At 50.9% G+C, this 70,712-nt stretch overlaps 1 protein-coding gene and 1 long non-coding RNA gene across 2 annotated transcripts; one reads left to right on the top strand and one right to left on the bottom strand.

Annotated features, from left to right (window-relative positions):
• Positions 1-1,627: 1,627 nt before the first annotated feature.
• On the bottom strand, positions 1,628-13,421 carry LOC107976797 (uncharacterized). Its single transcript, XR_001721045.2, has 3 exons — positions 13,290-13,421; positions 12,975-13,072; positions 1,628-3,659 (listed from the first exon to the last, which is right to left on the bottom strand). It is a non-coding gene; the product is annotated as an uncharacterized LOC107976797 (long non-coding RNA).
• Positions 13,422-49,001: 35,580 nt separating this feature from the next.
• LINC02913 (long intergenic non-protein coding RNA 2913) lies at positions 49,002-59,352 on the top strand. The gene has a single exon (XM_016961829.4). It carries the CDS (start codon positions 53,820-53,822, stop codon positions 54,516-54,518), a length of 699 nt encoding a protein of 232 aa, XP_016817318.1. The 5' UTR covers positions 49,002-53,819; the 3' UTR covers positions 54,519-59,352.
• The last annotated feature ends 11,360 nt before the right edge of the window (positions 59,353-70,712 follow it).

The following is a 70,712-nucleotide window of genomic DNA, read 5'->3' as shown; positions in this document are numbered from 1 at the left end:
TATGGTATTTGTCTCAGCAGTCCAAACAGACTAGCATAGAAGGTGATACAACTTTCCTTCGATTATATAACCTGTAAGACTGACCACCAAACAATCCTGTCCAAATCCCAGAAGAAGCCTGAAGACTATTTCTTCAATTATAAAATTACATTTTTCCCTCTCTGTAAAAGTACTAAATGTTTATTTCAGAAAATTAAAAAATTCAAAGTAAGGTAAATATGAAAAAAAATTAAATGCTTATAGTTTCACCATCCAGGAATAATGACTGTTAAATGGGGTGATTTACTTGCAGTAATGTTTTTTATACATATTAACTGGCAGACGTGATGCTGTGTGTTCAGCAAATCCTGTTTCCCTTCTCCTCTGACATGCAGCCAGACTACATTTCCCAGCCTCCCCTGCAAGGAGAGTGTCACATGACTGAGTCTGACCAGTGGAATGTGGGAGAAGGTAAAGCCCCCTTACTTATCAGCCTGTTCCATAAAATCTTCTATTACTCCTTCAAGTTCTCTCTTCTTTGGATGCTCTCAGGATGGGAAGGACCCAGTGAAGGACCTAGTGAAGGACTCCAACACCCTAGTGAGCAGCCAAGCTGCTAGATGGAAGAAACCAGGGTTCCCAAATGACCCAGTAGAGTCAAGACTCTTCCCAACCCCTGCTGCCCAACATTTGACAGTGTCTTGGGGAGAAATGAACCTTAGTTGTGTTAAGCCATTGAACTCTGGGAGTTGTTGGTTAAAGCAGTTAGCCTTACACAGCAACATCATGTAAATATTGGAATCATATTACAGATACCCTTTTTGGCAGGCCAGGGGCAGTGGCCCATGCTTGTAATTCCAGCACTTGAGGCTAGGAGTTCGAGGCCAGTTTGGCCAACATAGCAAAACCCCATCTCTACTAAAAATACAAAAATTAGCCAGGCGTGATGGCACGTGCCTGTGATTCCAGCTACTCGGGAGGCTGAGGCACGAGATCACTTGAATCCGGGAGGTGGAGGTTGCAGTAAGCTGAGATCATATCACCGTACTCCAGCCTGGGTGACAAAATGAAACTCTGCCTCAAAAAAAAAAGATACCCTTTTAGGCTGATTTATTATTATTGTTACTATTACTTAACATTTATCACAACCTTTCACCATATTATTAAATCACTTTTTTTTTGAGACAGAGTCTTGCTCCATTGCGCAGGCTGAAGTGCAGTGGTGCAATCTCGGCTCACTGCAACCTCCACCTCCCTGGCTAAGGTGATCCTCCCACCTCCACCTACCAAGTAGCTGGGACTACAGGCGCCTGCCACCATGCCCAACTAATTTTTGTATTTATTTATTTATTTATTTATGTATTTTTGAGATGGAGTTTCGCTCTCGTTGCCCAGGCTGCAGTGCAAATGGCGCGATCTTGGCTCACTGCAATCTCCGCCTCCCAGGTTCAAGTGATTCTCCTGCCTCAGCCTCCCGAGTAGCTGGGATTACAGGCATGCGCCACCATGCCTGGCTAATTTTGTATTTTTAGTAGAGACAGGGTTTCTCCATGTTGGTCAGGCTGGTCTCAAATTTCCAACATCAGGTGATCCGCCCACCTCGGCCTCCCAAATTGCTGGGATTATAGGCACGAGCCACTGCGCCTGGCCTAATTTTTGTATTTTTAGTAGAGATGGGGTCTCACCATGTTGGCCAGGCTGGTCTTGAACTCTTGGCCTCAAGTGTTCCGACTGCCTCGGCCTCCCAAATTGCTGGGATTAGAGCCATGAGCCACCATGCTGGGCCCATATCATGAAACCACTTTTGACAGCATAATTTTAATGGTGGCACAGAAGTCCGTTATCATTATTTATTTACCCAGTCCTGTGTGGATATGTAGGTTGCTTCTGACATTTGCGTTTGTATGTCATGCTCCAGTGAACATCCTGGTGATCAACTGGGTGGCCCCATCCGCAGATGCACTTGTGAAACCTACCTTGGTTTCCTGCCTGAGCCTCTCCTGTATCGGTGCTTAAAAGGGTGCCCTAACTCCGCAGAAACTATCAGTAGAAATGAGTGTAGGGGGCCAGGCGCGATGGCTCACGCCTGCAATCTCAGCACTTTGGGAAGCCAAGGTCGGTGGATCACTTGAGGTCAGGAGTTCGAGACCAGCCTGGCCAATATGGTGAAACCGCGCCTCGAATAAAAATACAAAAATTAGCTGGGCTCGATGGCGCGAGCCTGTAATCTCAGCTGCTTGGGAGGCTGAGGCAGGAGAATCACCTGAACCTGGGAGGCAGAGGTTGCAATGAGCTGAGATTGCACCATTGTACTCCAGCCTGGGTAACAGAGTGAGACTCTGTGTCAAAACAAAAAAACAGAAGAGTGTAGGGGGTGAAATGTACGTTCTTGGGCTAAGTTGTGTGAAAAGCCTGGATTTTCCAGATCTGATCTCCTTTTGCCCTGTGCCCTCTTTCCTGCTGATGTCTTGGCAGTGGGGAGAGGAGGGGTGACAAAACCGAAAGTCTCTCTCTTTTTTTTTTTTGTAAAGTCGTCTCTTACAGGCAAATATGTGGTCCTTTCAAAGCCCTATCCCTTGTAAGGGTGGTTTCTCTGCACTCGGCGGGGGGTCTCCCTCCTGTTTCCTTTTGAAGATGGTGTCTGGCTGTGTGGAGAAGCTTGCATGGGCCAGGAAAGGAGTCTCTTGCCCTACTTGCCATCACTGGACCTGCTCAGGAGGGGCGGGTCTGGTCCGCCCTGGTCTCCGGGAACCGCATCCACGTTCTCTGAGGCTGACTGGACTTTGCTTTGCCCTGAAAACTTCCAATTCACAGTCAATCTTCTTCCCATAAGTTGTTCTTTTCTGTGGCTGCTCTAATAAAGTCCCACAAACCCGGTGGTTGAAAACCACAGAAATGTGTTCTCTCACAGTCCCAGAGGCCAGAAGTCTGAAATCAATGTGTGGGCAGTGCCGTGCCTCCTCTGAAACCTCTAGGGGAAGGTCCTTTCTTGCCTTTCCGGCTTTAGCCCCAGACTTACAAATGCATCTCTCCACTCTCTGCCTCCAATGTCACATGGCATTTTCCTCTTCTTCTAAGGACACCACTCATATTGGATTAGGCCCCACCTAATGACCTCATCTTAATTATATCTGCAAGGACCCTTATTTCCAAATAAGGTCACATTCACAGGTACTGGGGGTTAGGGCTGCAGCATATCTTTTTTGGGGACACACTTCAACCCATAAGACCATCCCATTCAGTTCCTGGGCTTCCTCCACTCAGCTGCAGGGGTTGGGGGTCTCTGTGAGACTGTCCTCAGCCCCTCTGCCTGGGGACTGGGGACCCTCAGTCATTTCCATCTGCTGCAGCCTGGCCACACTGGGTGCAATGTCAGGCCTAAGGTGAGCCTTGCAGACCCCTTAGGATGCATCCTGGGGACATAGGCACCAGCTCTGATGTCCTCAGATCCCCCAAACCTATCTGAATCTTTCTACTGCCCCCAGACCCCTCACGCCTGACTTTCAGCCTCCCTTCCCCTCCTCCTGCCCTGAAAGGGTCTTCCAGTCCCCGCTGCTGTCTAGCAGGTACTCTCCTTCTGTCACAGTCCCCTTCTTCCCTAGTCAGGGATGCAGATGGTATCCACACGGCTCTTCATGGGACCAAACGCTTCATGGTTTAAGTTTTATGGTAGGGAGATGCTGGGGAGAGAGAAAATGTACTGAATTAGCAACAGGGGAAACACAGCAGGAAACATTTCCACAATTCTATGCCTGTTGAAATGATTTTGATGTTGAGCCCTATTTGCCTTGACCTTTTTTCTTGTATTTTTTTTGAGATGAAGTCTTGCTCTGTTGCCCAGGCTGGAGTGCAGTGGTGTGATCTCAGTTCACTGCAACCTCCACCTCCCGGGTTCAAGCAATTCTCCTGCCTCAGCCTCCTGAGTAGCTGGGATTACAGGCATGCACCGCCACGTCATGCTAATGTTTGTATTTTTAGTAGAGACTGGGTTTCACCATGTTGGCCAGGCTGTTCCTGAACTCCTGACCTCAGTGATCCACCCATCTTGGCCTCCCAAAGTGCTGGGATTACAGGGGTGAGCCACTGCGCCTGACCTTGCCTTGACATTTGAAAGGCTAAACAAGGCAAACCCTGGCCTTATTTCCTCCCCCAGCCCAGTTACCCGCTCAGCCAGCCCAGCCATGCTTCCCAGTCAGTCTCCCACTGCTCCCGGCCTCTTCTGGCCCCTTGGCACACGTTCTCATTTTCTGGAACACTCTTCCCCTACCCCCTTCCCTGGGCAACTCCTCCTCATGCTTTGGGTCCCAGCTTGTACAATACTTCATCGGAGAAGTTGCCCCCCATGCCCCAGACACATGACCCCCACCATGGGCTGCGTGTTTTACATTTGTGACCCTCAGCGGACCACAAGCTCCATGAGGGGAGGGGCCATGTCTATTTCCTTCACCTCTGCTGTTCCTACTACTGGCACTTGTAGTGAGGTAGGGGGGGACTGGACTCTGGAGGCAGACCTTGGACACTGGACCAAATTGACCTTGGACACTGGACTAGCTAAAGCAAGCCTGGGGTGGAAGCACCTCTTCATAAGGCTGCCCACCAGTGTGCCATGCCAGTTTACCATTGGCATGGCAACACCCAGAAGTGACTGCCCTTTCCATGGCAACAGCCCAATGATCTGGAAGTTACCACCCTTTTCCTAGAAATTTCTACATGAACTTCCCTTAATTTGCATATAATTAAAAGTGGGTATCACTATGAGTGCAGAATTGGCTCTGAGCTGCCACTCTGGGCACACAGCCCGCGGGGGAGCCCTGCTCTGCAGGGAGCAGTTCCTCCGCTGGGCTAGGCATGGCCGCTTTAATACAAGCTGTTGTCTAACACCACCAGCTCACCCTTACATTCTTTCCTGGGTGAAGCCAAGAACCCTCCTGGGTTAAGCCCCAGTTTTGGGGCTCACCTGCCCTGCATCAGTAGGAACCCACCAAGTGTGGGAAGAGGGAATGGAAGCCAGCGGAAGTGATGCCATCATTTTGTATGATGTTTACTCCGTGAAAGTGCCGACATGCAGCTGTTGTCAACCTACAAACATGGCAACTGCTTATGATCAAAGCCCTCCTCAAGCCCCCACTTTTGGTAGACCCCCATCACTTGGTGATGGTCAGCTCGTCTGCTGGGGAGGGGAGGCTGCAAATGGTCTGTCATTTACCGGGCATTTCCTTTCTCCTCTCGAGTTGACAACCGACCCTTTCAGGCTCAGCCGGTTCTACCTTGAGTGAGAGCGTGAGTGTGCGATGAAGTAGCTCCCATGGTTTAGCTAGCTGCTCTCCACGCCCTCCCTCCACACCCTGCTGAGTTCGCTTCATGCATCTTGTCTTAGAGCAGCTTGGAGACTGACCGCTATTTGAGCCAGTGTACAGCAGCAGTGAAGAGCAATGGATTTGGCATCAAACAGCCCCCAGCCTGGGGCCTGGCACACAGTAGGTGTTCAATAAATGCTGATGGAATTATGAAAAACAAATTGGGATTTGTGTCACAGCTCTGCTACTTATTGGCTTTGAGACCCTGGGCAAGTGACACATGCTCTCTGAGCTCAGCTCCTCCCACGGTATCTGGAGACCCCCGAGGTCAGCCTCACCCAGACACCTTCCCAGCCTCATCTCTGACGGCACTCGTGTGCTTCAGCCAGACACACCACTTGCTGTTTCTGTTCCAACCTCATCCGTCTTCCAGGCTCCTTGCTCCTTTCAGGCCAGCCCTTGCACCTGGACCGATTTTTACCAAACGAGTTGATGTGTGTCAAAGCACATTGGCGATGGATGGCTACTATCAAACAAACAGAAAATAGCAAGTGTTGATGAGGATGTGGAGAAATTGGAGCTCTCGGGCATTGCTGGTGGGAATGAAAATGGTGCAGCCGCCGTGGAAAACAGCATGGCAGTTCCTCAAAAAAAGTAAAAATAGAATTACCATATGATCTAGCATTTCTACTTCTGGGTATATACTCAGAAGAATTGAAAGCAGGGTCTCAAAGAGAGATCTGTGCACCCATCGTCATAGCAGCGTTATTCGCAATAGCCAAAAGGTGGAAGCATCGATGGGCGAATGGATAAGCAAAATGTGGTGTAGACATGCAAGGGACTCGGATTCAGCCTTAAAGAGGAAGGAGGTTCTGACACACATTGCAGTGTGGATGAACCTTGAGGATATTATGCTAGTGAAATAAGCCAGCCCCAAAAAGTTAAATGCTGTATGATTCCACTTACACAAAATACTTAGAGTCGTCATAATCATAGAGACAGAGAGTGGAAGGTGGTTGCCAGGGGCTGGAGGGAGCAGGTAACGGGAATGAGTGTTTACTGGGGACAGAATCTCATACTATAAAGATGAAAACTTTCTAGAGATGAAAGTGGTGATGCTTGCACAACCACGTGCATGTACGATGCCACTGGACTGAACATGTAAAATGCTTGCAATGGTAAACTATGTGTTATGTGTATTTTACAAGTAAAAAAAGAAAACTCTGGTAATTGCCTGTGCCAGAAGCCACCATGCCCTGGCTTAGCGGGACAGAGGAGCCAGCCCCTGGGAACAGACTCCTACCCTTGGGAAAAGGCTAAGACTGCTGTGATGGGCTCTCCCCAGGCTCCCCTTGCTCTAGCCTGGCCTTGCCTCTCGGTTCCCTGAATCAATCAATCTTTCTTTCTTTCTCTTTCTTTCCTTCCTTTCTCTTTCTTTCTTTCCTTCCTTCCTTCCTCTTTCTTTCTTTCTTTCTTTCTTTCTTTCTTTCTTTCTTTCTTTCTTTCTTTCTTTCGGTCTCGCTCTGTCACTCAGGCTGGAGTGCAGGGGCACAATCACAGCACACTGCTGTGTCAAGCACACTTGACTTCCTGGGCTCAAGCAAACCTCCCACCTCATCCTCCTAAGCAGCTGGGACCACAGGCACATGCCACCATGCCCAGCTAATTTTTGTATTTTTTGTAAGGACGAGGTCTCACTATGTTGCCCAGGCTGGTCTCAAACTCCTGAGCTCAAGTGATCCTCTAGTCTCGGCCTCCCAAAGTGCTGAGATTACAGGTGGGAGCCCCTACATCTGTTCTGAAATCTTCTTTGCCCTTCCCCCCACTCCCTTGTCAGCCCCTACCTCAACAGCCACATCCATGATACACCCTGGGTCCTGGCTTGGTCAGTAACACCGTCCTGTCTGCCATTTCCGCCTGAAGCATCCCATCTTGGAGCACTGCCTCTTGTCTTTCCACACATTCCCTCTGCGACCTTAACTCTGATCTTTCTTTGCCTCTTGCCATCTGCCCCCAGGGCACATTCCTTGTCCTTCACCTCCCGTGTCCTCTGCTTCCTCGGGTTCCAGGCTCATTGTCTGCTGCAGACGCCCTCAGTCACCCTGCCCTCCCCCTCCTCCATCCACCTGGCAGAACCCCTGTCCCGGTTGAGTTCTGGTTGCTGCTCAGTGTGCTCTGACATCCAAGCAGCGGAGCCCTGGACAAAGCCACCTGATGGCACAAACAGCTTTATCTCATGACCTTGACCTCCAACAAACATTTGTGCTGTCCAGCAATCCTCTGTGTTCCCCGGTCAGCTTGCAGCCCCTGTCTCCCCGACCACAACTTCTCTCTCTCCCCAAACCTCCAATACCCCACCCTCCCTCAGCCCTCATTCTCACTCTCAGATGATAGGTTGCTTTTTTTTTTTTTTTTTTTTTGAGGCAGGATCTCGCTATGTTGCTGAGGCTGGAGTACAGTGGTGTGATCACGGTTCACTGCAGCCTCAAACTTCTGGGCTAAAGTGATCCTCCCTCCTCATCCTTCTTGAGTAGCTGGGGCTACAGGTACACATCACCACGCCTGGCTAACTTTTTTTTCTTTTTCTTTTTTGTAGAGACAGGGTCTCACTATGTTGCGCAGGCTGGCCTCAAACTCCTGAGCTCAAGAGATCCTCCTGCCTTGGCCTCCCAGAATGTTGGGATTACAGGCATGAGCTTCATTGAAAACGCAGAGGCAATCAGAGGCATTCCTGGCCCTGCACTCACCAGCCTCCCTGGGTGTCCCCCTGGGCAGCTGCCCCTCCTTTCATGCCCATCAGCTGTCCCTCCTCTCATGCCCATCAGCTGTCCCTCCTCTCATGCCCGTCAGGTCCTTCCCTGCCCTGGCCCCGTGCACCTCGATTCCTTTCCACCTTCCCCTGGCTTCCCTCCACGTGGCCCCATCTCTCCTGCATCACCAGCTGTTTCCTCTCCTGGGTCAGCCCCATCAGCATGCCACAAACATGCAGGAATGCCCCCAGATTGTAAGAGGCCACCTTCTGACCTGACAATCCCCTTTAGCTTCCGCCCTGCTTATCCGATCCCCTTCCAGCACATTCCCTTGGAAGGGTGGTCTCTGTGCTGTCTCTCCGCTCCTGCCCCGGCCCCCATCATCTCCCGGGCCCACCAAAGTTGGGCTCCCAGCCCTGCCATTCCACCCAAACAGCTCTTGCCAAGGTCAGCATTGACCATCACAGTCCTCCACCTGCCAGCAGCCTCAGACATGGCCGCTCACTCCTTCTGTCTGTCAACACACCCTTCTCCTGGCCCCAGGACATGGCTTTGCCTCCCCCTTTGCCTCCCCGCCTCTCATTTGCTCCTCCTGTCCTGTGTAACCTGCCTGCCCGCCCTCTTACTGGGAGAGCTCTTCCATCCCAGGCGCTGGGTCCCAGGTTCCTCCCCGAAGTCCGGCCCCTCCCCTGACCTCTAGGCCTGCACTCCCAAAGGACGGGTTCCTCGATCCTCAAACTTAATGTTTCCCAAACCCCATCTCCTCCACTGATAAGCTTGAAACCTGCTCCTCCCACAGCAAATGGAAATTGCGTGCTCTGCTTCCTCAGGTCAAAGCTCTTGGAGCAGCCTTTGACCCCCGCCTCTCCATTACATCCACGTGATGGGTTGCCTTTTTTTTTTTTTGAGACAGGGTTTCACTCTGTCACCCAGGCTGGGGTACAGTGGCACAATCATAGCTAGACCAGCGATCGTCTGAGCTCTCACTTTAAAACACACTTGAGGCCCGGTGTGGTGGCTCACGCCTATAATCCTAACCCTTTGGGAGGCCGAGGCAGGTGGATCACCTGAGGTCAGTTCGAGACCAGTCTGGCCAATATGGTGAAACTCTGTCTCTACTAGGCCAGGCGCGGTGGCTCATGCCTGTAATCCCAGCACTTTGGGAGGCCGAGGCGGGCAGATTATGAGGTCAGGAGATTGACACCATCCTGACTAACACGGTGAAACCCCGTCTCTACTAAAAATACAAAAAATTAGCCGGGCATGGTGGCGGGTGCCTGTAGTCCCAGCTACTGGGGAAGCTGAGGCAGGAGAATGGCGAGAACTGGGGAGGCAGAGCTTGCAGTGAGCTGAGATCGCGCCACTGCACTCCAGCCTGGGCGACAGAGTGAGACTCCGTCTCAAAGAAAAAACAAAACAAAACCCTGTCTCTCCTAAAAATACAAAAATTAGCTGGGTGTGGAGGTGCATGCTTGTAATTCCAACTACTCGGGAGGCTGAGGCAGGAGAATCGCTTGAACCTGGGAGGCGGAGGTTGCAGTGAGTGGAGATCGCCGTCAGTGCACTCCAGCCTGGGTGACAGAGCGAGACTCCGTCTCAGAAAAAAAACAAAATGAAACAAAAACCTCACACATTTGGCCCCCGGCCCCTTTCCAGGGTGCCTGGGACCCAGGGCTAGGCCATCCCCGCTCCCCCATAAGAATGCAGCAGTTCCCCACAGTCTCCCAGCTCCACCCTTCTCCACACAGAAGCTAAAAGACCCTGTTAAAATGGAAGTCAAATCCCGTCTCTTGCCGGCTCAGAACCCCCCAGGGGCTTGCAGAGAGGAAGATGCAAAGTCCCAGCTGCAGCCCACCAGGCCTGACTGACCTGTTACCTGGCTGACCCCATCACAGGCCCCAGGAAGGCAGGGCTGTCTCTGTCTGGTCGTGGGTGTCTGGGCACCCAGGCCATGCATCGGTACATATTTGATGGATGAATAAGTGATGGATGGATGGGTGACTGCGGCTTCCCTGGGAGGCTCCGCCCTGCCTTGGAACCCAGCCCAGCCCAGCCTCCGCGCTTCCCTGCCTGCCTGGGCCTGCACCTGGCCAACCCCCACAACAACCTCCACCAGGTGTGCAGCCTTGAAAACTGTTGGTTCTGGTTGCCAACTCTCCTAGCAGAGAGGGGTGCTCCAGGGACCAAGGGTCTGTGGTACCTGAGCAAATCTCTTCTAGCTGCCCTGACCACCCTCCTGTGGGTCCCTCTCCTCCATTTCCCCCACCTGGTGGGTGGGGCTGAGGGAGCAGAGACCACGCCCCCAATCCAGCCACACTCTTCTTCCAGCCAACCAAGCACCAGAAAACCAAGATTTGCACAAAGAGCTGGTGGCCTGGGAGCAGGTCCCTCAGGCTCCTCACATCTGCCCTGCAGAAGGGGCAGACACTTGTCTCATTCTGGGAGTCACTCATGGTACCGAGATCAAACCCCCAGGTAACCCCCACACAGCCTTGCACAAGCCTTGCTTCTCACTTTGGACATCTACATTGCACCACTTGGGGTCGTCATTTGTAGCCAGCGAGGTGACCTGGGTGGGGGCAGGGCTGGATCTAGAACCCCCCGGGTCCCTCCCCTGGGCAAGGGCCCCACATTTCCTTTTCCAGTGATGCTCCCATGCCCAGAATCTTTCTGGACTCCAGCTGCAGAATGGCCATTCATCTCGGGTTTCAATTTCCCACCTGCCCCTTTGACCTCCCCAGGCGGGGAGCGGGGGCCTTGGCTGGGCTTGTCGCTGGGGCTTGGGGGCAACTCCCCCAGTGAGAACCTGCTACGTGCCAGGTGCGCCTCTCACCCAGTCCTCACAGCAGCCCTGCATCTTCACAAATGAGAAAACAGGCCGGGCGCGGTGGCTCATGCCTGTAATCCCAGCACTTTGGGAGGCCAAGGTGGGTGGATCACCTGAGGTCAGGAGTTCCAGACCAGCCTGGCCAACATAGTGAAACCCCGTCTCTACTAAAAATACAAAAATTAGCCGGGTGCGATGGCGGGCGCCTGTAATCCCAGCTACTCAGGAGGCTGAGGCAGCAGAATCACTTGAACCCGGGAGGCAGAGGTTGCAGTGAGCCGAGATCGTGCCACTGCACTCCAGCCTGGGCGACAAAGGGAGACTCTGTGTTAAAAAAATAAATAAATAAAAGAAAAGAAAACAAAAAAGAAAGGTCCCTGGTTAGGGCCACAGGGGGATGCAGCAGGGCCCATGGCCTGGGAGGGGGTGGTGGCTGGGCGGTGCCAGGATGGAGAGATACATCTGTCTTATAAGAGTGGGCAGACAGGCCCTTGTTCCAGGAGCTGAAATGAAACAGAACTGTGTATATATCTTCTCACCTATAGACTAAATTAAACTAACTCATAGAAATACTCTGTTTTAAGTTTCTTTACTTAAAAGTATCTTACACGTTTAACACCTGCCAATACACGTATGTACGTGATATTCAGTAATGATCATTGCAAACTGGGCACGGTGGCTCATGCCTGTAATCCCGGCACTTTGGGAGGCTGAGATGGGAGGATCATTTGAACCCAGGAGGTTGAGGCTGCAGTGAGCTGTGATGGTGCCACTGCCCTCCAGCTTGGGTGACAGAGCAAGATCCTGTCTGTAAATAATAATAATAATAGTAATAACTGCGACCACCTATACAAATTTCATCTATACATCCCAGGTATTGTGCACCCTCCATACAAATGTATGAAAATTCACAGAAAACCTGTGCTTGGTCAGTGCTATCATCAGGCCTATTTGGCAGATGCAGAAACAGGCTCACAGAAGGGAAGTCACTTGCTGAAAGCCACATGGCTGGCACGGGGTGGCACTGAGACTTGCACCCAGATCTGGGCAGCATTAAAACCCCTGCCCCACCCGTGGTCCTCTCCTGTCTCCGTGTTAGCGTGGAGCCCTGAGATGTTTTAGGAGCCGGCTTTCCGATTTCCATCTGTGTTTGTGGTGATTGCCCTGATCTTTCAGGCATTCTGCCCTAGAAAGCCCCTTGGGGAGGGGGCTTCCTGTTTCACCTGCTTGGAGCTAAGACCGAGAGGAGTCAAGGTGGGATTCCTCGGATGCCCTGAGGGAGTGCGATGGGATGCCTGGGGGCTGCTCCTCCAGCCTCAGACACTCCTGCCCACAGCCCCTGGCCAGGCCCTGCCTGAGCCACTGCTCTAGGCTGCAAAGGGCTGGCTCTCATTTCCTAATTCATCCTGCCAGCTGGAGCCAAGGTGGACTCTCCCCATAGACTGGGATGAGTGCCCTGGCCCAGCTGGACCTGGTGGTGGCTATGAGCCCCCTTGTGTCACCTTTTCCCTACCCAGGGCTCATCACAAGCTGCAGGGGGGTGCTCTTGGGTCTCAGGGAGAGTAGCCTGAGTCCCCCGGGGCTTCTGAGTGCATCCAGGCTGCTCTGCTGACCCTGGAAGGCAACCAGGGAAGCTGTGAGGTCAGGGTAAGGGATGGGCCTCAAGAGCGGGTCATGGCCCAGCTGGGGCCTGTGTGGACAGAGGCCTCACTGTCTCCACTGCATGCAGGGAGTCTTGAGGCCAAGTGACACATTTGCCACCTGTGACATACGCCACCAGCCTGTGTGTCTGTGCCCCAGATACAGCCAGCCAGTGCAGAGTGAGGCCTGCCAGGGCCCTGTGTTGTGGGGATGTGACAGAGCTGCCAGTCCTGGTGCAGGTGAGACGTCACCGCCATCCCAGCTGGTCTCCACCTGGAGGACAATTTGGGGACCTCCTGGCACCCTCATGCGTTCCCTCCCCCTTGTTCTGCATGACTGCCTGTTTTAATTCACACGTCCCTTTCTAAGACTTACAACTGCATTTCTCATAAAGGAAATTATTGGCACAGGGGATAATTGTGATCCAACTCTCTGGCTTCACTTAGAAATCGAGAGGGTGGTCAGTGGGGTCCCACTTACGAGAAGTTCCGGATGGCAGAACAGTACTATAGACATCATGGTCCTCAGGAGGATGGTGTCCTGCCCCAGAGAGGCCGCTGAGGGCTGGCGGAGGGGACCTGGAAGGCGGGTGGGGTTGACTGAGATGTGCCAGGTCGGGAGGGAATCCCAGGGCGGGGACCCTAGAGAAAGCATGGCACATTTGTGGAGAGCGGACGGGCCACGCTGGGAGCGGAGGGCTGAGGGCTGTGTCAGCCCGCTCCAGCAGGAGGACATGAGCCAGGCCTGTCCAGAGGGCTTCTGCAACCTCTTCTGGAAAAAGGACCAGGGAGGTACCTGTTTCATGCCCAGGAGGTCATGATAGTGCCTATCAGCGTTAAATGCCATCTGGTCCTTGCCTCGCAAGGAGCCCCGTCCCCTGGTTCACTGGCTTAGGGGTGCCCCTCAGGTCAGTGTTTCCCCAGTGTGGGGTGGGCACCCTCGGTGACCTAGGAGACAGTGACGTCAGGGATCACACAGCCTCATACCACACAAAGGTGATTCCCTTCTCTGTCTCAGCCCTCTGGTCCCCTGGAGGGGAAGCTTGCAACTCCCCAACCCTTTTCTATCAAAATGCCATTGGCAGGCAACAATAGCCAGCTAGAATTTCCTAACATTGCTTATTTTAATTGTAATTTATTTTTACTTTTACCTTCTATTTATGGCCCATGATCTTAGTTTTTTTTCCACCTAACAGTAGTCACATAAAGTTCCCTTATGGATGCATTTACCTAAGTAATAGCAGTGAATGCTTTTAAAGAAAAATAGAGAGCAAATAACAGAATAAGGTGCCACTGGAAGGGCCGGGTCAAGAGGAGGGGGTGGACGGACCTGTGGGTGGCACTGGCTTTTCGTAACTCAGGAATCAGGAAGTGTAGTTGACACTTGTTTTGTTATGTTTGCTCCAGTGGAAAAGGAAGCTGTGGGTGGAGACACATCTGACCGGAGGGATTTGGTTCCTGCCAGCTCGTCCCTGCAACCCCCTACTCCGGTCCCCTCAAACCTGTCCGTGGCTGGCAGCCCTGTGATACCTCCACATTCTGCAACAGAATCCGAGATAGAGGTAGAAGTGGGGGAGTATGTTGTGGCTGTCAGGGCAGCTTTCTGTAAAATGCTGCCTGGAGGAGCATGTGATTCCAGACCCTCCTCTCTGCAACAAAAGTGAGGTTGACACCTGCAGGTATGATTGTAACACGACTTTTAGCTCAGCTGAGCGCAGCCTTCCTCTCCTGGAGCTCTGGCTCATCCCGCCCTGAGCTCCCCAGTCCAAGGCTCTCCGGGTACCTTGGGCAGCCTCCCTAGCAGGGCGGTGGGATTGGACCAGCTGCTCCCGGCTGCTGGTCCGTTCCAAGCTGGAAGGGCCTAGGTGCGGAGCAATGACCGGCAGGCCGAGCTCCCTCCCTCCGTCTCGTTGCGGGCCTGGGGCCTCCTGGCCCACTGAGCAGAACACACAGAAGCTGGGCCCACCCCTGCCCTCCCCACAAAGGGTCACGGGAGCCACCGCCTGACTTTGAAGCCCACTAACTTGCAGCTGACAAGAGAAAAGGTATTTGGAATTAAGTGAAGGGCGGGAGGCAGGGGCGGGCTAGGCCTTGGGGTCACATAGCTGCAGGCACCTTGACTGCAGCTGCCATTGGCCCCAGTCCCTTACTTTCTAGGGTTCTGCAGTGGGCCAGAGAAGGGACTATTATTATTATTTCATAACATTTCATCCTGGCTTATTTCTAGCCCCTCAAACGGTGTCCGTACAGGGTTAAACTGCCAAGGGCTCCCAGACCCCTGCTGCCAAGGGGCGGCTGGCTTGTGGTGGCTCTGGGGAGGCAGTGGTGCCCGTCACTGGCACTGGGGAATCTTGTCTGACTTCCCTTTTCCTCCATCTCCTCCCCAGGGCCCGGCTTTTCCTGTGCCCTTCATTTTCCTCCCCCTGTTCTGGGACTTGTGGGTGTCCCCAGAGCAAATTCTTGGGGAGCCATGCCCAGCCGGTCTAGGGGGCACTCAGGGGCTTGCATTTTGTCAGGCTCCCTCGTGGTCTGGTGTGGGTACTCTGGGGACCACATTTGGAGAACCTGGGCCCCCCAGTTGTTGACTAGCAGACGAGGGCCTGTACTTAGGGGCCATTGTCCAGCGTTTAGTGCAGAGTGACTGGAGAAATGGGAGGACCAGACCCTGTGATGGGAGTGAGGGTAGGGGGCACAAGATGGGCTGCCACCCTCCAGGATCTCCTGGTTCACACCAGTGCCTGCGAGAGGCCCCTGGGGCCTCGTGAAAGCACAGGTGGCTGGTTGCATCCCAGGGGTTCTGATTCCCAGGACTGGCCAGACCAGAGAATCTGAATTTCTGACAAGTTCCTGGGCAAGGCCAATGCTGCTGGCCAGGAGGACCACACTTTGAGAACCACAGGTGGACACCGGCAGCCGCAGACCCGGCTAGGACCAGGGCAGAGGCCACGCCCTCCCCATTCCCCCGGAGCTGCCTCGGCCCTTGGAGGAATGAGCAGGACCTAAACAGGAACCACGTGATGATATTGACGTGGCACCTGCATGGGAGCACTGCTGCCTGTCCACACTGAGTGCGGCTTCCAGGACCACACGCAACACACACAGCCCTGCAAGGCGGGAGCTCATGTGCCCCTCACTTTACAGGCGAGAAAGCTGAGGCTCAGAGAGGGCAAGTGACCTGCATAAGGCCACACAGCCAGCGAGTCAGGGAACGCGTGGCGAAACCCAGACCTGCCCAGTTTCATGTTCTCGCCGTGAGGGGTCCAGCGGCTGTGGTGTCACTTCTGGTTACCTAGTGCCCGTCATTTAGAGGGGAAAGATGTGGAGAAATAGGAGTGTGTGTGGCAGGAAGGGACTGGGGGAGAGAAAAGGGCCCAGGAATCAGGTGTGCGTGTGGCGTTGAAAGGAGCAACAACTCAAAGTCACGCTCAAGGTCATGCTTAAGGTCATGCTCAAGGTCATGCTTAAGGTCACGGGTTCACCCCAGGGATCCCGCCCTCACTGGAGCTGAAGCAGACCCCTCCCCCAGGCTTTAGGGGTCTCCTGTGGCCAGGTGATCCCCTCCCCGTCAGCACCCCAGGGCACACAATGACACCTGATATTCCACTAAACAGGACACTTCAGGGTGGAGGTGGGGCAGGGGGGTGGTGGGAGGCCGCAGTACTCAGCCTTTGCTCCCATGGGCCCAGCACCCCTGGGTGGACCTAGAGAGGCTCTGGGCACCCAGGTCTCAGGTCTGGCCTCAGAGCAGAGCTTTGGGCACCTCTTCCTCCACATCCACACCTGCTCCGTGCACACCTGCCCCGGGTCCTGGGTCTGGCAGCATCTTGGGCTGACTGTGGAGGGCCTTTGCTGGGCTTGGCAGGTGGGCATCAGGATGGGTAACTGCAGAGAAGAGGGAAGGGGGTGGTCTGAGGGCAGGGGGTGGCCTGAGGGTGGCCGGAGGAGTTCAGGAAGAGCACTGGAGCACGAGTCTCCTTTGGGGGACTCACCTTCTCTTTCTGTAAAGGGAAGGGACAGGGCTGGGTATCCTGAGGGGTACTGGTGGTCTTATGGGGTGGGGACATGGTGGGAAGGGGCCTGGCCTGCTCTGGTCTCCAGCCTGTGTCCCAAACCCACCTCCCCTTGGAAGAGGTCCCAGGAGTCGCCAGCACCCGGTTCTGGCTGGGCTGACAGAGGCTGTGTCTGCTGCACCTGGAGTTGCAGGGCCAGCCACGGTCTGCGCACGTGGACCCCTTGAAGCGCAGAGGCTGACGCATGGCGAGTGCTCATTAAACGTCACCTGCATGTGATTATTAGTAATAAAATGTCTTAGAAGCTGGACGGACTGAGAAGGGCCTTCTAAGCATGACAGATGTCTGTCTACGTTGGGGTCCTTTTCATCAGGAGGGACCTGGGAGCCAGGTACCCTCTGCTCACAGGTAGTAATGCAAGAGGCCTTGTATTTTCTCTTCCTTTCCAGGCACTGAGGGCTCGTCACAACCCCCTGTGTATTTATCTTACAGGATGTGCCCCTGTGATCATGTGAAAGCATCAGCCAGGGGTCCAAGAACTTCCCTCTGGAGCCTCACACTCCCAGCGTGGCACCCAGCAGGGAACAGATTCTCTCCAAACCTTTGTGAATGAATGAAGGATGACGTCACTAGAATCCATCCCTGTTTTATTTTTTATTTTTATTTTTTGAGACAGAGTCTCGCTCTGTTGCCCAGGCTGGAGTGTGGTGGCACAATCTCAGCTCACTACAACCTCCGCCTCCCCGGTTCAAGTGATTCTCCTGCCTCAACCTCCTGAGTAGCTGGGATTACAGGCACCCATCACCACGCCTGGCTAATTTTTGTGTGTGTTTAGTACAGATGGGGTTTCACCACGTTGGCCAGACTGGTCTTGAACTCCTGACCTCAGGTGATCCGCATGCCTCGGCCTCCCAAAGTGTTGGGATTACAGGCGTGAGCCACCACGCCCATGCCCATCCCCATTTTATAGACAAGGATACCAAGGCTCAGAGAGGGGAAGCCACTTGCCAAGGACGCACAGGAGGACACCAGTGAGCAGGACCTCTGGTCTGTCTGGGAGGCCACTGGGCCTCTTCCCAGAGTCTCTGCTTGGTGAGCCAGGATTTTACACCCGCCTTGGGCCCAGTGGGCTGAGAGGACATGGGCTGGGGTGTCGGAAGCTGCAGAGCTGATCCCTCCTGCTTGGCTGGAGGCTTGCAGACCCGGCAGGCAGGCTCGGGAGGCAGCGGGCGACTTGAAAATGCACTCCCTACCACAGGCCCAAAAGTGACGGCGCCTGTCAGGGACCGGGAGGCAGGGCCTGTCTTTTCCTGCTGTTTTATTGCCTTCAAAGTCTGGACCAAGTGGTTTCTGGATGGAGTCACAGTAACCTCAAGTCTATTCAAGCAATTCGTTCATTGCTTCATTTAGTAAAATACCCACAAAACAAGGAAGAACACCTTGGCGGTGCCTCTGATCCCCCCATTTGTCTGCAAATTGGAAAAGCCTGATTCCATCGATCTCCTGTTTATTGAGCACCTACTACATGCTAGGTTGGATGGTCTAGTTCAACCCCCGCAACCCCACAGCTGCTGTCTGTTTCGTATCTTGTATTTTTCGCTTGACAGTTTATCATGTGCATTTTCTCGGGTACCAAAGGCCCTCGTAAGAGATGGTGTCTGGAGAATGGGTATCTCAGGGGCCTACCACCTGGCTTACCTCCTCCCAAATCAGGGTTCCTCTGCACCACCTCCTTTCTGTCCAGCTCCTCCTTCAGGGCCTGGCTCAATTCTACCTCCTCCACAAAGCCCTCCATTCCCTCCCCTCCTGGTCAGTGTTGTCTCTTTTGCAGCCACTAGCTCTCTGCCTTGCCTCACCCGGGTCTCCTATCCCTCTCCTTCTCTCTCATGGAGTGATGCCTTTTTTCTTCCTCTACACACATCAGGTCTGAGCTCAAAGTCACCTTGTCAAAGGCCCTCCCACGACCACCCTGTGTGATTATCCTGTGGGCTTGTTCCTGTGTTTGTCCCTGAGCCCACAGCGTCTGGTCGTTCAGTAGAAGGACTCCTGCAGAAGGTGCTGGATAAACACTGGAAGATCTAGAAATAAAAATAAAAGAAAGACTGGGCGCGGTGGCTCAGGCCTGTAATCCCAGCACTTTGGGAGGCCGAGGTGGGCGGATCACCTGAGGTCAGGAGTTCGAGACTAACCTGGCCAACATGGCGAAACCCCATCTCTACTAAAAATACAAAAATTAGCCAGGCATGGTGGCATGTGCCTGTAATCCCAGCTACTCAGGAGGCTGAGGCAGGAGAATCGCTTGAACCCGGGAGGCAGAGGTTGTAGTGAGCTGAGGTCGCGCCACCGCACTCTAGCCTGGGCAAAAGAGTGAGACTGTATCTCAAAAATAATAAAATAAAATAAAATAAAATAAAATAAAGCACACTCAGTTAAATATGAATGTCAGATAAGTACCAAATAACTTGTGAGTATAAATGTATCCCAAATATGGAATGGAATACACATACTAAAAATTTTTTTTTATTATCTCAAATTCAAATGACACTCAGCATCTTGAATTTAATCTGGCAACTCCACCTCCTCCTACCCTCTTTGCCCCTTGTCAGGCAAGCTCAATAGCTAGGCCGAGAGCTGCTGAGGGCGGGGACCTTGTCTGTCTAGGCCACTGCTGTATGTGTGCCCGGCCCTCAGCAGGGAACCTGACATGAAGCACACGCTGGATAAATAAATACCTGTTGCTGGAGCAAGTGATGGGTTCCCAGCCCTCACTGGGGAATCGAGGGGACTCCACCTCAGCCCAGCCAGATGGAATCGTCGGGAACAGAGTGCACCTTAATTTCTGTGAAGACCAATGCAAATTAGAAGAAGACTGAGATGCAGGCTGTTTGATCCAAGAGATGCTTTTTAATTATTGTAAAACAGCTGTGACTTACTGAGCACCAACTGTGTACCCGGCCTCACACTGTTCTCATACACAACAGCTCCACGGGGAAGGCATTCTCACCGAGATTCAGAGAGGGGCAGACCTGGCCTCGGGTCGCACAGCTGGGAACCGGACACTGGGCTCTCTCCAGTCAGCTCGGGTGCTGCTGGCCCCAGCACCTCCCCCATGGCGTGGACCAGGGCCTCCGAGGCTGCTTTAAAGAAGGTTCTTTGAGAACGGCGCATGTACCGTGTGGACACTTGTGTGCGTCCCTGAAGTTTTTGAACGAGCCACCCTGTCATCACTCTTGGTTATGCAGTTCATTTACTCAGTAAACCCCAGGCTCCCATCCACGTTTGGTGCGCAGGAGAAGCCCCCTGCTCAGGAATTCTGAATTAAGGAGGCTTTGAATGAACGAGGCTCTACTGAATTTAAATTCCAGATGGGGCAGGGAGGGGCTGGGTACTGGTGAGCGGCACAGACTGGGCAGGTAGATGCGGCAGGAGTTCGAATCCAGCGCCTACCGTTTCTCAGATCTGTGACTTTGGAAAAATCACTTTCTCTGGCCCTCAATTTTGCCATCTCTAAAGAGGGGGCTGAATGAATTCAGACACCCCAAGGCCCCACAAAGTGCTAACGACTGAGATACGCTGGGGTTGAAGGTGATTGGGAACAGGGTGGGGTCCTGCTTTCCCTGGGGGAACCTGGCCCTGTGTCCGAGGTGCCCGTGGCATCTCTGCCGGTTGCCCTGGTTTCTGACTCGCCCCAGGGAGCTGCCGGGCAGGGGAAACTACCCTCCTGGCCTGGGGCACCATGGCCAAGGTCAGCCAAAGTCCAGGCCTCCTGAGACCTGCCTTCCAGGCTGCAGGCCTGCTGTCGGGGCTGCTGTGTGTGTGTGTGTGTGTGTGTGTGTGTGTGTGTGTGTGATGAGGCATGGGCTGCGCTCTGCACAGAGGTGGGGGTGAGGGTGGGCTCACATATTTTAAGTTCATCACCTGGCTGGGGAAGTGGCCACCCTTGCTCCAGAAAGGTGGCTCTATGTTCCCAAATTGTCATCACTGTCCCTCACATGTGCTGGAATAACATTCAAACTCCCCCAGGCTCCCAAGGCCCCATAAACTGGCTCCTGCCCGAGACGCTCGTTTATGCCTTACCCCAGCCCTGTGGTCACCCGCAAATACTCCAAGCCCTTTCCCTCCTTACAGGCCTTGGCCTGGGCTGCGCTGGTCAACAGAACTCCCTCTCCCCTCCGCTGCATCCCTCTCTTGCTCTGCCTTCTCCAGGAGGCCTTTGTGAACGTTCTGTGGACATGGGCTCTCCATGAGTCTCTCAGCTCGTGTTTGCTTCCCCCTGAGCCAGGGTAGAGGCTCCTGCACGCTGAGTCCTTATCTGTGTTGCGCCGACCCCAGTGCCTAGGCAGGGCCTGGGCCCCAGGGCCCCTCTGGATCTGTTGAAAGAAGAGGTCAGAGGGCTGTGTCATTTAAACCCCGTTTGCATTGAGAGAGTCATTCTTACTGCCACATATCCATGCATTCATTTGTTCATTCAACAGAAAGCACCAGGCCCTGGGCGATTGAGGGGTGAAAGAGACACTGGCCCCTGCCCTTGTAAATCCCAGCGCCAGGTGTGTCAGGGGCGCTGGGCGGGTGAGGCCGGCACTGAGCAGGTGACACCCAAAAACAAACACCACCTGGCGATTTCTCTGTTTTCTCCCACACAGTCCCCCTTTTTGGATGTTAAGAGATTAATATATGCAAATACCCTTTTCCTATGGTGGTTTTAGCCTTGCACTCTGTGGATTAAGTTACTTGATTTAAATACATCTTCCCCCCACCAACATATACATGTATAAATCCTAAACACTAAATAAAATCCCCTCATTTCCTGTGTGCTGCGGAGCTTCTAATCCCAAGTCCTGTGGGCATTTCAGCAGTTAAGATGGTTCATGGGGATTGTGGAGATTTTATTTGGAATATCAAATACCTGTCCCTTAATGGAGTTTGCTAATACCAGCCAGAGGGGGCCAAGGGAGAAGCTGGAGCTGGAGAGGTGGTGGGAGGAGCTTCTGGAAGGAAAGAGGCCTGTTACCAAGTGAGGAAGGGTTTGGACCGGATGAGGGTGGTTGCATAGCCAGACTGGAGGGGACACCTGGGTTTGGACGCATCAGAGGGCTGGGCAGGACTGCGGGTTCATCAGAAACAATCAAGGAGACTGGGTGTGGTGGCTCACACCTGTAATCCCAGCCCTTTGGGAGGCTGGAGCAGGAGGATCACTTCAGCCCTGGAGTTTGAGACCAGCCTGGGCTGCACAGTGAAAGCCTGTTTCTAGGAAAAGTAAAAATGCAAAAATGAGCTGGGCATGGTGGTGTGCACCTGTCGTCCCAGCTACTCGGGCGGCTGAGGTACGAGGATTGCCTGAGCCTGGTAGGTAGAGGCTGCAGTGAGCTGTGATTGCACCACTCCACTCCGGCCTGGGAGACAGCACGAGACTCTGTCTAAAAAAAAAGAAAGAAAGAAAGAAGAAAGAAAGAGAGAGAAAGCAAGAAAACTATCAAGGAGTGTGTTTGGGGACAAATGTGAATCCCGCCAAACTTGGACCTCAGCCTCCTGGCCAAGCGGGAGGGCTCCGGAACCCGAGGATCACCTGGCAGGTCACCTGCACTTCTGCAGTCGAGGGACAGAGCCTAGGGCTGGCCTTTGAGCACCTGACTAGCAGGTGCATGGTTGAGATTCGCTCACCCTCCCCTGAAACTGGATGGCCCAGGAACGCCCCCATGCTGTGACTGGCACCCTCTGGAATCCCCTTTCTTCCCCCAGGAAGAGTGCCCCTCCTTGGAATGGAGGCCACCTTTTGCATAAGTGTACCCGGAGCAAGCCCAGCTCCGCGCCGCACTCCCGCCCCTTACTGGCCCCCCGCCTTTTTCCGTGGGCACCAGGCTCCCGCCAGCAAACGTGATGATTTACTTTCTGTGTTCTGTCCTGCTTCCTGTCTTCTCCCCCACCTACTCCCACCCAGACCCGTCACCTGAGTGTCAGCTCCTTGAGGCCAGGGTCTGGTTCTGCTCTGTTCACTGATGCGTCCCCAGGGCCTGGTCCAGGCGCGGCATGCAGTGGACACTCAGGAAATAATTTTGTTGACTGCGTGAACTCCACACATATTGCCGGAATCCCTCCCCACCCCTAGCCAGGCTCTGGCCGGGAGCTGGCACACAGAGGGAGTTACAGTCTGTGGACCCAGTAAACCACCAAAGACCCAAGACAATCTGGCAAGTCCTTACTGCATACTTGTCAGACCGAGTCCTGGATTCCAGGGCCTGTGGAAAGGTGTGAGGAAGACCCAGCCTGGTGGGAGGGGGGCCCCCAGCACCTACTCTCTGCCCCTCCTGCCTCACCCCTGCTTCACCGAAGTCCTGCCCCGGGAGGTGGCACAGGAACAGAGGTGTGAGTGAAGTTAGGGAGCTGGTCTTGAGAAGATCTGGGACACAGCTTCCGTTGGTATCCTATTGAATCAAAATGCCAGCCCCCTGGGCTTGCTGTTTGCTTGTGTGTCTCTTTCCATCCATTCACTCTCAGTCTATCTGTGTTTTTGTATGTAAGTGAGGTGGCTTATGCCTGTAATCCCAGCACTTTGGGAAGCCAAGGTGGGCAGATCACCTGAGGTCAGGAGTTTGAGACCAGCCTGGGCAACATGGCGAGACCCCATCTCTACAAAAAAATAGCTGGGTATGGTGGTATGTGCCTGTGGTCCCAGCCTGGGCAACATAGTGAGATGACATCTCTTTAAAAAATAAATATTTAAATAAAGAGGAAGAAAAAACTACTTCAATAATTATATATCCAGCAAAAACATCCTTTAAGAATACATGTAAAGTAGGCCGGGCGCGGTGGCTCACGCCTGTAATCCCATCACTTTGGGAGGCTGAGGATCACTTGAGGTCAGGAGTTCGAGACCACACTGGTTAACATGGTGAAACCCCATCTCTACTAAAAATACAAAAATTAGCCAGGTGTGGTGGTGCACGCCTGTAATCCCAGCTACTCAGGAGGCTGAGGAGGGAGGATTGCTTGAACCCAGGAGGTGGAGGTTGCGGAGAGCTGGGAATGCCCCACTGCCTGGGTGACACAGTGAGACCCTGTCTTAAATAAATAAATAAATAAAGTGCAAGTCTGCATTTGGTATCTCTGTATCTCCTTTCCTACCCTCTTTGCATTATTATTATTATTATTTAACTATTGCTTAAATGATTGTAAGACGCACCCCTAAGCTTCCACAGTTAACTTAGAGTTAACATGGGACCACTTTGCATCAAATGTGGGAGCCTGCAACAGCACAGACCCATCAGCTGCTCCCATGTGTCCCTCACACCACCGTTGTCGTGTATATAATTCCTGCTTTAGATAATCCTATCTATGTTACAGAAATTAAGAGGAAACAAATGACCTTTTCTTTTTACCCAGGTATTTGTCATTTCCAATGCTCTTCCTGAAGATTTTTTTTTTTTTTTTTGAGACAGAGTCTCGCTCTGTCCCTCAGGCTGGAGTCCAGTGGTGCGATCTCGGCTCACTGCAACCTCTGCCTCCCAGGTTCAAGCGATTCTCCTGCCTCAGCCTCCCGAGTAGCTGGGATTACAGGTGTCCGCCACCACTCCCTGGTAATTTTTTGTATTTTTACTAGAGACAGGGTTTCATTATTTGGGCCAGGCTGGTCTCGAACTCCTGACCTCAGGTGATCTGCCCGCCTCAGCCTCCCAAAGAGCTGGGATTACAGGCTTGAGCCACCGCACCTGGCCTACTTTACATGTATTCTTAAAGGATATTTTTGCTGGATATATAATTATTGGATTGAAGTATTTTTTCTTCCTCTTTATTTATAATATTTATTTTAATTTTTTAAAGAGATAGCATCTCACTATGTTGCCCAGGCTGGTCTCAAACTCCCGACCTTAAGTGATCCTCCTGCCTCAGCCTCCCAAAGTGCTGGGATTAAAGGTATGAACCACCATGTCCAGCCTCTTCTTCTTTTAAAGAAAATTCTTGGCCGGGCGTGGTAGTGCATGCCTGTAATCCTGGCTACTTGGGAGGCTGAAACAGGAGAATCGCTTGAACCTGGGAGGCAGAGGTTGCAGTGAGTCAAGCCTGCGACACTGCACTCCAGCCTGGGCAACGGAGTGAGACTCTGTGTCAAAGAAAAAAAATCTTATTTTGAAATAATTATAGATTTAGAGAAAGTTCCAAAAATAATACAGGGAGCTCTGGGTACCCTCAGCTAGTCTCCCCCAGTGGTACAGCTTACATAATAGTATAATATCAAAACCAGGAAATTGACATTGGTACGACGTGTGTATAATGCCATGCTATTTTCTCACCCGTATAGAATTGTGTAGCTACTGTGGCAATCAAGATGCAGAGCTACCGCATCGCCACAAAGACCTCCCCAATTGCCCCTCTGTAGCCACACCTGCCCCCTGCCCCCCACCCGACCTGTGGCCTAGCATGCACTCATCTGTTCCCTATGATTTGGTCTTTTCCATGAAGTTATGTAAATGAAAACACACAATGTGTGATATTTTCAGAATGGCTTTTTTCTTTTTTTTTCTTGAGACAGAGTCTCGCTCTGTCTCCCAGGCTGGAGTGCAGCAGCATGATCACAGCTCACTGCAGCCTCCAACTTCTCTGGCTCAAGCAATCCTCCTGCCACAGCCTCCTGAGTAGCTGGGACTACAGGCTTGCACCACCATGCCCAGCTAATATTTTTTCTTTCTTTCTTTTCTTAAATCCAAATACTTCTGAATACTTTTACTTTTTTTTAGAGATGGTGTCTCACTATGTTGCCCAGGCTGGTCTCAAATTTCTTGGCTCAAGCCATCCCCCTGCCTCAGCCTCCCAAGGTGTTGGGATTACAGGCATGAGCCACCACACCTAGCTAGAATAGCATTTTTACTCAGGGTAATGCCATTGAGATCCATCTAAGTTGCTGTGTGTGCTCCTTTTTTTTTTTTTCCTTGAGATGGAGTCTCGCTTTGTTGCCCAGGCTGGAGTGCAGTGGCGTGATCTTGGCTCACTGCAACCTTCACCTCCCACGTTCAATTGATTCTCTTGCCTCAGTCTCCCAAGTAGCTGGGACTACAGGTGCGTGCCACCATGCCCGGCTAATTTTTTTTTTTTTGTATATTTAGTAGAGACGGGGTTTCACCATGTTAGCCAGGATGGTCTCAATCTCCTGACCTCGTGATCTGCCTGCCTAGGCCTCCCAAGTGTGTTCCTTTTTATTGCCGAGTAATATTCTGCAGTTTGTTTAACCATTTACCTACTGAAGGGCATTTTGGTTGTCTTCCAGTTTTTTGGTTCTAACACATGTGGATGTAATTTTTCCTTTCTTTGGGGTAAATGCCCAGGAGCATGATTGCTGGGTTATATGATAAGTGTATTTTTTTTTTTTTTAAGACAGGGTTTCGTTCTTGTTGCTCAGGCTGACGTGCAATGGCGTGATCTCGGCTCACTGCAACCTCTGCCTCCCAGGTTCAAGAGATTCTCCTGTCTCAGCCTCCGGAGTAGCTGGGATTACAGGTATGTGCCACCGTGCTCAGCTAATTTTTGTATTTTTAGTAGAGACAGGGTTTCACCATGTTGGCCAGGCTGATCTCAAACTCCTGACCTCAAGTGATCCACCCGCTTCAGCCTCTCAAAGTGCTGGGATTACAGGTGTGAGCCACCGCGCCTGGCCATGGGACTTCTTACCTCTTCGTTTCTGACCTGTTTGCCTTTTATTTCCTTTTCTTGCCTTACTGCTCTGGCTAGGATTTCCAGCATTAAACTTAGATTGTGAGAGCGGACCTCTTTACCTTGTTTCCAATCTTAGGAAGAAGGCTTTTGGTCTTTCACCATTCAATATAATGTTAATGACCACATTTTTTGTGGCAGGTGGTAGATATTCTTTATCAAGTGGAGGAAGCTCCCCTCAGTTCCTAGTTTTCTTAGAATGTTTTCATGAATAGCTATTAAATTTCATTAGATGTTTTCTCTGCATCAATTAATATGAGCATACGATTTTTGTTCTTTAACCTGTTACCTGGTGGATTATATTGATTGATTTTCAAATATCAAACCATTCTACACCCCTAGAATAAACCCCACTTGGTCACAATGTAGAATTCTTTTTTTTTTTAAGACAGGATATTGTTCTGTTGCCCAGGCTGGAGTGCAGTGGTTTGATGATGGGTCATTGCAGCCTCAACCTCCTGGGCTCAACTGATCCTCCCACCTCAGCCTCCTGAGTTGCTCAGACTACAAGCACATGCCACCATACCCAGCTAAGTGTTGTATTTTTCTGTAGAGACAGAATTTTGCCGTGTTGCTCAGGCTTGTCTCAAACTCCTGGGCTCAAGCGATCCACCCCCTCAGTCTCCCAAAGTGCTGGGCTTACAGGCATGAGCCACAGTACCCCACCCGAATTCTTTTTATATATTGCTGAATTCTGTTTGCCAATATTTTCTTAAGGATTTTGGCATCTATATTCATTGGGTATATTGGTTTGTGGTTTTCTCTTTTTTTGAGCTGTTTTTGGTTTTGATACCAGGGTAATATAGCTCTCATAAAATGAGTTGGGAAGTGTCCCCTTCTTTTTTCACAAATTCAATTTCTTTAAAAGTATTCATGTGATTTATTTCATAGTGGGTAAGTGGTAATGGTTTGTGCTTTTTAAGGAATTGCCCATTTTATCTAAGTTGTCAATTTTATGTGTAGAGTTTCCATAATATCCCCTTATTATATCTTCCTGAAGTCTTTAGGGTCTATAGAGCTGTCCCCTGCTCAATTCCTGATATTGGTAATTTGTGTCTTTTCTTTTTTCTTTGTCAGTCTTGCTAGTGGGTTCTCAATTTTATTGATCTTTTAAAGAACCAGCCCTTTGTTTCATTGATTTTTTTCTATTATTTCTTATTTAAATTTTACTGATTTTTGCTCTTATACTTATTTCCTTCTGTTCATTTTGGTTTTATTTTGCTCTTTTTTTCAGTTTCTTAAGGTGGGAGGTTGGAGAAATGACTTAGATTTTCTCTATTTCTAATATAAACATGTAGTGCTACCAATTTTCCTCTGAGTGCTGCTTTGGCTTCATCCCATAACATTTGATATGTTGTGTTTTTATGTTCATTCAGTTCCATGTGTGTTTTTTTTTCAGTTTCCTTAGAGACTTCTTTGACTCATAAATTATTTAGAAGCATATTCTTTAGTTTTCAACAGTTTAGAGATGATCCTGTTACTTTCCCATTATCTACTTTGGTTTCTACTTCAATTCTATTATGGTCAGAGAATACACTCTGCATGATTTCAATTATTTTCCTTTTTTTTTATTATACTGTAAGTTCTGGGTTACATGCACAGAACGTGCAGTTTTGTTACATAGGTATACACGTGCCATGGTGGTTTGCTGCACCCATCAACCCATCACCGACATTAGGTATTTCTCCTAATGTTATCCCTCCCCTAGCTCCCCACCCCCCACAGGCCCTGGTATGTGATGTTCCCCTACCTGTGTCCATGTGTTCTCATTGTTCAGCTCCCACTTGTGAGTTCTCACATGTTCTCACATGCGGCATTTGGTTTTCTGATCTTGTGATAGTTTGCTGAGAATGATGGTTTCTAGCTTCATCCATGTCCCTGCAAAGGACATGAACTCATCCTTTTTTTATGGCTGCATAGTATTCCATGGTGTATATGTGCCACGTTTTCTTAATCCAGTCTATCATTGATGGGCATTTGGGTTGGTTCCAAGTCTTTGCTACTGTGAATAGCACCGCAATAAACATTCGTGTGCATGTGTCTTTATCATAGAATGATTTGTAATCCTTTGGGTATATGCCCAGTAATGGGATTGCTGGGTCAAATGGTATTTCTAGTTCTGGATCCTTGAGGAATTGCCACACTGTCTTCCACAATGACTGAACTAATTTACACTCCCACCAACAGTGTAAAAGCATTCCTATTTTTCCACAACCTCTCCAGCACCTGTTGTTTCCTGACTTTTTAATGATTGCCATTCTAACTGGTGTGAGATGGTATCTCATTGTGGCTTTGATTTGCATTTCTCTAATTAGCAGTGATGATGAGCATTTTTTCTTATTTCTGTTGGCTGCATAAATGTCTTCTTTTGAGAAATGTCTGTTGGTATCCTTTGCTCATTTTTTTGATGGGGTTGTTTGTTTTTTTCTTGTAAATTTGTTTAAGTTCTTTGTAGATTCTGGATATTAGCCCTTTGTCAGATGGATAGATTGCAAAATTTTTCTCCCATTCTGTAGGTTGCCTATTCACTCTGATGATAGTTTCTTTTGCTGTGTAGAAGCGCTTTAGTTTAATTAGATCCCATTTGTCAATTTTGACTTTTGTTGCCATTGCTTTTGGTGTTTTAGACATGAAGTCTTTGCCCATGCCTATGTCCTGAATGGTATTGCCCAGGTTTTCTTCTAGGACTTTCATGGTCCTAGGTCTTACGTTTAAGTCTTTGATCCATCTTGAGTTGATTTTTGTATAAGGTGTAACGAAGGGGTCCAGTTTCAGTTTTCTGCGTATGGCTAGCCAGTTTTCCCAACACCATTTATTAAATAGGGAATCTTTTCCCCATTGCTTGTGTGTGTCAGATTTGTCAAAGATCAGATGGTGGTAGATGTGTGGTGTTATTTCTGAGGCCTCTGTTCTGTTTCATTGGTCTATATCTCTGTTTTGGTACCAGTACCATGCTGTTTTGGTTACTGTAGCCTTGTAGTATAATTTGAAGTCAGGTAGCGTGATGCCTCCGGCTTTGTTCTTCTTGCCCAGGATTGTCTTGGCTATGTGGGCTCTTTTTTGGTTCCATATGAAGTTTAAAGTAGTTTTTCCAATTCTGTGAAGAAAGTCAGTGGTAGCTTGATGGGGATAGCATTGAATCTATAAATTACTTTGGGCAGTATGGCCATTTTCACGATATTGATTCTTCCTATCCATGAACAAGGAGTGTTTTTCCATTTGTTTTTGTCCTCTCTTATTTCCTTGAGCAGGGGTTTGTAGTTCTCCTTGAAGAGGTCCTACACATCCCTTGTAAGTTGTATTCCTAGGTGTTTTATTCTCTTAGTAGCAATCGTGAATGGGAGTTCACTCATGATTTGGATCTCTGTTTGTCTGTTATTGGTGTATAGGAATGTTTGTGATTTTTGCACATTGATTTTGTATGCTGAGACTTTGCTGAAGTTGCTTATCAGCTTAAGGCGATTTTGGGCTGAGACAACGGGGTTTTCTGAATATACAATCATGTCATCTGCAAACAGAGACAATTTGACTTCCTCTCTTCCCATTTGAGTACCCCTTATTTCTTTCTCTTGCCTGATTGCCTTGGCCAAAACTTCCAATACTATGTTGAATAGGAGTGGTGAGAGAGGGCATCCTTGTCTTGTGCTGGTTTTCAAAGGGAATGCTTCCAGTTTTTGCCCATTCAGTATGATATTGGCTGTGGGTTTGTGATAAATAGCTCTTATTGTTTTGAGACACGTTCCATCGATACCTAGTTTATTGAGAGTTTTTAGCATGAATGGCTGTAGAATTTTGATGAAGGCGTTTTTCTGCATCTGTTGAGATAATCATGTGGTTTTTGTCCTTGCTTCTGTTTATGTGATGGATTACGTTTATTGATTTGCGTATGTTGAACCAGCCTTGCATCCCAGGGAGATTTCAATTCTTTTAAATGTGTTGAGATTTGTTTTAGTGCAGAACATGGCCTATTTTAGTAAATGTTCTGTGAGCACTTGAAGAGAATGTATATTCTGTTGTTGGATAGTGTTCTGTAAATGCTGACTAGATTAGTTTGGTTGGTGGTGTTAAATTCATCTATATTTCTGCTGATTATCTGTCTAGTTGTTCTATCAGTTGTTGAGAGAGGGGTGTTGTCTTCAACTATAATTATAGATTTGTCTATTTCTCCTTTCATCCATCAGCTTTTTCCATTCCATCAGTTTTTTCTTCATGTAATTTGAAGTTCTGTTGTTTGATACATATACATTAGAAGTACTATGTCTTCTTAATGTGTTACCCCTTCTATCAGTATGTGATATCCTTCTTTGGTAATTTTCTTTGCTCTGAAGCCAACTTTATCAAATATTAATATAGCCACTTCTGTTTTCTTTTAGTTAATTTTTGCACGGCATATCTTATTTCATCCTTTTACTTAAAATCAACCTATAATGTTATATTTGAAGTGAATTTTTCACAAAGAGTTATATTTGGGCCACTAAAAAAATCCACTCTGCCAATATCTATATTTTAATTGGTGTATTGAGGCCATTTGCATTTAATGTAACTATTGATGTGTTAGGGCTTAAATCTGCCATTTTATTTTTTGTTTTATGTTTGTTCCCTCTGTTTTCAGTTTCTCTTTTTTCCCCTGCCTTCCTGTAGATTATGTAAACATTTCTTAGATTTCCATTTTTATTTAGCTCTAGTATATCTCTTTGTATAATATTTTTAGTGTTTGCTTTAGGTATTGCACTATACACACGTAAGTTTTTATTTATTTATTTTAGAGTCTTGCTCTGTTGCCCAGGCTGAGGTAAGTGGTGTGATCCTAGCTCACTGTGGCCTCAAACTCCCCTGCTTATATAATCGTCTCACCTCAGTCTCCCAAGTAGCTGGGACTACAGCTGCATACCACCACACCCAGCTAATTTTTCACTTTTTTTTTTTAGAGACACTGTCTTGCTATGTTATCCAAGCTGGTCTTGTACTTCTGGCCTAAAGCAATCCTCCCTCCTTGGCCTCCCAAAGTGCTAGGATTACAGGCATGAACCACTATGCCTGGCTTATACACACAGAATTTATTATAGTGTACTAGTATTGACATTTTATCAGTTTGAGTGAGTATAGAAATCTCATCTTCATTTCAGTCTCTTTACCCTCCCTTGTATGTGATATAATTGCCTTAAATATTTTCTCTACTTATTGAGAACCATATCAGTCACTATTGTAATTTTTGCTTCAATCATCAAACATAATTTATAAAATTCAAAAGGAGGAGGAAAGTCTATTGATTTTACACATTTTTTTACTCTTTTTATTGTTCTTCCTTCCGAATGTTCCAAGATTTCTCCTTTTATTATTTATTTTTGGTTTCAAGAACTTCCTTCAGCCCATTTTTAAGGGTAAGCCTGCTGGTGACAAATTATCTTAGGTTTAGTTCATCTGAGAATGCCTAGACTTTTCCTTCATTCTTGAAGAATATTTTCACTGGATACAAAATTCTGGGTTGACAGTTCTTTCATTTCAGGATTTGAAAACTGTTGCACCCACTTACTTCTGGGCACCATGGTTTCTTATGAGAAACCTCCTGTCATTCAAATTGTTTTCCCCTTTTTGAAAGGTATAGTTTCTTCCTCCCTGCTTTCAAGATTGTTTTCTTTAGTTTTGTGATGTATCTTTTTATAATTTTCTTTGGATTTATCTTATTTCTGGTTTTCTCAGTTTCTTGAAACTGCAGGGTTGTATCTTTTGCCAAATTTAGGAAGTTTTCATTCATTATTTCTTCTAATCCTTTTTTAGTCACATTCTCACTCTCCTTTCCTTCTGGAAATCTATTGGCACAAAAGTTATTTTCTCCTTTCTTTCTTTCTTTGTTTCTTTCTTTCTTTCTTTTTCTTCTTTCTTTCCTTCCTTCCTTCCTTCCCTCCTTCCCTCCCTCCCTTCCTTCCTTTCTTCTTCCCCTCCCTCCCTCTCTCTCTGTCTCTCTCTCTTTCTTTCTTTCTGACAGAGTCTCACTCCATCACCCAGGCTGGAGTACAGTGGCACCATCTCGGCTCACTGCAACCTCTGCCTCTTGGGTTCAAGTGATTCTCTTGCCTCAGCCTCCTGAGCAGCTGGGATTACAGGCACCTTCCACTACACCCGGCTAATTTTTTTTTTTTTTTTTTGTATTTTTAGTAGAGACACGATTTCACCATGTTGGCCAGGCTGGTCTCAAACTCATGACCACCTGCCTTGGCCTCCCAAAGTGCTGGGATTACAGGCATGAGCCACCATGCCTGGCCTACGATTAATGATTTTCAATTGTGTTCTGCACATTTTGGGTATGATGTTCTGAGACTGTGGATATTATTGAAATCTTCTATTTTAGCATATCTCCTTTGATACCACATTGGTGTGGGAAGAAAAGCACTATCTCATCACTGCCAGGCAGGGATGAAAGCCCAAGTTCCCACTCAGTCTCTGCTGACACCGAGTGAGGAAAAGGTGCCTTGTTACTGCTGGTTGGGGTGGAAGTTTCGGCTCCCCACTCCACTGACACTGCCCTGCTTGGGATGGGGAGGGACCTCTCATTATGCTCCCCTTGTGGTCTCCACTGATACTGTGGAAGGTGGGAAGGACATTACTGCTGAGAAGTGGTAAAAGCCCTGGCTCTTCACTAGGCTTCCTCTGATTCCACTTCAATGAGGAGAGGAAGAGGTGCTTCATTATCACTGGGTGGGAGTATGAGTCCAGGCTTTCTCTGTGGTCTCCACTGACATCACAGGACTGACTGTCTGGTGGGGATGGAAGTCCTGGCAGGGAGAAGGTGGACTTGGTTACAGCCTCGAGAGGGTAGAGGTCTAGGCTCCCCATTCTACCTTTGTCGACAGAGGTGGAGTGGGGCCACAGTTTTCTTACCATGTTTGGCTAGTTTGGGGTGGTTATTGTCTAAAAGTTCTGTCTTGCTAGGCAGCCCCTTTCCTGGTATTTTGGCTAGAGAGGGGAGGCTTTTCCTGAGAGCTTTTTTTTTTTGTGGGGAGGTCTGCACTTGCTGCTTTTTTGGGGCTGCTGGATTCTCTAGCCTCCCAATATCCAGGGATACATGAGGCAAAAAAGAAAACCATCATTCTCAGCAAACTATCGCAAGGAAAAAAAAACCAAACACCACATGTTCTCACTCATAGGTAGGAATTGAACAATGAGAACACATGGACGCAGGAAGGGGAACATCACACACTGGGGCCTGTTGTGGGGTTGGGGGAGGGGGGAGGGGGAGGGATAGCATTAGGAGCTATACCTAATGTTAAATGACGAGTTGATGGGTGCAGCACACCAACATGCCACATGTATACATATGTAACTAACCTGCACCTTGTGCACATGTACCCTAAAACTTAAAGTATAATAAAACAAAAACAAAAACAAAAAAAACAAAAAAGAAAACCCAGGAATCTTAAGGTCCTATGCAGTTTGGCTTCTTCTTTCTACCTTTCAGAATCATTTTGGGTTTGTTTTTAACCGGTTTTCAGCTGCATTTAGTGAGAGGACTAGGGAGAAGCACACCCACTCCATCTTGTCTGGAGCCAGAGTTGAAAGCATTTTTTTCTTTCAGCACTTTGATGTTCCACTTTCTGGTCACCTCCATAATTTCTGATGAAAAGTCAGTGATATTTCAAGTCACTGTTTGTCTGGACTGAATATGTCACTTTTTTTCTGGCTACTTTCCAGATAGTTTTAGTTCTCAGCAGTTTTGTCTAGGTGTGGCTTTCTTCTTACTTATCCTGCTTGGGGTTAGCTGAACTTCTTGATTCAGAAGTTCTTTCAGAAAATATAGGACATTTCTGCCCATGACTTCTTAAAATATTTTTTTTCTAACCTCCTTTCTGTGTCTCTAAAAAAATTAAAATAGTAATTTAAAATCCTAAATTAGAGAACTCTATATCCAGTGGTTTCACTGGTGACTTCTATTAAACATTTAAGAAAAAATAATACATCATGAACTCTTACAGAAAAAGGAGAAAGAGGAAACCCTTCCCACTTGTTTTGTGAGGTCAGCATAACCCTACCGCCCAAACCTGACAAACACATCACAATAAAACTACAGAGCAATATCCCACAAGAACATAGATGCAAGCATTCCTAAGAAAATACTAGCAAATTTAATCTAGCAATATATTATAAGGATAATACACTAAGACCAACTGAGTTTTGTCTCAGCAATGTAATATTGGTTTAATGTTAAAAATTTAATCAGTGTAATACACAGTATTCACAAAATAAAGGAGAGAAACCATATGATCATTGAAAACACAAAAATGTTTAAATAAAACTCAATGCTTATTCAATGTGTATACACACACACACACACACACACATACACACTCTCTCTCTCACCAACTAGAAATGGAAGAGACCTTTCTCAATCTAAAAAAGGACATGTGGGCTGCGCACGGTGGCTCACGCCTGTAATCCCAGCACTTTGGGAGGCTGAGGCAGGTGGGTCACCTGAGGTCAGGAGTTCAAGACCAGCCTGGTTTAACACAGTGAAACCCCATCTCTACTAAAAATACAAAAATTTGCTGGGTGTGGTGGTGGGTGCCTGTAATACCAGCTACTCGGGAGGCTGAGGCAGGAGAATTGCTTGGACCCTGGAAACAGAGGTTGCAGTGAGCTGAGATCCCACCACTGCACTCTAGTCTGGGCAACAGAGCGAGACTCTATCTCAAACAAACAAACAAACAAATATACAAAAACAAAACATAAAAAGGGCATGGATGAAAACTCTACAGCTGATATTATACTTAATAGTGAAATAGTAAACACTTTCCCCCTAAGACCAGGAAAATGGCAGGGATCACAGTCTCTCTATATTATTGTGCTGAAAGTCCTAACTGGTGCAATAAGACAAAAAGAAAAAAAAAAAAGAAAGGAGAAAAGGAAAAAAAGAGAAAGAAATAAAAAGCATGAAGACCATAAAGAAAGAAGTAAAACTGTCTCTCTTTACAGAGGAGATCATTGTCTATGTAGAAAATTCTAAGGAATCTGCAAAACAACTACAATAACTTAATAAATGAATTTAGCACGATTGTAAGATATGAGATATATATATGTTTATATATAATTGATAATTACATATCTGTGCACTGGCAGCAAGCAGAAATGTTTTTTAAAATTTCATTTATAAGTATAACATACTTAGTAATAAACTTAGCAAAAGAGAGAAATGAAAGAAGCCCTAAGATAAACAGAAAGAAATTGTGTGCTCGTGGGTCAGAAGACCCAAGTTAGTTAACAGGTCAATTCTCCCTGGATTGACCTATCATAATCCCGGGAGCATTGTGCGAATGCATAAATTGGCCCGGCTCAGTGGCTCACGCCTGTAATCCCAGCACTTTGGGAGGCCGAGGTGGGCGGACCACCTGAAGTCGGGAGTTCGAGACCAGCCTGACCAACATGGAGAAACCCCGTCTCTACTGAAAATACAAAATTAGCTGGGCGTGGTGGCCATGCCTGTAATCCCAGCTACTCGGGAGGCTGAGGCAGGAGAATTGCTTAAACCCGGGAGGTGGAGGTTGTGGTGAGCCAAGATTGCACCATTGCATTCCAGCCTGGGCAACAAGAGAGAAACTCCGTCTCAAAAAAAAAAAAAAAAAAAAGAGAATGCGTGAATTGTCAATCTCATTCTAACATTCATATAGAAGAACCTAAGTTAGCCCTCCAAATCTTGCCATAAGTTGAAGAACTTACAGTACCTGATTTCAAGACTAAAGAACAAAGGCCAAAAAAAAGACTAGATTCATGGTATTGACTAGAGAGTCCAGAAGTAGGCCCACACTTATACAGCACATTGATTTTTGACAAAGGCATCAAAACAGTTCTATGGGGAAAAGCAGTATTTTGAATAAATGATGCTGGAACAACTGGATGTCAGTATTGAGAAAAATGAATGTTGAATCTTCAAATTATACAATAAATTTAATTCAAGGTGGATCGTAGGTCTAAATGTAAAAGCTAAAACTATGAAACTTCCACAAGAAAACATAGGGAAACACTTTCACGATCTGTGAGCAGTCCAGAATGTCTTAGATGGGACAGCAAAAGCAACAAACATTTAAAAAATCGATAAATTGGGCCTGGTATAGTGGCTCATGCCTGTAATCCTAGCACTTCAGGAGGCTGGGGTGGGTAGATCACGAGGTCAGGAGCTTGAGACCAGCCTGGTCAACATGATGAAACCCCATCTCTACTAAAAATACAAAAAAATTAGCCAGGCGTAGTGGTGGGCACCTGTAATCCCAGCTACTTGGGAGGCTAAGGCAAGAGAATCGCTTGAACCTGGGAGGTGGAGGTTGCAGTGAGCCAAGATCGTGCCATTGCACTACAGCCTGAGTGACAGAGTGAGACTTTGTTTCAAAAAAAAAAATTGATAAATTGACTTCATCAAAATGAAAAGTCTTTATTGTTAAGAAAACTAAAAGGGAAACCACATACTTTGGGCAAATACTGCAACCCATATATCTGATAAAAGGCTAGTATCCAGGTTATATAGATAATCCTGTAACTCAATAATAAGAGGGTTTATGTGCTGGAAAGATTTGAACAGACGCGTCACAGAAGAATGCATATGAATGGCCAATGAACACATTTGAAAGTGTTCATCGTCATTAGTTATCTGGGAAATGCAAATGAAAATCCATGAGCTACTACTGCAGTCCCACCAGAACAATGGTCCCCAACCTTTTTGGCACCAGGGACCAGTTTTGTGGAAGACAACTTTTTCATGGCCAATTTTTCTATGGCTGGGGGTGTGGGATGGTTTCGGGATGAAACTGTTCCACCTTAGAACAGGCATTAGTTCAAGTCTCATCAGGAGGGTGCAACCTAGATCCCTCGCATGCGCAGTTCACAATAGGGCTCACGCTTCTGAGAGAATCCAGTGCTGCCACTGATCTGGCCGGAGGTGGAGCTCACGCAGCAATGCCCCCTCATCAGCCACTCACCTCCTGCTGTGCGGCCCGGTTCCTAACAGGCCATGGACCTATACCAGTTTGTGGCCTGGGGGTTTGGGACCCCTGCACTAGAATGACTCCAATTTTAAAAGACTGATGGCACCAAATGTGGATGAGGATGTAGAAAAACTGGAACTCTCATAAATCACTGATGGAAACGTAAAATGTTACAAGTACCTCGGAGAAAGTTTCACTCTTGTCTTATAAAGTAAAACATACATCTACCCTGTGACCCAGTAATGCCGCTTCTAGATGTGGTCCCAAAAGAAATAAGTGCACATGTTTGCAAAAAGATTTTTATGTAAATGTTTGTAGCAGCTTTATTTATAATACCCTCAGACTGGAAACTGCCCAAATATCCATTAACGGAAGAACAGATAAACAAATTGTGGTATATCCATACTATGGAATACAATTCATCAAAAAAAAAAAAAGAGAGAGAGAATGAACTATCAATAAACACAACAACACAGATGAATCACAGACATTATGTGGAATGAAAAAAGCCAGACACAAAAAGATACAAATTGTGTGATTCCACTTATACAAAGTTCTGGAACAGGCAAAACTAATCTATGGTGAAAAAAATTAGAAAACTGATTGCCTGTGGGGGTGCAGGATTGGCTGGGAAGACACAAAGTAACTTTCTGGCATGTTGAAAAGTTCTTGATTTTGCTAACGTGTGGGCTTCAGGTGTATGCATTTGATAAAATACGTAAAACCTCATAAAATAGTACACATGAAATTTGTGCATTTGTAAATCGTGCATTTGTGAATATGTAAACTTTACCTAAAAAACCCTGAAATGTAAACAAAGATTCAGAATAACATTACACAGGTCAGCAGTCACAACAGCACCTTGGCCACCAGGACTATGAAGAGTGCTCAGCTGCCTCTGCTCAGCCGCCCTGTGAACGGGTTAGGGCAGAGCTCTTTGGGTCTGACCACACTTGCTTACAGAATCACAAGACAAAGTCCTCCACATTCTGGAGACGGAGGCTTCCTGGACGCTGCCCCTGCCACTGCATTGCTTTGCCTTGGGTAGCCAGGCAGTAGCTCACGCCTGCTCTCCTTCACAGGCACAGCCGGCTCTTTGTCCTCTGATCAACCTGATAGTCATAGGACCACCCTCCTCTGTACGAAGATAAATGCTGTTCCCCTCAATCAGTACTGACCTGGGAAACAGGGCTTCTTGGTTCTAGTCACAGTTCTATCAAGATTTGCCTATGAGGCCCGCACTTTGGGAGGCTGAGGTGGCAGGATCGCTTGAGCCCAGAAGTTCGAGACCAGCCTGGACAACATAGCAAGACCCTGACTTGACAAAAAAAAAAATTATCTGGGCATGATGGTGTGCACCTGTAGTCCCAGCTATTTGAGAGACTGAGGTGGGAGGATCGCTTGAACCTGGGAGGTTGAGGTGACAGTGAGCTATCATGCCACTGGACTCCAGCCTGGGTGACAAAGCGAGACCCTGTCTCAAAAATAGAAAGAAAAAAAAAGATTTGCTTGTGATATTTGGGCCACTCTCATTCACGTATTCATGAATTACCAAATATTTCTTTGAGCCAACCCTGCTGTAGGTTCTTGGGACACATGAATGAGCAAAACACAGGAAAACTTTTGTCCTCTTCCAAGTGGGAGGACACTGATGGTGGCGCACAGAGTAATGGCCCCCAAAGACGTCCACGTTCTGATCCCTGGAAGCTGTGAGTGTGCTACTTCATGTGGCCAAAGGAATTCTGCACGTGTGATTAAGTTAGGAATCCTGAGATGGGGGGATGATCGTGGATTATCTAGTTGGGCCCAAGGTAATCACCAGGGTCCTCATACGGGTGGGGGAGGAGGGTCAGAGCTAGAGGAGGCGACGTGGTGAAGGAAGCAGAGGTTGGAATGATGCCTTTGGTGGAAGGAGCCATGAGTCAAGGAATGTGGGTGGCCTCTAGAAGCTGAAAAGGCAAGGATGTGAATTCTCCCCTAGAGCTTCCAGAAGGAATGCAGTCCTGCCGACACCTTGATTTCAGCCCAGGGAGACTCATTTCAGACTTACGACTCCCAGAGTTACAAGATAATAAATTTGGGTTGTTTTGAGCCACCAGGTTTGTGGTAATCTGTTAGAGCAGTGACAGGAAACTGACTTAAACAATACACCTACTACCTAAGCAGATTATCCATGATGCGTGAGAAGGTAATGGAACAATAATTCTGAGCTCCTCTTTGCCTGGGAGAGAGGCGGCTGTTGGGGTGTCTGTTTGCACATAGAGTAATTGGGCAATGAGCTTGACAATATTTGCACTCATCTCTAAAGGAGAAGCCTTTTGTTTATGGTAGGAGACAGCCTGACAATAGTGGTAAAATCCTATTGCACAGTCCTGGTGGGCTGCTTGTACACTGCCTGTACGTAGGTAGAGTTTAATTGTATTAAAATGTGCAAATGGCTGGGTGCAGTGTCTCATGCCTGTACTTCCAGCACGTTGGGAGGCCGAGGCAGGAGGATTGCTTGAGCTCAGGAGTTTGAGACCAGCCTAGGCAACATAGTGAGACCCCCTTCTCTACCAAAAAAAAAAAAAAAAAAAAAAAAAAAAGCTGGGTGTGGTGGTGCACACCTGTAGTCCCAGCTACTCAGGAGGCTGAGGCAGGAGGATCTCTTGAGCCTAGGAGGTCGAGGATGCAGTGAGTTGTGTTTGCACCACTGTACTCCAGCCTGAGCAAGAAAGAAAGATCCCATCTCTTTTTTAAAAAATTGAATTAAATGTCCAAGCGATCATATGTATAAACTCCCATGTACTAGATGGAGAAACTGAGGCATGAGAAGAACTGGTTACCGACTTGACCCAGGGCTGCATAGTGAGATGGTGGCTTCTGGTCATCATTGGGCTGGCAGTTTGAGCCCAGGTTTCCTCTTCACATGAAAATCAGAGCTTCTCGGCCGGGCGCGGTGGCTCACACTTGTAATCCTAGGACTTTGGGAGGCCAAGGCGGGTGGATTGCCTGAGGTGAGGAGTTCAAGACCAGTCTGGCCAACGTGGTGAAACCCCATCTCTGCTAAACATACAAAAAAAATTAGCCAGGCGTGGTGGTGTGCACCTGTAATCCCAGCTACTTGGGAGGCTGAGGCAGGGGAACTGCTTGAACCAGGGAAGTGGAGCTTGCAGTGAGCTGAATCGCGCCACTGCACTCCAGCTTGGGCGACAGAGTGAGACTCCGTCTCAAAAAAAGAAAGAAAAAAGAAAAGAAAATCAGAGCTTCTCTCACACACACTAAATAAAAGCACTGTGCCTGCTCCTGCAACGTCCCTGTAGAAATGAGCACATCTGAGTGTCCTACCCAGTGCCAGGCTGGCTTAGCGTGGATGCCCCCGGCACACAGCTCTCTTCCTTTTCTCGGCACCTCCGCCGCTCTCTAAATCCCCTGGGAACATCGGGAACACTCTCTGGTGTTGCTTTACACCTGATTTTACTTGCCTCCCGCTCTCCAGCCAAGGAGGAGGCTGGATTCACGATGACGTTCACCTTTGTCACTTGAAGGCAAAACTAGTATCAAGTTTGTTGCCTCGTGATGACCATGGATTATGATACCGGTTCAGCTGCTGTAGCAAAACCCAAAATAGCAGCGATCTGAACAAGATAGTCAGTCAGTCCCAACGTCCACAGCCCAGTGTCAGTACCCAGACTCCCCTGGGCTTGCCGCTCTGCCATCCTTAACACACAGCTTCCACCTCGTGATGCACGGTGGCTGCTCTGGTTCCTGCCACTGTGTCTGCATTCCAGCCGGCAGGAAGGGGAGACCAGGAAGGACCGTGTTCCTTTAAAGGGCAGGGCACACATCATTGCCATTCATGTGCTGCTGGCCAGAGCCTGGTCATGTGGGTGCCGTTCATCACAAGGGAGGCTGGGAAATTTTGTTTGTTTGTTTGTTTTTTTTTTTTTTTTTTTTTTTTTTTTTTTTGAGATGGAGTCTCGCTCTGTCGCCCAGGCTGGAGTGCAGTGGCGCGATCTCGGCTCACTGCAAGCTCCGCCTCCCGGGTTCACGCCATTCTCCTGCCTCAGCCTCCCGAGTAGCTGGGACTACAGGCGCCCGCTACCACGCCCGGCTAATTTTTTGTATTTTTAGCAGAGACGGGGTTTCACCGTGTTAGCCAGGATGGTCTCGATCTCCTGACCTCGTGATCCGCCCGCCTCGGCCTCCCAAAGTGCTGGGATTACAGGCGTGAGCCACCGCGCCCGGCCTGTTTGTTTGTTTTGAGAGACAGTCTTGCTCTGTTGCCCAGGCTAGAGTGTAGTGGCATGATCTCAGCTCACTGCAACCTCTGCCTCCTGGGGTCAAGCCATTCTCCTGCCTCAGCCTCCCGAGTAGCTGGGAGTACAGGTGAGCGCCACCACATGCAGCTAATTTTTGTTTTTGTTTTTGTTTTTTGTATTTTTAGTAGAGACGGGGTTTCACCATGTTAGCCAGGATGGTCTCGATCTCCTGACCTTGTGATCCACCCGCCTTGGCCTCCCAAAGTGCTGGGATTACAGGCATGAGCCACCACGCCCAGCTCAATTTTTTTTCTTTCTTTCTTTCTTTTTTTTTTTTTTTTTTTATAAATAATATGGGGTCTTGCCATGTTGTCCAGGCTGATCTTGAACTCTGGGCTCAAACTATCCACCCACCTTGGTCTCCCAAAGTGCTAGGATTACAGGCGTGAGCCACCACCCCCAGCTCAGTAATTCTTGAGTAAACTATATGGTTCAAACCACTCGAGTCAGGTATTCTGTAACTGATATCAATGAAGGCATTCAAACATTCGCCTGTCCTTGTGCTAAAACCTTCAGCGGTTCTCCACTATGCAGGGCATAAGGACTGAAAGCCTTAGCCTGGCTCACTAAACCTGTGTCTAGTCTTCCCACCAGCCCTCATCTCCCTCTCCTTGGCTTACTCTGTTACCACAGCACTGACCTTCTTAAGATTGTTCTTTTGACTCATCAGCTTCTCACCACCTTGGGGCCTTTGCACATGCTCTGCCCTCTGTCTGGAATGCCGTCTCCCTGCACCTGCACTCCCAGCGCCACCTGGCCAACCTCTACAGATCCTTTTGGCCTTTGTTTGTGTGGCCTTCAGCAAGGCCTTCTTCCAGGTCTTCTCTCGTGGTGCTCATCCCATCTGGAATGACATGTTTCTCTGTAACCTTGCTCTTTCCTTGCAATTAGAACCTTATCACAGGCCAGGTGCGGTAGCTCATGCCTGTAATCCTAGCACTTTGGGAGGCTGATGGGGGTGGATCGCCTGAGGCCAGGAGTTTGAGACCAACCTGGCCAACAGGGCAAAACCCCGTCTCTACTAAAAATACAAAAAATATTAGCCGGGCGTGGTGATGGATGCCTATAATCCCAGCTACTTGGGAGGCTGAGGCAGGAGAATTGCTTGATCCCGGGGACAGAGGTTGCAGTGAGCCAAGATTCTGCCACTGCACTCCAGCCTGGGCAAAAGAGTGAAACCCTGTCAAAAAAAAAAAAGAACTTGATCACAGCTGGTCCTGAGCCTGCTTTTCCACGCTGTAGTCCCCTGTACCTGGTATAGTGTCGAGTCCACAGCAAGTGCACAGTTGTTTCTTGGATGAATGAAATGGTTTGTGAATCATTATTTCACTGCCTGTCTCTCCTGCTGGTCTCCAAGGACACTTCTACTGGGAATACCTCACTCGGCTCTCAGGAATCCATCCCTGGCCAATCCCTCACATGCCTGCTAGCACTCCATTCATTTGTTTACAAGTCCCTCTCTCTCACACACACACCCATCACTGTGTTCATCTACTGCTACATAACAAATAATCCCCAAACATAGAAGCTTTAAATAGCAGGAAACATTTATTATCTCATTGTTTCTGTGGGTGAGAAATTTAGAAGCAGCTTAGCTGAGTGGTTCCGGTTCCGAGTCTCTTCTGAGAGTGCACTCAGGGGCTGCAGTCATCTGAAAGCTCGACTGAGGCTGGGGGATCTGCATGCCCAGGGAAGGTGTAAAGGCAGGTGATTTGTTTCATTCCATCAGCCCAGCCCCAGTGTCTTTCAGGGCCAAGGGAGGGTTGGTGATGGTTTTGGAGATTTGGGGAGGAGTGGTGGCTGTGCCCAACCCTTTAGGCACTGACCAGAAAGAATATAACAATTAAAAGCTTCAGGGCAGTGGATGAAATAGATGAATAAATAAATAAATAGACCAGGTGCAGTGGCTAATGCCTGTAATCCCAACACTTTGGGATGCCAAGGCAGGAGGATCACCTGAGGTCGGGAGGTCGAGACCAGCCTGACCAACATGGAGAAACCCCGTCTCTACTAAAAATACAAAATTAACCTGGCGTGGTGGCACATGCCTCTAATCCCAACTACTCAAGAGGCTGAAGCAGGAGAATCGCTTGAACCTGGGAGGCAGAGGTTGCAGTGAACTGAGATTGCGCCATTGCACTCCAGCCTGGGCAACAAGAGTGAAACTCTGTCTCAAATAAATAAATAAATAACAAATGAATGAATGAGTGAGAGACCTTGAGGAATTTCTTGCTTTGCAGTGAAATTCTATCTCCTTTGTGTCTTGTGTCCCAAGATGTGTCTTAGGTAACAGAGCATGGGACAGAGCCACTGCAGCCATGCCCAGGGAGGGCCGGGGTGAGTGAGGTAATGACAGGTGAATCCTCCCATTGGGGGAAGTGCTCAGAAAGTGTAGGTGGGACCCACAGGCTTCTATGTCACCTGCAAGGATTTCTATGGACTGGAACATCTTCCTGTGGATGCTGCTGCTGTGGCTGCTGTTGGTGGGTGGGGCGGGGGGTCGGGGGGCTCTCTGCTTTACCTGTGGCTCCCCAGCTGCCTTTTCTGGGGTCTGGGGGGGGCTCCCTTCCCCACAGCCTGTGGTCCTCACTCCTCTAGGAGAATGTAAATGTCATCTTGCACAATCTGAACTCCAGGGAAACTGCCCAGACTCAGTTAATCCCTGCTTTCCTTGCTTTAAGCAAACCCGGTTTATGGAAGTCTCTGGGATCACAGTTAAGGTAGAAACACTGTTTAGCCTCCGGGTCTGCCCCATACATTGAGCCGGCATTGCTCAAGGCAGCCTCTTGTTTCCTCTCGTAGCATTGTGAGGTTTTGGGCAGAACGTGGCTGCACTGTGCACGCGGTGAGGGATCGATGGGGGCCCCCGAAGACACTCGAAGAACAGTGGGGGCCCTGAAAAGTGCCAGTGCTGAGCCCAGACAGATGGAAGGCCTTGGACAAATTCCCCGACACCCCTGAGCCTCGATTTCCTCATCTGAAAAGTGGGGTGGTGATGACAGCACATCTCAGAGGGCTGGGAGGACGAAGCCACCAAGTGACAGCTGCGATGGATCCACAGGGGCAGCCGAGCAACCCGAGATCTGCAGAGCCATGGTGGGCCCAGCCCCATCCTGCCCCCCATGCAGCCAGTGAGCAGCCCTGCTGCTGGAGGGGATGGAGCTAAGGGGACAGATCAATTACACCACAGTGTGAGGTCTCTGTGCCTTCCAAACTCCATCCTGAGTGTTTATTGCCTCAAAAATGAAGGGTGGGAGCCCCAAAGACCAAACAAACAGCTGATGAGAGAGAGAGAGAGAGGGAGAGAGAGAAAGAATGGGTCTGCACTGCAGCCTGTGCTATAACAGGAGACAGAGGGACCCTCTTGACTGGGGTCTCCAGCTGAGAGCGGGGAGGCCCCCTGGGGAGGTCTCTTCCAAGGTCTGAGGAAGGAGGAGAGGTGGATGGGGCCTTGGGATTAGGGAGATGGGGCGGGGCCACCGTGTGTTGGCTGTGGGGCCCTGGGCAAGGAGTTAACCTCTCTGTGCCTCAGTCTCCTCCTCTATAAAATGGGTATGACAGACGGTAATAGTCCCTCCACCCTCAAAGGGCCGTTGTGAAGATTAAAGAAGTGAACAATTGTTGGTGCTTGGAGCAAAGCCTGGCTCTGGCAGCGGGCTTCGTATTCATGTTTGGTCAGTATATAAGAGTAAATGCTCAAGACCAGCCGGGGAACCACAGCGAGATCCCATCTCCACAAAAAATAAAATTAAAAAAAAAATTAGCCGGACATGGTAGCATGTGCCTGTGTTCCCAGCTACTGCGGAGGCAGGAGGATGGCTTGAGCCTCAGGAGGCTGCAGTGAGCCATGATCACACCACTGCACTCCAGCCTGGGCGACAGAGTGAGGCACTATCTTAGAAAAAAAAAGTAAATGTCCCTGCTACCCGCAGGCTTCCCACCCATAGGCCTGCAGGCCCAGCTGCTTATTGGAGCCGGCCTGAGGTGGAGTCAGGGGTCTTCCTTTCTTTATCTTCTTTCCTGCCACCCCCACCCCAGCTCCTGTGGCTCCTCCCCTTGTCCCGGAGGAAGAGGACACTGAGTGGCACCTCACCACACTTCCCCTGAGGTCCCAACACAGGTGGGCCGTGGATGCTTCCTAAGCCTCCGCTGTGCCTCCTACTGACACAGTGAGAATGGGGCCAGGAGGCTGGGGAGAGATTTTAGGAGACCTGAAGTCTCTGGAGATCTTTGATCTTGGGGGAGGGAGGCTTACAGTGATGGAGTCTCTTCCCCAGCAGGCCCCTCACCTCCCCTGAGGACAGTCAGCCAGACCTGGGGTGTGTGTCTGCCCACATGGGTCAGGACAGAGCCCCTTGAAGCCATCCTTCCACCAGGTTAGCTCAGACCACAGACCTGGCCGTATCGCTGTTGGGGGTCTGATGGTCACATGGGCACCTTAGCCTCATTGAGAGAGGTGGGGTTCAAAGAGCTCTGGGACCATCTCAACCCCTAGACAAGTGAGCAAGTCTGGACCTCAGTCTCTTCTTTTGTCCAGTGTTCTGCAGATTCAGAGAAATAACAGGCATCAAGTCTATGCAGGCCAGAGTTTAACAGATGTGTCTGCCACTCAAGGGGGTGGTGTTGGGGGGACAAAGGACAGTTGTACATGACTGTGCCAGGCCTGCCCCGGAGTTCTGAGCCACCTTGCTGAACGCCAGCACCCACGGCTGCACGGCCCCTGAGGGTGGCACTGTCCTTGCTTCCCAGCTGCGTGAGGGACAGGACCTAGTTATTGCTTGTTTGTGCAGGTGTGATGCTCCTACCTAGAGAGGGTCCTCAGAACCTCCCAGCCCACTTCCCCCTGTCCTCCCGCCAGCTGTGCTGGTCAGGGTTCTGCTAGAGAAACAGAAGCAGTAAGAGGTCGATAGTAGGAGATTTATTACAAATAATTGGCTCATGCAATTGTGGGGGCTGGAGAAGCATGTCTGAAATCTAGACAGCAGGCTGTTGGAAAGGGCAGTTGGAAATCTCCACCTGGGCACACGCTGCCATCCACAGGCAGTGAAGCCCCAGCTCTGTTCTTAAGGCCTTTCACCGGATTGAGTCAGGCCCACCCAGAGCATCTGAGACAATCTCCCTTTCTTTCTTTCTTTTTTTTTTTTTTTTGACATGGAGTCTCGGTCTCTCACCCAGGCTGGAGTGCGGTGGTGTGATCTTGGCTCACTGCAAGCTCCGCATCCCGGGTTCACACCATTCTCCTGCCTCAGCCTCCCGAGTAGCTGGGACTACAGGCACCCGCCACCAGGCCCGGCTAATGTTTTTGTATTTTTAGTAGAGATGGGGTTTCACTGTGTTAGCCAGGATGGTCTCGATCTCCTGACCTCGTGATCCGCCCCGCCTTGGCCTCCCAAAGTGCTGGGATTATAGGCGTGAGCCACCACACCCCGCCGACAATCTCCCTTTCTTAAAGTCAACCAATCATGGACTATTTATTTATTTTGAGACAGGGTCTTGCTCTGTCACCCAGGCTGGAGTGCAATGGCACCAGCTCACTGGAACCTCTGCCTCCCGGATTCAAATGATTCTCGTGCCTCAGCCTCCCGAGTAGCTGGGATTACAGGCATGGGCCACTATGTCTGGCGAATTTTTGTATTTTTAGTAGAGACGGGGTTTCACCATGTTGGCCAGACTTGTCTCGAACTCCTGACCTCAAGTGATTCACCCGCCTCAGCCTCCCAAAGTGCTGGGATTACAGGCGTGAGCCACCGCCCCCGGCTGGCAATCATGGACTTTAATCGCATCTGCAAAATACCTTCCTGGCAACACAGAGATTCATGTTTGATTCAAGAGGTGGGGACTGCAGCCTCCCCTGAGTGGACACAGGAAACTGACCGTCGCACCATCCCTCCTCTCTCTCTGGTTTCTCGCTCCTGCCAGCATGAACACTGAGTATCGCCACTGGCCTCCCCCCAGAGCCAGGGTGGGGGTGGGGTGGGGAGGTGGGGAGTGAAACCAGCGCTGAGCTCCTGAGTCAGGCCCTTCTGGACTTCCTGGACTTTCTCCCCGCTCCACCTCCCAGCCCCCTGGGATAAATTCCACCTGGACCCCCAGCCCTCGGCCTCAGCTCCTCCTTCAGTGTGAATCCCTGGCTTGTGACATCTCCACAGACTGGCCTGAGCGAGCCCCACATAAGCCCAGCTTGGAGTGGGGCCAGGAGCCTCCCTTACTGCCTTCAGGGAGCTGCCAGTCTCCTGAGGGAGCCGCAGAGCCTGGAATCCGGGTCCCAGGTTTGCAGAGCGAGCTTGCAGAGAGCCTCTGTTTTCCCTGATTCTCGGCTGTGCTCTGGGCCGGACTCCCTGGTCAGCCCATAGCTCTTGGCTGCAGGAAACCAGCCCCGTGCTTGTTTTGTTTTGATTGCACAACCCCGGTGCAGGAGGCCAGGGTGGACATCTGCTGTTTTGGCCAGCCCAGCACCCAAGCCCCCCTTTTCTGGCAAGAGCCCCCCAGTTGCCTCATGGGGACCTCCCCCAGTGTGTGTAGCCTGGGGAGTGTGCTGTCAGCCTAGATGCCCCTGTCCTGCCTGGCCAAGGGATGGGCCTTGTCTTCGTCTGTTTTCTGTTGCTTATAACAGAATACCTGAAACTGGGTAATGTATAAAGAAAAGGAATGTATTTCTTATAGTTATGGCAGCTGAGAAGTCCCAGGTCGAGGGACCACATTTGGTGACACCCTTTTTGCTGGTTGGGATCTGTGCAGTCTCCAGGCAGTGCCGGGCATCACATGGCAAGGGGGCAGAGTGGCCCATGAGCTGGCTCAAGCCTCTCTTCTTTTTATAAAGCCATCCCTCCCATGATGACCCGTTAATACATTGAAATCCATGAATGCATTAATCCATTCCTGAGGGCAGAACCCTCATGCTCCAATCACATCTTAAAGCTCCCACCTCTCGATACTGCCCCATTGGAGATTAAGTTCTCCATGACACATGAAATTTGGGGGACACATTCAACCCACAGCAGGCCTGGAGCCCCATCTTGGTCACCAGCTGTCCTACCCTGAAGATAGATGCCCATCTGGCCTCATTCTTGATGGCCAACCCCTGGGGTGGTCACTGAGTCTTTCCTGGCTCTGGAAGATGCCCTGGTTTCGTCCCATCCTCACCGAGGCCCGCCTGGATCTCCAGCCTTTGCTTCCATTCTCTGAGCTCCCTCTTGGTCTGATGATAAAGCCCCTTTCTGCTCAAGTCAAACGAAGTCCATTTCTCTTGCTTATAACCACAGAAACCTGACTGGTTAGACACTGAATGCCACCCGACTCTGCTCTAACTCACTGCATGACCCTGGGCAAGATGGCCCCTCTCTGGGCCTCAGTTTCTCCAACTGCACGGCTGAACTCGCCTCCCATGCTGACGCCCCAAGGCCCTGTGGCTGCTTTGGTCATCGTGGCTGACTTGGACTGGTGGTGTGTTTGCTGCTGAGGATCGGTGGGGGCCTTCCCTGCCCTGACCCTGGAGGTCTATGGGGCGTGCCTGGTTGGGGAGAGGGGATGACAGCTGGGGAATCCTCAGCTTCTGTGTAGTTGGGCTCATAAGGACCAATGTGTTGGTACCAAGGCTGTTGCTTTAATAGGCAGTGGTCCACTTTTCTTTAAGTCCTTTTGCTTCAAATTTTTGGGAATCTGATAAAGGCTTTAGCTGCTCTCCTTAGACCAAAAAACTTTCCTCTACTCCCCTTGTTCCTTCTCTGCACACTTATTTTTACTTTTATTATTTTTTGAGGCAGAATCTTACTGTGTCACCCAGGCTGAAGTGCAGCGGCGTGATCACAGCCCCCTGCAACCTTGACCTTCCGGGCTCAAGGGATTCTCCCATCTCAGCCTCCCGAGTAGCTGGGACTATAGGTGCCAGCCACCATACCTGGCTAATTTTTGTTGCTGTGTTGTTTTAGTAGAGACGAGGTCTCGCCATGTTGCCCAGGCTGGCATGCTTTAAGGTACAGTTTCCAGAGGAGGTGGAGGAGCAGCCTTCAGAGGCCTGTCCTGACCCTAAGGTGACCAGCCTCTGGGTTTCCAGATGAGCAGCTTTGGCACACAGGTCAGAGGCCAGGTACAGTGGGCACTTTGTTAGTATCGCTTCATGTCAACTCATCCACCTGAAGAGGACAGCGTTTGAGGTAGAGATTGCTATGTTTTCACCAAACCCTGGTTCATTGGCTTCCTCCTGGGCATGCAGCTGGACTGCATTTCCCAGCCTCCCTTGCAGCTGGGAGTGGCCACATGACCCGGCTCTGGCCTGTGCAACGGGAGCTGAAATGATGTGGCTCCTCTGCTCCTGGTTTAGCTTGGTCCACAAGCATCCTTCCATGCTATCCTCCATGCTCCCTCTTTCTTCTCCCACATGGTTGCAGCAGAGGAGGATAAGGCCTTAGGTGATGACAGGGTCACAGGGTGAAGGGGCCCGGGCCCCTGAGTGACCACATGGAGCAGAGCCCTTGCCCCTCCCTCCACCAGCCCCCAGGAGACTGTAATGCAAGCAAGAAATAAACTTCTCTTCGGGGGCTGTTTCTTACATTTGTTATGACTAAGTCAACATTTTCATCATCCCCATCCAGGGGAAGTCCTTTTCCACTGAAAAGGAATCCATCTCAGGGCTCCTTTAAAATAGAGAGCTCCTCCAGTGCCTTTGGCCTGGGATCCCTGAAGCTGGAGAGTGTCTGCCTCCGGCCCTGAACCTAGCGCCTGCCTGAACCTCAGGGCATCTTCTCTGGGGCTCTGATTTACGGTGACTCTGGGCTTCACCCCTTGCCCTCAGGTTCCCACCCCTGCTTTCCTCCTTCCTCGTGTCTGTAGTCTGTGGCCTTCTTCTTCCATCCTGCGGCCTCCCATTTACTTTGACCATTGTCTGGGGTTGAAAGACCAAGGTTCAGGGGTCAGGTGTATCTATTTTTTTCCCTTCTCCCTGACAAATTGCTCCCTGTGGGCAGGGCCCGCGCTGGCTCACTGTGAACTTCCTCCTACACAGTAGAAGGTTGAGCACACAGGGGCCGCTTCTGGAACGCCACATTCTTTGCAGTTCCACAGTGTGGAAGGCCCTGAGGGGGTTGCTCCCAGGATCCCATGTTCCCTGGGGCACTCGGATTCCAAAGAGAGAAGCCGGCCTCTGTTTCCGGCTCATTTCCTAAGTGAGCCACTGCAGGGCTCCAGAAAGGTGGAGTCCAGGCAGCTGGCTCTGGCCTCTTTTCCCAGCTACACACAGCATCCTGGCCCCTGTCCACAGCCCCTCCATGTCTGGCAGACCAAGAGACAGGTCTAATGCCCTGCCCAACCTATCCCCACTGTGGGAAACTCTTTCCATCACCCTTCCTCCCAGCGGGGACCACTTTCCACCTTTTAAATAATTAAGTTGGTCTCCAAACCACCAGTTACCAAACCCTTCTGCCCTTGGTAATCTTCCAAAAAATTTACAACAACAACTCTCCTTGCTGTGTGCCAGGCCCCAGGCTAAGCCACTTATACCCTAGATACCAATCCCTGGGGATGGATGTCATCAGTATCCCCATTTGACAGATAAGGAAGGTGAGGTTCAAAGGGCCTCCTGCCCCCTGTCGCCCCCGCCCTGGCCCTGTACCAGCTTCGAATGCAGTGGCAGGGGGCCACGATCTTGTGCCCAGGCCTGGTTCTCCTACCCCCAGCAGCGGGAGAGAATGCCGGGGAGGCACGAGGCCGATCCCTCCCCAGGGGGCTCCCACAGCTCCCAAGCTCACTGACACTTGGGTTTCCTTCCTCTCCTCTGGCCCTCCCCTGGCCCCCTCTGCTGCACCCCCAGCTTGTCCCACCCACCCTTGAGCTCGACCCCTCTCCCTCCCCGGTTCCCACCATCAAAAGCGCCTGCTGCGGGGCTTGGCTCTGTTTGGTTTCTCCAGAGCCTGCCCAGGGAGCTCTGCCTCTCGGAGGTTGTGTGCTCACTTTGCAAAACAGCAGAAATTTATAGCCCAAGTAATTGATCACGGCGCTTCTGCCTCCCTCCATCTCTCTCGGGCTCCTAATTCCCTTCTCCCGCTCTTCTCTTTTTTCTCAGCGCGCCATCTGTGGTGTCAGAGAAAAGGAAGCCAAAAGTGGGGGGGTGTTTCTAGTCCCAGTTCTGCCAATTACGAGTCACATGAACCTCAGTTTCCCCATCCGCAAAACGGAGAAGCTAATAATACCTGCTCACAAGTGTGCCGGGCCCGTGGAGGCCGGGGCCGGGAGGAGCACCCAGACGGAGTGACTTCTGGCCCTGAGCCACCCTGTGGGGGTGCAGGGTGGGGTGGGGGCCCACCTTCCCAGTGGGGACACTGGGGCCAAGAGAGCTCGAGCCATCCACTCAGGGTCGCAGAGCTGGTAAACAGCAGCCCTGGGGCTTGAACCAGGTGAGTTGTACCTCAAAGCCGGAACCATTAGGCCACACTCCCCCGACGCCGGCCCCAGGGCCCATCAGAAAACAGGTGAGCCTCACCAGGCCTCCCAGACCCCTATTTCACTCCATTCTGGAGCTAACTGTGGGGCAGAAGGAGAGGCCACTGGGGCAAAGGGAACACTTTGCAAATTGTAGAGAGCCGCGAGGATGGAAGGAAACTTCACAATCATTCCCATCACTCTTCAGCGCCGGCCCCCCTGGATCAGACCCCTCCACTGTCTGGGAGACTCACTGGGACCTAAGAGCTTCCCTGGCCCTCAGTTGCTGTCTCTCCCTCCAGAGAAGCTGTATGAATAGCGGCCTCCCTCCGGCCAGGCCCCTACACCTGCCAGCCTCCAGGAAGGCCCACAGAACCTTCCAGAACAACTCACAAATGACCCTGAAGAGCACTTCACTCGCCCTTCCGTGGCAGATGAGGCAGCAGACCTGGGAGGGGAGGCCCAGGTTCCCGGCCCGAGCTCTGGGGGGCCCGGGGCTGGAAACTCCCCTCTGAGCCCCACTCCAGGGCGGGGCTGAGGCCATTCCTGACCCCTTCTGTTCGGTTCTGGGGGATGGGGGACGAGTGCTTCCAGGGGGGAAGTGCTTGTCTTTTTCCCCCTCCGCCCTCAGTCTAGCTTGTCTCTGCCTGTGTACGTCTCTCTGTCTCTCGCTGTCTCTGTGTGTGTCTTTCTCTCCAAGCCCCCAGCCCGCAGGTACGGGCTTGCTTCCACCCGTGCGTGGCCCCCAAGACTGAGCACAGCTCCTCGGGTGTTTGCATCCAAGGTGCCCACAGCGCCCCGGCCTCCTCCCTTCCCCATGGCAGCCCCGGGGGTTGCTCTGGGCAGGGCGGTCCGCAGCTCGGGGGCGGCGGGCACGTTCTGTTCCCCGCTTTCGGGCGGGGACCGCAGGCTCCAGCCCCGGCGGCTGCCTGCTCCCGCCTGGCTGGCGGAGATGAGAGCCGGCTGCAGGGCTGGGAGCGAGGCAGCAGCACACAGAACAAACAGAATTTTTTTTTGCAACTAGAGGGGGAAGCACAGAGCTAAAAATAAAACGAAAAGATCAGTATCTGTCAGTCTGACAGCTGATTGGCTGCTCGGAGATGCATATAATTACCAGCAACTGGCGCTGGGTAGGCAAAGCCGGGAGAAACTGCTGAGACGAGGTTAGGATTTAACCTTTAAATTCTGGAGCCATCGGAAACCGAGGGGAGGACGACGGGTGTCGGTGCTAATGAGGCTGGGGGCGGGCGATGCGCGGTGGGCCTCCGAGTCCGGGGCAGGTCTCGGGGGTTCCCCGGGGAAGGCCCTGGGAGCCCTTGGCCCTGGCGGCCTCCGCCATCAGACTGGGAATGTCTCTGATTGGGCGGCCAGGAGGCGGTGGCCCTCCTCCCCGCCCAGCTGAGGGGTGTCGTCTTCCGCGAAGTTAGGGTCTCACCTGGGAGGCAAGGAGGGAGGGGGCTGCCTGAGGCCCTGGGCCCCTCTCGGGACTGGCGCACCCCGTCTCACCCACATTCCTTCGCCTTTCCCTGCCCAGTGTGGATTTCCAAAACCCATCCCCGCTCCCCTCCTTCCTTCACCCCAAGTCACCCCTGTTCCCAGCTCTGTTTCTTGCCCCACCCAGGGAGGGCTTTTCCGCACCTCAGGCTTGTCCTAGGGCCCCCAGACAGACAAAAACTGCGGCAGTTGAGGGGTGTTGTGCTCTCCCTAAGCCTCAATTTCTTCATCTGTTAAAGGCAGGTGATGAAAATTGGGCCTACCTGGCTGCTGGTCAAATGCCAGGGCTGCTGTGGGCCCAGCCTTGCATGTTGACTCTCACCTGAGCCAGGAGTCAGGAGATCGGGGTTCTAGTCCAGCTGGGAATTGTCCCAGTGTGAATTGGGAGTAAGAGTTCCTGCCCTCTGACCTCTCCAGGTGGCAGCGGGGACCACGTGAGATGGCGTATGTGGCCTTGAGCGATAAATCTCACCTGTGGGGGGAGGTGGGCGAGGAAGCCTGCAGCTCCTTGAACCCACCACTTTTCTCTCCCAGGCCCTTGCCCAGGCTGTGGCCTCTGCCTGGAACCCCTTTTCTTCCCATCCGAGCCCTTCCCTTCAGTGCCTCTTCCTCTGGGAAGTCCTCTCTGGTGCCCAGCCCGTCCTCTTCTGCCCACTCTGGGTTTCGCACCCCATGCTTAGGCCCTGATTGCCTGCTTTGCACACAGGGCTGTGAGCTCCATGAGGGCAGGAACCACATGGCTGTTCACAGCTGTGTTGCCAGGGCCTGGCCTGGAGCCCCTCAGGAAGTGAGACATCTGAATCCTCTGCTCTGTGACCCTGGCAGCCAGGTAGAGCCATCTTGGCCATGGCACCCAGGCTTGGAGCAAGCAGCAGCCTCATGGGTGGGGAACCACGTTTCCCCAGCACATCGGCAGGCCCTAAGGGGACATTCGCTTGGCTCTGCCGTCAGAGCACTGATGCCCGGGGGACACTGCCCTTTGTGTGTCCCACCTAAGAGAGGATGCAGCCTTAGAGGGGGCAGGGGTAAACATGGTCCCAGGCCCTGTTGTCCCCTCCTAAGAAAGTTCCCAGTTCTGCCTGTCCATCCCTGGCCTTTTCCCTGTGCTGTCTGGGACAGTGGGTGGAGCTGCCGCTGAGCGGTGGGACCTAGAAAACACATACTGACCTATAGGAGGCACTGCCCAGAGCTCCTAACTGGGGTGGGGTGCAAAGGAAAGGTGGGTGAGGGAGGCAGAGAGAAATCATATTAGTAGCCCACACGTCAATAGTCTAGCTGTGTGCCTGCCTCTCTCATGCACTTCATGGGGATTATTTCCTAGAATTCCCACAAGAGCCCCTTGCAGGTGGTGCGATTGTTAGCTATAATTTGAAGATGAGGAAACTGAGGCACAGAGTAGTTAAGCAATGCACCCAGGAGCCCACAGCTAGGGAGGACAGAGGCTGGATCCAGCCCAGTCCCCTGTCTCCTGGGGCCAGGCCCGGCGCTCCCACCTCTCTGATAAGGATAAAAAGGAGGGAGCGGGAAGGGAGATATTCCAGAGGCAACTACCATGAGACCTCCCGGCAGAGAGGCTTGAAAACGTCTTTTGTGTGTGGTACGCAAACCATTTCCCCTTTGGTGTCTCTTTGAAAGATTTCGGGAAGATTTAAACTTTTTTTTCAATGATTTGGGGATGTCAGACTGGTGTTTTTTTGAGGGTGACACCGTGATGAGACTGGCCCCCAAGGCAGCCCCGTTTTACTCAGGTTATGGTAATAGAACTTCTGCAGCCTCAAAAGCAGCTTCCGCCGACTGAGCGCTCACCCCGGGGTCCGTGCTGGACTCAGCCTTGACTCGGATGCCCACCCTGAGCCCCACCCGAGAAAGGGATTATTTCATCCCTGCATTATTTCCTTACAGCTGATGGCAGAATCTGCTCATCTCCAAATTCGCTGTCTCCCCATTAGGAGTGAGCTTGGTGAGGGCTCCAATCTGGTCTCTCCCGTTCATTGCTGAGTCCCTGGCACCCAGCATCAGCCCCGCATGGAGCAGCTAGTCAATAAAGCTTTGCTGGACACATTTCAGATGAAGAGACTGAGGGTCAGAGAGGTCACACGGCTTGCTTGGAAGAAACATCAGATTTGTCTGGCTCAAGAGTCCACTTCTGGCTCCCACCTCACACAGTTGCTTAAGACACCCCCACCCCAAGAGAGCCTCAGAGCCTGAGTCTTCCCCGCCTCCGCCCATTCTCAGGCCCTTATACTAAAACCAGTGAGGCCTCTGAACTGCTGTCTGCCCCCGCAACCTTTTCCTTGCTTATCTGGGAATCAGGCAAAAGTTGGCCGGAGTTAGCTCAGTCTCAGAGAAGCTGCATTCTTCTAGAGTCACTCGGTTTTGCGTGACCTGATTCAAAATTTCCATCTTTGTCACTTTGATTCCCACTCTGAGAAGTTTTCTCAGTACATATAACCTTACTATGTGATGACTGGCCTGGGTATTCATATGTGCACTTGTTACCTGTTGCTTATCTCCTGGGGGACCCCTGGTTCAGAGGGGTTTAAGCAGGTGTCCTGGTGAGACCGGGGTTATCATCAGAGACTCTCAGGGTTAGAGCTTGGCCCTGCCACTGAGTGGCCTTGGGAGTCTCATTTGACGTCTCTGAACCTTGGATTCCTCACTTGTGAAATGGGGACAGGTTGAGTTCCTGCATGGAAAGTGTCTTGCTTGATGTCTCGCCAAAAGACCAAAACTGCCGTCACTCACTGCCGGAGAGGCCCTGCACGTGGATATTAGAGTTTGCTGGGTTTTGTTTGTCCTGAGTGAATGTCTGTCCATATACAGGCTGATGGATTTTATAGCTGTAAGGTCCCTAACACAATCAATCTCTCTCCTCAAAAGACCAAGAGCATGCCTGGACTCAGAGAGCACCGTGTGTGGGGGGCTGGCGTGGGCACGTGTCCGCAGCTGGGACTGGCTTCTAGGGTTCTGGGCTCAGGCAGGAGGGCGGGGTCCCAGGAGATCATCTCTCTCTCCTTACCCTGGAGCCTTTGGAAGTTGGTTTCCAAATGTCCTGAATTCCTGTTCATTAATATGTGGCCCAGTACAGTGCTTGTCCCGGCAGCAGGAGCTTGGTTGGTGTGAGTCTGCTGGGGAATGGGATAAAGCAGAGAAATGTCAAGCTTTCCCTTAAAAACAAAAAACAAAAGCAAACCCTCACATCTCCCACCAATAACACACCATTGTTATCCCTGTACTTAAGACATGTTGTTGCCAGGCATGGTGGCTCACACTTATAATCCCGACACTTTGGGAGGCCGAGGCGGGTGGGTCACCTGAGGTTGGGAGTTTGAGACCAGCCTGACCAACATGGAGAAACCTCGTCTCTACTAAAAATACAAAATTAGCCGGGCATGGTGGTGCATGCCTGTAATCCCAGCTGCTGGGGAGGCTGAGGCAGGAGAATGGCTGGAACCCGGGAGGTGGAGGTTGTGGTGAGCTGAGATCGCACCATTGCCCTCCAGCCTGGGCAACAAGAGCAAAACTCTGTCTCAAAAAAAAAAAAAAAAAAGAAAAGAAAAGAAAGAAAGAAATGTTATTTTGGAAAAACATCTGCCTGAACTCCAGGCAGTACCAGCACCTTCCTTGTGTCCAGCGTTGCATGGGGAGTGCCAGACAGCAAGGCCCCACTTGTGGGCAGGTCTGTGCGCTGTGACATGCCAGCCTCTTCACAGCCCAGGTCATCCTCACCTCCACCCCATGAGGTGCAACTAGATGAAACTGCCACTTCCCAGATAAGGAAGATGCACAGGGAGCTAAGAGGCCCGGCTGAAGGTCCCACAGTGAGAAAAGTCAGTAGCCCAGCTGTGGGCCTGAGCCCCGGGTGCTCCAGTGGGCAGGATGGAGTCCTGGTCTTCAGCAAGGCTCAGCTTGGTGGGGGAGACACATCCCCGACCCCAGACAGACTTTGAGTTCTGGCAGCTGGGCACTGGGGGAGCTTTCTGGGAACAAGCGTGAACCACACATGGTCCCTGCCCTGGAGTCGCTTACATCTCCCAGGAGAGGGGGATACATCCACAGACTGTGAACACATGGGCCTAAGAGGGGCCACCCAGGGCTGCAGAACTGATCCATCCCATACAAAATCACTGAAAAGACCTCCACAGACCTTGCTTAAAAATAGTCTTCTTGGCCAGGTGCAGTGGCTCACGCCTGTGATCCCAGCACTTTGAGAGGCTGAGGTGGGTGGATCACCTGAGGTCGGGAGTTCAAGACCAGCCTGGCCAACATGGGAAAACCCCGTCTCTACTAAAAATACAAAAAATTAGCCGGGTGTGGTGGCGGATGCCTGTAATCCCAGCTACTCGGGAGGCTGAGGCAGGAGAATCGCTTGAACCTGGGAGGCAGAGATTGCTTTGAGCTGAGATCACGCCGCTGCACTCCAGCCTGGGCAATGGAGCAAGACTCCGTCTCAAAAGTCTCCTGGCGGTGTGTCCCCATCAGAGTTCAGGTCGTTCATTGTGAATGGATGGTGCATCTTTTACATCTCAAAGTGGACTCCTTTTTAAGCCATATTTGAAACCCAGTTGGCTTTCCCTTCCCAAGAATGTCCTGGCCCATGGTCCTGGAGACCTCTGAACCTGGGTGTCGAGCTACTAGACACGTAAAAACCATTTCTAAGTACCCCTTGTGGGCCAGGCTTATACCTGTAATGCCAACACTTAGGGAGGCTGAGGCAGGAGGATTACTTGAGCCCAGGAGTTTGAGACCAGCTTGGGCAACAGGGTGAGACCCTGTGTCTACAAAGAGTAAGATGATTAGTGGAACATGCTGGTGCACACCTGTAGTCCCAGCTACTTGGAGGCTGAGGTAGGAAGATCACTTGAGCCTGGGAGGTTGAGGCTGCAGTGAGTCTTGATTGTGCCACTGCGCTCCAGCCTGGGCAACACAGTTAGATCCTGTCTCAAAAAAAAAAAAAAAAAAAAAAAAAAAAAGAAGCCCTTGTGTCCCTCCCCTGCAATCCTGTGCTGTGCCCAGAGGTGGCTTCCAGTCCAGAATGGAGAAGACGCATTCCGGCCGTCATGGGCTCTGGGGACCCCACCTCCTCCAGGCTGCTGGCAGATGGAGAAAATGTGTCTGGGGCAGAGGCTGCGAGCTGAAGTTGCCAGTTGATAGCAGCACCTGCTGTATCCATCTGACCTTCCAGCTCTCACCTTTAACCTTTGCACTCTCCCGACCAGTATCTGCAAGGCCTCCAATCTCCTGTGGTTGTGGGGTGGAAGTGAGAGGGGTAGGGGAGGGAAGAGGTCTGCCTGGGAGGAGCCAGGGAAAGCAGCTGGGGTGGAAGCCCCACAGAGACCCCACTCCCTGGAATGCTTCTGGGCTGGCCGCACCCCCACGCTTGGTGCAGGTTTCTACAAGAAATTCAAATGTGTCTGCGGCTGGATTCTGCCAGGCTCCCCTGAAACCTGCAAACAAGAGCCCACATGTCCTCGAGGACAGCTTGCAAGAGAACGGGGGGCGAGGAGCATCTAGTGAAAACCCAGGATGAGTGCACGAGGTGCCCCTTCCCCCCAGGATGAGTGCACGAGGTGCCCCTTCCCATCCTGGGCGTCACAGGGCAGCCTGTGGCCGCCCCCATCGCCAGCAGGGCTGGGTGGGAGTGGGGAAACAAAGACTTTATTTTAAAGAAAAGATGGGCCAGGCGTGGTGGCTCACGCCTGTAATCCCAGCACTTTCGGAGGCTGAGATGGGCGGATCACGAGGTCAGGAGTTCGAGACCAGCCTGGCCAACATGGTGAAACCCTGTCTCTACTAAAGATACAAAAAAAATTAGCCAGGCGTGGTAGCACATGCCTGTAATCCCAGCTACTTGGGAGGCTGAGGCAGGAGAATCGTTTGAATCCAGGAGGTGGAGGTTGCAGTGAACTGAGATCGCGCCATTATACTCCAGCCTGGGCAACAGGGTAAGACTCCGTCTCAAAAAAAAAAAAAAAAAAGCCAGGTGCGATGGCTCACGCCTGTAATCCCAGCACTTTTGGAGGCCAAGGTGGGAGAAACATTTGGGTTCAGGAGTTCGAGGCCAGCCCGGACAACATGGCGAAACCCTGTCTCTACTAAAAATACAAAAATTAGCCGGGTGTGGTGGCAGGCACCTATAATCCCAGCTACTCAGGAGGCTGAGGCAGGAGAATCACCTGAACCTGGGAGGTGGAGGTTGCAGTGAGCAGACATCGTGCCATTGCACTCCAGCATGGGGGACAAGAACAAGACTCTATCTCAAAAAAAAAAAAAAAAAAAAAAAGGATAAGAGAGCAGGTACCACCGCTGAAAAATAATCCAGACAAATGCCTTCCCTTCTGCACCTCAAATTTCTCAACTAATTCCTCTCTCTGTTCCCACTGGGAAAGTCCCTTCTTCTGTTATTTGCCCCAAGGCCCATGTTTGCCCAACGAGCAAACTGCATTTGTTAAGTAACATAAGCGTTCTCATTTTGGGTTACTGAAGGGCAGAGATGATGCCTGTTAACTCCCATCAGCTCCCAGCAGACTGAACAGGCACAGTGGGCTGACACCATCCCACCCAAAGCAAAGAAATGTGGTGGAGGAAGCCTGGGGCAGCCTGGCCTGCAGTAAAGGTGCAGTGACCGTCAGGGACTGGGAGAGGCTGTGAATAGCATGGAGCCAGTCCCCGCACCAGAGAGCCTTTGAAGGCTTGCTCCACGGAACCCCCAATTGGGAACTGCTGGGCTAAGCCAGTTGGATGGAGGTGCAGTTCTGACCATCCCCGTGGCCACTCCCACTTTCCCTGGACAGCAGGGTATCCAGGGACAACTCAGTGGCTGTGGGATCACCCTGACTCTGCCATTTAGTAGGCTGACCTTGGGGAGACGACTTCCCCTCTCTGAGCCCTTGGGTCCCAGGGTCTCCCTCCTGGGTTGGGAGTGCTCTGTAAGGGCCAAGTGTCTTTCATGTCGCTGTCACCTCTCTTTCAGGTCTCCTGACTTCCCACCATGTGATGCAATGATCATCTTGCTGGATTTCTGTGATGAGAGAGGGATGCTGTGGTATAGAATAAACATGGAAATGGGTCTTGGGAAATTCCTCTGGAGCCCCTCTGAGGAGTGGTCTGTGATGGGACAGGGGCCCTGGAAGGGGAGGGAGGAAGGCAGATGTGGCCGCCCCTTAGGAGGCAGGCCGAGGGCACCCTGCAACCAGGGTGCATCCAAGCGTTCCCCAACCTTAATGTGCCTTGTCTCGCTGTGGGGTCTCATTCAGATGCAGGTTCTGAGGGAGCAGGCCTGGCCGGGGCTCCCAGGTGAGATGGAGGCTGTGCCAGCTGGGACCACATTCTTTGTAGTAAGGGTGTCACGAATTCTTTTCACCCTCAGTGCCCACGCCTGAGCCTCTGGATGGAGGGAAGTGGGCAGGCCACTTGGTGTCTGCAGAGATGCCTCCAGAAAGGCCCGAGAGCCCCAGAATGCGTGTGCCAGGAAACACGAAGCAACATGAGGGTAAAATTATGTTTTTAACAAACGAAAAGACCTCTGCCTTGCAGCGTGTAGACAGATTTCTATTCCCACCCCCACGCAGCCCCAGGGACCTGAAAGAATGTGGTTTTCTGAGCACGGCCTTCCGTTGCTGAAGGGGGTGGATCCACTCTTAAAAAGTTGCTGTAAAATGAATTTTTCTATATCAAATGCTATTTTCCAGTGGCTCGTGTTTTAAGACCACGGTTTCATTCCCACTGAGAAATACCCAGCCTTGGTGTTCCAGATGCAGCAACCACGAAGGGGTGGGGGCTCAAGGGTGCAGCCCAACCCATGTGTCCCATGTGTCCTTGTGTGGCAGAGCTGATGGGAGCTGGCACTAGGGTTTGGGGTTCAAAGTTTGAATCCCAAGTGCTCCCCAAATGGGCTGAGGTCCCTGGCCAGACCCTGGCCCAACACCTCTCATTGTAAGATGGGAGTAGGCCGGGCGTGGTGGCTCACGCCTGTGATCCCAGCACTTTGGGAGGCCGAGGCCGAGGGCAGATCACGTGGTCAGGAGTTTGAGACCAGCCTGGCCAACATGGTGAAACCCCGTCTCTGCTAAAAATAACAACAACCACAAAAAAAACCAAAAAATTAGCTGGGCGTAGTGGCAGGTGCCTGTAATCCCAGCTACTTGGGAGGTTGAGGCAGGAGAATCGCTTGAACCCGGGAGGCAGAGGTTGCAGTGAGCTGAGATCGCGCCACTGCACTCCAGCCCAGGGAACAGTGCAAGACTGCATCTCAAAATAATAATAATAATAATAATAATAATAATAATAATAAGATGGGAGGGGCCAGAGGTGGCCCAGGGCAAACCAGCCCCTCAGCCAGAAAAGGAGCCAGGAGCTAGGGGCCCATCATGGCGGAGCAGCCATCTCATCCTTATATCTTATGCTGTAGGTCAGACACTGGATATTATTATTATTATTATTATTATTATTATTATTATTATTATTTTTGAGATGGAGCCTCTCTCTCTTGCCCAGGCTGGAGTGCAATGGCGCCATCTCGGCTCACTGCAACCTCTGCCTCCCAGGTTCAAGCGATTCTCCTGCTTCAGCCTCTTGAGTAGCTGGGATTACAGTCGCCTGCCACCACGCCCAGCTAATTTTTGTATTTTTAGTAGAGACAGGGTTTTGCCGCGTTGGCTGGGCTGGTCTCGATCTCCTGACCCCAAATGTTTCTCCCGCCTCAGGTTCCTGAAGTGCTGGGATTACAGACATGAGCCACCATGCCCGGTCAGACTCTGGATATTAGGCTGTGAGTATTTTTAGTTATTTTTATTTTTATTTATTTATTTAGAGACAGGGTCTTGTTCCGTTGTTCAAACTGGAGTGTAGTGGCATGATCTTATCTCACCGCAGCCTTTAATTTTAAAGATAGGGTCTCACTTTGTCACCCAGGAACCTCGAACTCCTGGGCTCAAGCAATCTTCCCGCCTCAGCCTCCCAAGTAGCTTGGATGACAGGTATGTGCCACGATGCCTGGCTTTTGTTGTTTTTGTTAGAGAAGTGGTTTTACCATGTTGCCCAGCCAGGCTGGCCTCAAGTGATTCTCTTGCCTCAGTCTCCCAAAGTGCCTGGGATTACAGGCATGAGCCACTGGGCCTGGCCTATTTTTAGTTTTGTATTGGGCACAATTGTTTAAAGTATTCAAGGAATCAGTTGCCATGACAGTTTGGCTCTGTGTCCCAAAGCGTGCTCTGAGGCTCTGACACCGGAGTTCCACGGTCAGAGGCCCCTGAGAAGTGCTATGTTAAGGGAACAGCTTCCTCGCCTGGAGGGGTCTACTTTAATATGCCAAGGAGCATGGGAATCTTGAACAGGAGACTGGAATCCACAGTCTGCCTCCATTCAACTGATCTTGGTTTTACAGAGCAAAGCCTGGGATCAGCATTCCAAGGAACACACTTTGGGAACATAGTTGGTGGAAGGCTCTCATAACTAAAAGGTGTCTCTGTTTCTGTATTAGTTCCTTACCTACTGTGGAGTACAAATTATCCCAAACTTAGTGGCTTAAAACAGGCATTTTAGTATCTCAGTTTCTGTGGGTCAGGAATTCAGATGTGGCTTAGCTGGCTGGTCTGTCTTAAGGTTGCCATCAAGATGTCAACTGGGGCTGTGGTCATCTGAGGCCTTGACTGAGGATAGAGGATCTGTTTCCTAAATGGCTCACTGACATGGCTGACAAAGAGGCTTCAGCTCCATGCCATGCAGATTTCAGCAGGCTGCTTGAGTTTCCCCACAATATGGTGGCTGGCTTCTCAGAGTGAGTGATGCAAGAGAGTGAGACTAAAGCTGCAGTACCTTTTATGACCTAGCCTTGAACAGCACATGCAGTCATTTCCTCAGTATCCTATTGGTTATGCAGGCCAGCCTGATTGATTGTGGAAATGTGTGAATGCCAGGAGGTGCGAATCGTTTGGAGACCGTGTTGGAGGCCAACTGCCTTAGTAACCATCACTTTGGTACCAGGACATGTAACTTGCCTCATTTGCACAGTTGCTTTTTCTTACCATTTTGTAGACATGAGTAACATTGGGAAGTGAACCTGTTAACCTGTGATATGAAGAGAAGGGGAAGAGACCAAGAATTTATCAGCCACACCAAGCCCTGGCAAACAGCGGTACTAATAACCCAGCCTCCCTTCCTGGGTGCTCACTCTGTACCAGGTACCTCATGGGCCTCAGGGTGCTATGCAACCCCTGCCCCCATGAGCAGGTTCCACTGATATTTTCAAGTCAGACCACTCATGCCTATGAAATGCATGAAATGAGATTTTTTTGTGATGTTGGCTATGGCAACACACGCGGCTCTGCCTGATGGAAGCTGAGACAAAATTGGTAACCTGAGTGAACCCGTGTGGAGAAGATTTGAGCAGAGAGTAAACTTAGGATGGATAAATGCCCACGATAAACAAATAATAAATAGATGAGATGAAATATTTATTTCATGTACAGGATGAGGATTAAATACGTTAACAAGATGAGGAGTCAGGGTGAGCCTGGGGAATCCCTGGTTTCACTGGAGCCTCCTGGCTGGGAGAAGTGTCACGTCTCCAGGCTGGGGCAGCGGCAGGGCTCCCTGGTTGGGAGGTCTAGTGGTGACACGTGGAACACCTGGTGGTGAGCCCCAGAATGCCTATGTCCCAGGCCGACCCATACTGGTCATGAGCTGTGTGATCCAGGCAAGTGACTTCACGGACCTCAGTTTCCCATCTGCAAAATGGGATGATAACAGCAAACTTCACCACTTGTGATGAGGATTCGGAGAGTGAGTCTTTGGCCCAGCACAAGGCCTGTAAGGTGTTTCACATGGCAGAGTTGGTGGCGGGTCACCAAGGTGGTGGTGTCCCAGGTTGAAGGAACCTTTCTAGAAATTCCATTGCCTGGAAGGATCCAGTGACACACAGTGGACCCTGAGCCACAAAACAGACTGTGGTAACTGCTGGGGCCTCCCGCAGGGTGATCCCCGAGGAGCCTGGGAGGAGCTCAGCCCTTTCTTCTGCTGGGGGCATGTGCAGGCATGGAGACTGCCCGGCCCCTTCCTGTCCTGTTGGGGCATGATTTTCAACAGAGGGAGGATTCTGGGCATGTTTTCCTTTGGAAGTCTCACCAGGCTGAGCAGGACTTAGAGGAACTCCGGCTACGTTTGCTGTCCCAACAAATAGACCAGGTATAGAGAGAACAGGCCCTGTGAGAGGTAGGGAAAGGAAGGGAGCTTTGGTGGGGAGATTTTGGGGTCTTTCCTGTGGGTACCGAGGTTCTGGGCAGCTGGGTGTGCTGGCCTCCTCTCTGGACATGCTCTGTGGGCATCTTGGCTGTAAATTCCAGGCCCCCCTGCCAGGGATTCCCTCTCTGAGTCTTCAACGAGAGTGAAACTCCATCTCAAAAATAAAATAAAATAAAAAAGCGAGGAGACTGTGGGCCTAGATGATCTCTCAGCCCCTCCCAACTTTAACACTCTGATTAATTGCTGCATTTATTGAACTCCAGCTGTATGCAGGAGTGGTGTCTGGGAGATGGGAGGTGCTGACCCCAACCCAGGAGGAAGAACCAACCTGAGCCTGCAGATTCTATGTGGCCTGGGATGGCAGAATGGCCATGTGGGCTGCAGGAGAGCCTAGTACCAGGCCCAGCTGCCATCTGAAGCGTGTCCGGCTGGTGGCACTTTGGCGTGGTTCAGGTGTTCTGGTCTTAGAGTCCATTTGGTTTGTACATGAAAATATGTTAGCGGCCTCTTTCCAGTAAGGTTCTGTTTTTGTTTTTTGTTGTTGTTTGTTTTTGTTTTTAGACGAGTTTCGCTCTTGTTGCCCAAGCTGGAGTGCAATGGCACGATCTCTGCTCCCCGCAGCCTCTGCCTCCCAGGTTCAAGCGATTTTCCTGCCTCAGCCTCCCGAGTAGCTGGGATTACAAACATGTGCCACCACGCCTGGCTAATTTTGTATTTTTAGTAGAGACAGGGTTTCTCCATGTTGGTCAGGCTGGTCTTGAACTCCTGACCTCAGGTGATCCACCCACCTCGGCCTCCCAAAGTGCTGGGATTACAGGTGTGAGCCACTGAGCCCAGGCTTTTTTTTTTTTTTTTTTTTTTGTGACGGAGTCTTGCACTGTTGCCCAGGCTGGAGTGCAGTGGCGCAATCTCGGCTCACTGCAACCTCCACCTCCTGGGTTCAAGCAATTCTGCCTCAGCCTCCCAAGTAGCTGGGACTACAGGTGCGTGCCACCACACCAAGCTAATTTTTGTATTTTTAGTAGAGACGGGGTTTCACCGTGTTGGCCAGGCTGGTCTCGATATCCTGACCTCGTGATCCACCTGCCTTGGCCTCCCAAAGTGCTAGGATTACAGGCATGAGCCACCGCGCTCAGCCCAAGGTTCTGTTTTTTATTCAAGGCGTCTTAGGGCTTAGAGCTAAACTTGACCATGTCATTCCACACATAAGCCCTTCCCCGGCTCCTCACTGACCTCAGATGACGGTTCATGCTGGGAGTTGCCTCACGGCCTTCTGGGACCTGGCATGGGCCAAGCTCTCCCACCTGGGGCTTTCCTCCCCTTCCTCTCTCTCCTCCAGAAACACAGATTGAAACATGAGAACGTCTCTCTTCCCTCTAGAGCCTCACACTTGCTGCCTCCTCTGCCTGGAACTCTCTCCCTCTGCTCTCACAGGGTTCCCTAAGTGTCGCTTCCTCCAAGAAGCCCTCCCTGATGAGTTGAGCCACTTTAGTTTGTGCTCAGGCTCACCCTGCACGTCTTGGTTGCTCTCATCACTGTAATGATCTAAAACACACGTCTGCTCATGAGACCCGCATCCCACCCCCGATGCTGGGGCCGCTCTTGGATTTTCATGCCTGCTGCCAGCACCCAGGGGGAGCTCCGGAAATGTCTGCTGGGTGAGTCATGAACGCGCAACCTGTTGATCCAGGTTGGTAATCAGTGGCCGGGCCTGCCAGCAAATCACCTGACCCGGTCACCCAGAGGCTGGGAAGGACTGCCGCGGCTGTCGCCCAGATCCCTCCTTCCTCCCCCTGAAGGCTCTGCCTGGAAGGAGCGAAGGGGTTAAGTGTTTCTGGCGGCCTGGTGCTGTGTCTGCTGCAGTTCCCCCTTCCGGGGCTGCAGCAACCCGAGGTTGGCGAGGAATGTTTGCAATGCAGAGCTAGGAGGAGGGCGGGCTGCTAGAGGTGGGGGCCGAGGCAGGCCCGCGGCCAGGCTCCCTAGTTGAGCAATGGCCCTGCTGGTTCCTGTAACTCGGACCCCTCCCGCCTTTTCCCGCCCTGCCGGCTTCCTCCACCCCGGCTGGGCTGCCTGCCGGGCAGTGGGGGCGGCCTGCACTCGGCTGCAGAGGGAGGTGGAGGGACAGAGGCCCAGATAGCCTGAAGGTCAAGAGTGAAAGAGAGGGGCTCCCTGAGAGACAGAGCAGGGGTGCAGTTGGCTCAGCCACCCCAGCCCAGAGAAGCGGGGCCTTTTCCAAAGTCACACAGCAAGACACCAGTGAATTGGGCCACGGCTCTGGGTCTGGCCTCTTTAGTTCCCATAACTCTAGGCTGCAACTCCCACACACAGCAGGGAGGTCACATTGCCACTCAGCTGGGAAGCTTTGAACCACAGGGGACCCTCTCCCAACAGAAGGCAAAGCCCCCCCACCCCAATGCACTGGCTTGGCCTCTTCACCTAATCCCCAGGGTCTCAGAGAGGACAGTGCACCCACTGGTCTAGGTGCACCCCTCCATCCTGCCATTAACTCCCCACCACTTCCCACTGCCCACTGCCCGGCCAGGTCTTGGGGACCTTGGTCACCTCTGTTCCTCGCTTCCGGGAGTATGAAGTAAATGAATGAAGGCCAAACTTGAGCTGGTTCTTGAAAACCCTCTCTCTCCTCTTCCTCTGGGTCTTTTCAAGGAAGGACCAAACCGGCACGGTGGCTCATGCCTGTAATCCCAGCACTTTGGGAGGCTGAGGTGGGTGGATCGCCCGAGGTCAGGAGTTCGAGACCACCTTGGCCAACTTAGTAAAACCCTGTTTCTACTAAAAATACAGAAAATTAGCTGGGCGTGGTGATGGGCACCTGTAATCCCAGCTACTCTGAAGGCTGAGGCAGGAGAATCGCTTGAACCCAGGAGTTGGAGGTTGCAGTGAGCTGAAATCACACCATTGCACTCCAGCGTGGGCAACAAGAGCAAAACTCCATCTCAAAAAAAAAAAAAAAAAAAAAAAAAAAAAGGAAGGACCTTCATGAGTACCAAATATTCACTTGGGCTCAGACGCAAAACTCAGCTCTTTCTCCACAAGCACCCCCCTCCTTTGGGGGGAAGCTGTGTTCCCTGACACTGTGGGATGAGCTCCTCCCTCTGCCGGCAGTATTTCCTCTCTGGGGGACCTCTGGGGAGGCGGCCTTGCAGTTGGGCACACCTGGCTTGAATCCCAGCAGCACCACCTTCAAGCTCCCTGGCTTTGCCACACCTCTCTGAGCCTCGGTTTCCTCATCTGTGCCGTGGAATTCAGAGAGGCCCCAGTCTCACTCGGCTGAGGCTCAGGGCCAGTTGCCTTTTCCTGGCCCCACAGATGTATGGTCAGTTTGGGGGTATGCCCCCATCCCTGCTCTGGGCTTTGCCTAAGACAGGCTGTGGGCAGCCCTCAGAGGCGCCAGTTTGGCCACACCTGGCTGGAATCAGCGGGTGGGTGGGAGCACACAGCAGGGACCCAGTGCCTTCTAGAACACAGCTAGCAGTTCCCGTGAAAATCAAAACACCCCATTTTACAGGTAAGGAGGCTCTGGGAGGAGTGGCTTGCCACACTATGCAGATATAAAGAGGGCTATTCACCAAGAAAAACATACCAATAACACCAAGGGCCCTCTTACACATTGTTCTACCACTATTTATTGAGCACTTACTACATGCCAGGCAATGAGCCAAGTGCTTTACAAGGCTGACCTATTTCAATCCAACAACATACCGAAGAGGGAGGCATATTGATCCCCCTTTTACGGGAAACAGTGAGGTTGATGCATTTGCCCAAGATCACACAGCTCTTGGGGAGTGAAGCCTGACTTTGAATTTAGGCCGCCCGCCCCCAGAGCCTGTGTTCTTGGCCATCCTTCTTCGCACCTGGCTTAGAGACCCAGGCTCTGCACAGAGGGGCCCAGTGATCTTGGGTTAGTCCCTTAAGCCCCAGAGTAGCAAAAGGGAAAGGAAATATCTTCAGCACCCAGTGAGGGGGAGCTCAGAGAGGGGACCCCTTTTACTCCAGGGCACACAGCCGGCTGAGCCAGGACCCACCACACTCAACTCCCCGGCCCCTGGCTCCCAGGAGGTGGCTCCTCCATGGCCAGGAAGGACCCCCACGGCTGCTCCCGCAGGCAGATGGACAGACGATGGCCCCCTCCCACGGCCTGCGGGCTGTGTGGCATCGCCACCTCCTCCCGAGCAGGCTGCCTTTAAGAAACCAGAAGATTGATTTCCTGGCAGGCTCTACGCCGAGGAGCCCGTCCAAATGGTTTGCATGTCTGCATTTTTTACTGCTCCGTTTAATATGTATGCAAATGCCGGCCGGCTGCGCCCGCCGCGCGGCTGCACAGTCACACGCGGCGCCCCATTAAAGCGGCCGTCCCGGGCGCGCGCCTCATTCGAGGCGACGGGCTCCGGGCCCTGATAGATGGGGTGCGGGGACGGAGACAAATGACGGCCTTTGTAATTTCTTTTCTCTCTTTTTCCGGGGGAGGGGGAACTCGCAGAGGAGATTTAAATATATGCAAAATTGTTTGCGGGCTGGGGGTGGGGCGGAAACCTGAAAGGGGCGGCGGGGGGAGGAGCCGGTGTGTTCCTGGTGGGAGTCGGGCTGGAGGCAGGAGGGGAGCCGGGCCCCCACAGTCACCTTCTGGCGGAGACAGCCGAGCGAGCCGCTCTGCTCCTGATAAGCAGGCCCGGTCCTCTGGGAAGCGTGGGCTTCAGCCGCAGAGAAAAGGAAAATGCTGGTTATTTTCGGCCCCGTTACACGCGGGAAGCCGGGGATGGTGGTTTTTCCCCCATCGCACCACCGCTTTCTTTTCTTGGGCTTCCAGGGCTTATAACTTAATTGGTACGGTGTCATTTAAGTTTCGCATTAGCCCATGAAGTGGGTCCCGGGTTCACACCCATTGTGCAGATGGGGAAACTGAGGTTTGCGGGAGTGAAGTCCCTTGGGGAGGGTTGCAGAGAGAGTGGGTGGGGATTGGGTCCCTCCAGAGCCCTGTCTTTGATCCCCACGGCCCTCTGCTGTCTCTCTGGCTCTCAGCGGTGGGGTGTCCGCGTGCCTGCCTGTGCCCCAAATCTGCCCGGACTCGCCCCATACCACGAGCCAGCCCCCTCCTCCTGCCTGCCCCCACGCGCGCCAGGTGACAGGCCCACAGCCCAGCGAGCTGGGGGACTGAGCCTCACATTTTCCAAATATTGCTTAAGCCTAAAATCCGAAGTGCTGGTTTTAAAGGAATCTTTCCTAATTTGTCAGGATTTTAGGCCACATGGCAGCTGGGGGCAGACACATTTCTGAGAGGAGGCTCCAGCCTCAGGAGAGACCCACCGTGGAGCAGACCACTCAGACCCACCGGAGACCCAGAGTTACACACTGCTGTGTCCGTGTGTGCGCGCCTGTGTCCGTGTGTGCTTGGGTGTGTCGTGTCATTGTGAGTGTGCTGGTGTGTGTGCACCAGTGGGAGTAGGGGAGTGTATATTAGTGCGTGTGTGAGTTTCAGTGTGTATGTGTTAGTGTGTTACGGGAAAGGGGTCCTGATCCAGACCCCAAGAGAGTGTTCTTGGATCTCGCGCAAGAAAGAATTCAGGATGAGTCCACAGTGAAAAGCAAAAGCAAGTTTATTAAGAAAGTACAAGGGATTGGGCACGGTGGCTCACGCCTGTAATCCCAGCACTCTAGGAGGCCGAGGAGGGCAGATCAACTGAGGTCAGGAGTTTGAGACCAGCCTGGCCAACATATAGTGAAACCCTGTCTCTACTAAAAATACAAAAAAAAAAAAAAAAAAAAAAAAAAAAATTAGCTGGGTGTAGTGGCATATGCTTGTAGTCTCAGCTACTTGGGAAGCTGAGGCAGGAGAATTGCTTGAACCTGGGAGGCGGAGGTTGCAGTGAGCTGAGATCACGCTACTCCAGCCTGGGCAGAGCAAGACTCCATCTCAAAAAAAAAAAAAAAAAAAAGGATAGTGGTAAAAAGACAGCTACTCCGTAGACAGAGTAGGATGTTCCTGAAAGTAAGAGGAGGAACGAGGAACGCATCCACCCTAGGTACAATGCTTGTATATATGGGGAGATTTGCTCTGCTACAAGGGTTTGTGATA

Source organism: Pan troglodytes, chromosome 11, assembly GCF_028858775.2.
Source record: "Pan troglodytes isolate AG18354 chromosome 11, NHGRI_mPanTro3-v2.0_pri, whole genome shotgun sequence".
NCBI lineage: Eukaryota > Metazoa > Chordata > Mammalia > Primates > Hominidae > Pan > Pan troglodytes.
This window is presented reverse-complemented; position numbering and strand designations above follow the sequence as displayed.

What these genes read in the sequence shown, in the direction of transcription:
- LINC02913 (XM_016961829.4), top strand. Translation starts at nt 53,820, where the DNA reads ATGGCGTATGTGGCCTTGAGCGATAAATCTCACCTGTGGGGGGAGGTG.